This window comes from Pelophylax lessonae (genome assembly GCF_965119305.1).
Source record: "Pelophylax lessonae genome assembly, chromosome: 11".
NCBI lineage: Eukaryota > Metazoa > Chordata > Amphibia > Anura > Ranidae > Pelophylax > Pelophylax lessonae.
Window position 1 is genome coordinate 168,766,311 of NC_138778.1, and position 72,089 is coordinate 168,838,399.

General features: G+C 44.1%; 2 protein-coding genes across 2 annotated transcripts in view; both read left to right on the forward strand.

The window, feature by feature from the left end:
• Nucleotides 1–5,530: 5,530 nt before the first annotated feature.
• Nucleotides 5,531–39,472, forward strand: LOC309566432 (NXPE family member 1-like; the record flags this gene model as incomplete). The annotated part of the gene is made up of 5 exons (XM_082271574.1): nucleotides 5,531–5,620; nucleotides 13,819–14,531; nucleotides 21,633–21,694; nucleotides 37,807–38,025; nucleotides 38,934–39,472. 5 exons carry the CDS (start codon nucleotides 5,531–5,533, stop codon nucleotides 39,470–39,472), a joined length of 1,623 nt encoding a protein of 540 aa, XP_082127700.1.
• A 28,835-nt stretch (nucleotides 39,473–68,307) lies between these two features.
• ERCC6L (ERCC excision repair 6 like, spindle assembly checkpoint helicase) overlaps nucleotides 68,308–72,089 on the forward strand; it is a 44,472-nt gene continuing 40,690 nt past the window's right edge. Inside the window, exon 1 of the mRNA XM_082271578.1 lies at nucleotides 68,308–68,436. Coding sequence (XP_082127704.1) covers nucleotides 68,366–68,436 — 71 coding nt within the window. The 5' untranslated portion in view covers nucleotides 68,308–68,365. The remainder of the gene's footprint in view (nucleotides 68,437–72,089) is intronic.

Sequence of the window (72,089 nt, forward strand, 5' to 3'; positions counted from 1 at the left end):
CGTGATTGGCAGGCGGCCATCTGAGCCGCCGGTCACACGCGCTGGCTCCCAAGGGAACAAGCGGGGGTGGGAGCACGCCGCCAGCTGCGCGCTCGTCTCCTACAGTCTCCTGAGCGAGCGACATAGCCCTAGGTTGCTTTGCCCAGAAGCGGCAGAGTGCCGCAGTAAATGTACGGTAGGCGGGGTTAAAGTGGTTAAGTAATGACAAAATTATCCTTGAATAAACAGGCTCACAGCAGAAATTTGAAAATGTTCTGGTCCATAAGGGGTAAACAGGTTTGAGAGCCAAAGTGGTTAAAGGAGAATTATAAAAAAAAAAAAAAAAAAAAAGATTAGTACTTTTTTTTTTTTTTTTACTACTATTCCTTTATGTTGGCTTTCGAAATTTACAAATGCAGCAATTTAGAAATTGGATGAAAGGTTTAGCACTGGAAAAAATGTTTTAAAAATAAAAAGTGCATTTTATATACAGCTACTGTATATAGATCAGAGCAAAATGAGGGACAAATAAGGAGGGAAGAGGAACAGAGGGACTTTTTTCCAAATCAGGGACAGTCCCTCAAAATCGGGGATAGTTCGGAGGTAGGGATGGGTCAAACAACACCCCCCTGTTCGGTTCGCACTCGGTTCGGTTCGGTTCCCTTTCCCTAATAAGGGAAATGTTCTAACCCCATTTTGAAGGCTTATATGCAAGTATTTATCCATAAAATGGGTATGGGGGTCTGGGTGCTGCCCTTGGGGGCAGTGCTTTTAATTATGCTTAATGTGCAACAATGAAAATGAAAAATTTCTTTAAATATAGTGCCTGGGGTGGTCCCCTAATGTACCTGTAAGGTGGCGCATCTGTAGCATGCATAAAACATGCTACAGCAAAAATTACATAGGCACCCGACTATTGAAAAATTAAAGAAAAAAAAACAGCGTGGGATCCCCCCAAAATCCATATCAGACCCTTTCTGGGCATGCAGCCTGGCAGGTCAGGAAAGGGGGTGGGACGAGCGAGCACCCCCCTCCCTCCTGAACCACACTAGGCCACATGTGCTTCAACATGGGGGAGTGAGTGCTTTGGGGCAGGGGGGGGGGCTTTGCCCCCCACCCCAAAGCACCTTCCCCCCATGTTGATGGGGACAAGGGCCTCTTCCCGACCACCCTACGTCGTCCAGTGGCACTGCCCCCTTCTGGCATCACATGTTTTCACATTTATATTAATTAAAAAACTTTTTCTTCACATCCTGGTTTTCTTGCACATTATGATATATTAATTATTTTATGTGTGGACAAGAGGGAGGAAACCAGTTTGAACATTTAATATGTCATTACATTTAATATGTTAATCCATGTAATTTGCTTGTATATCTTTTTCTTCTTTTGATAGAAGTATTGTGATAAAATTGTCTTTCAGGTATGTTGGTTTTTAAGCTGCATATAAAAGGCATCTTCTGGTAAATTGATTTGAGGTGTGTTAATAATTAGTGATGTCGCGAACATAAAATTCGCTGTTCGCGAACATCGGCGAATGTTCGCAAATCGGCGAACATTGCGAACCGCCATAGACTTTAATAGGCAGGCGAATTTTAAAACCCACAGGGACTCTTTCTGGCCACAATAGTAATGGAAAAGTTGGTTCAAGGGGACAAACACCTGGACTGTGGCATGCCGGAGAGGGATCACACAAAAAAAAGTTCTTAACCGGTTGCCGACCGCCGCACGACTATATACTGCGGCGGTCAGCCCCGGCCAGGCAGAGTGACGTATCGGTACGTCACTCGCCTGTCACTGACTTGCGAGCCTATCGCGGGCGGGCGCGCGCCCGCCGCGGCTCGTTCACAGGCAAGTCAGTGCGTGTGACCGGCGGACTCGATGTCCGCCAGTCACACTGCGATCGCTCCTGTGAAGGGAGAAAGACAGAGCAGCTTGTGTAAACAAGCTGCCTGTCAGTTCTCCCTGTGTAAAAGTAAAGATCTGACCGTTCTACTATGTAGAACGGTTGATCTTTGCTTTTACACCAATAGGAATGTCCCTACACAGTAGAAAGCACGCCCCTAGGACACACTTAACCCCTCCCTGTCCAATAAAGTTAACCCCTTCCCTGCCAGTGTCATTTTTGCAGTAACAGTGCATATGTATAGCACAGATTACTGCAGTAATGTCACTGGTACCCCCAAAAGTGTCAAAAATGTCAGTCAAGGGTCCGATCTGTCCGCCGCAATGTCGCAGTACCGAAAAAAAAATCGCAGATCGCCGCCATTACGCGTTAAAAAAAAAAACACCAAAAATGACAAAAATCTTTCTCTTTGTTAGTAAACGCGATAACTTTTGCGCAAACCAATCAAAATACGCTTTTTGCGATTTTTTTTTACCAAACATAGGTAGCAAAAAACAAATTGGCCGAAAAATGTTAAAAAATTTTGATTTTTACTTTTTTTTTTGGGGAATTTCATATAAAAAAATGTGAAAAATATTGTTATTTTTGCAAAATTTACGCTCTTTTTTTGTTTATAGCGCGTGATCAAAAAATCGCACAGGTGATCAAATACCACCAAAAGAAAGCTCTGTTTGTGGGAAAAAAAGGACGTCAAATTCGTTTAGGTACAGCGTCGCACGACCGCGCAATTGTCCGTTAAAGTCACGCAGTAAAAAATCGCAAAAAAACCCCTGGTCCTTTAGCAGCCAAATCCTCCGGGGCTTAAGTGGTTAAAAATTGTAATTTTTTGATAGAGAGCCAATTATTGAAAAAATTAAAAAAAAATAAAAATAAAAAATTTCTTTGGATTTGGCATCTGGGTGGTCTAAAAAGTGTACCTGTGAAGTTTCAGCTCTGTAGCATGTCCGGAACCAGAAAAAAATACGAGTTAGGGTTAGGGATACTTAGGGTTAGAGTTAGTAGCCCTACCCCTACCCCTCTAACTCTAACCCTAAGCACTAAAAATAACCCTAACCTTAGCCCTGACCCTAACCCTAACCCTAACCCTAACCCTAGCCCTAACCCTGATTCTATTTTTTTTTCTGGTTCTGGACATGCTACAGAGCTGAAACGTCACAGGTACACTTTTTAGACCCCCCAGACAATAAATCCCAAAAAATTCTTTTTTTGTTAAGTTTTTTTTTTCCAATAATTGGCTCTCTATCAAAAATGACAATTTTTAAGAACTTTTTTTGTGTGATTTAGTGTCTAGGGGGTCTAAAAGGTGTACCTGTGAAGTTCCAGCTCTGTAGCATGTCCAGAACCAGAAAAAAAGATCATTTTTCAGTAGAGCAGGGATGGTGGGAACCCCTTTTACACCTATATGATCTTTTTTTTCTGGTTCTGGACATGCTACATATATATTAAAAAAATACTCAAATACCAGCCCTCAAAGGGGCTTTTGGGGACAATAGATATATATATATATATATATATATATATATATATATATATATATATATATATATATCCAAAAAAAACCTCAAATACCAGCCCTAGGAAGGGCTTTTTGGGGTGCTGTCCTTACAGCAGGAGTGTACCAAGAACACTGGCTAACAAGACCGGGAACTGTCCCCAGCTATAACAGCAGCAGCAGCACCAGCACTTTCCCTGCTCTCAGTAACACAGAAATGATCTAAAATGGATGCTGCCCTTGCTTATTTATAGGAGGTGGGAGGGTGTGGGAGGGAGGTATGCTGATTGGCCTGGAATGTGTCTGCTGACTGTGATGTTCAGGGTCAAAGTTTGCCTCAATGATGATGTATAGGAGGCGGACCGAACATCGCATCGGCATACGGTTCGCCATCTCTATTAATAATTACCTCTAGATTGGTTCCAGTTGGTATGTTGCCTTCATATGCAGCTATCTCACCAACATCCCATGTGTGGTTATGAGTAGAGTTGAGCGGACACCTGGATGTCCGTGTTCGGCGGGTTCGGCCGAACTTGAAAAAAAAGTCCGGGTCCGTGTCCCGGACTTTTTCCGAACTTTACCCGGACACCGAACCCCATTGAAGTCAATGGGGATCCGAACTTTCAGGCACTAAAATGGCTCTAAAACACCAATGGTAAGGGCTAGAGTGCTGCAAATGGCAGCAAACCATAGTTAAGAGCATGGCAAGTGCTCTGCAAACAAATGTGGATAGGGAAATAACTTAAAACAACAAAAAAAACCCAGAAAAATAAAACCATTTTCTTCATCTGTGAAGGACGAGGCCCATATGGAGCAGGAGGGAGGTTGAGGTGGCGGTGGAGGTGGCGGGGGACGAGGTAGCCAACACTGCTTTTTTTTCAGTCATTTTAAATTAGGGTACACCCCAAAAGAGTGAGAAAGATCAAAAATATAACAACAATGGCTGGGTAAGGTCGGTATCCATCTCTATTCTGCACAAGGTATGGAAAAGTCCTGTGGGATCCATGCCTGGTTCATTTTAATGAACGTGAGCTTGTCCACATTGTCTCTGGACAGGCGGCTGCGCTTGTCTGTGATAACGCCCCCAGCCGTGCTAAATACACGTTCAGATAATACACTGGCTGCAGGGCACGCCAGCACCTCCAAGGCGTAAAGGGCAAGCTCAGGAAGATGCGCCCCAAAAATTTGGAAGGTGTATCTCACACGTACCGATACAGACTATGCCGCAATTTAATTCATTTTACCCCAAGGGTGTAGATTGAATAGCGGAATAGAAAAAGGTGTATCTATCTCATACGTACAGACCCAGACTAGGCCCCGTTTACTATTTTTTGTACCCTAAAGGCAGGATGAGGAGTAGGAGGAGTTCGGAACAGGCAGGAGGCAAACTGAAGCACCCTGCAATCCTCGGCGGTGGAAGATGCGCCCCAAAAATTTGGAAGGTGTATCTCACACGTACCGATACAGACTATGCCGCAAGCTGAATATCGCAGGGAGTTAAAATTTTACAGGCCCATGAGCTTTAGAAAATATATGGTTTGGGGGCTCTTAAATGAAAGCTGAAGGTATGGGTGATGGACAGGCCAAGCATGTCTCCAGACCTAAACCCTATTGAGGACACTGAACGGTTGGTAAGGTGGATGAGTCTTGCAGTAGCATTCATTATGGACTTAAGGGGGGATAGTCTATGTAAAGGTAATCCAATGAGGAGGGAGTTGCAATAGTCGAGGCAAGAGATAACCAGGACGTGAATTAGAAGCTTGGTGGTGTCGTTGGTTAAAAAGTGGCGTGTTCTAGAGATGTTGCAGAGGTTAAGGTGGCATGATTTGGACAGGGATTGGATGTGACCCTGAAAGGACAGTGCAGAGTCCAGGGTTACCCCTAGCACCCTGGCATGTGTGGAAGGACTGATAGTTGTTTAATTGATCTTGACAGAGAAATTGGGGGAAGGGGCACGTGGAGGAGGAAATATTATGAGCTTGGATTTAGATAGATTCAGTTTGAGGAAGTGGTGTGACATCCAGGCTGATATGTCTGTTAGTAGATCAGTAGATCAACTGTAACTATACTGTAGGATTATAATACTTCTATTTTAATGTAACAATGTGCCCAGAATAACAGAAGTAACCTATTTTTTCAGCTAACAAGCTGCAATGAGGACTACTTGGAAAAAAATGTTTCTTCTGGCTGTCGTACTTTCTACCGTCTTGCTGATAGGCTTTACAGTTAATCGTTCAACAAAGGTATGTACTAATCACTCAAACTGGTAAAGTACATCTAAAGGCTCCTGTATGGTGGTCTTAAAAAAAGTTAACAAAAAATTTCCTTGGAATTCCATGACTGTGCCAAATTTTCCATCTCTGTTTGACATGCTCCCACTCACAAACACTGCAGCTCACATGGGAAGGTTTCAGCAACAGATGCAGTGCAAAAAGAAGTGGATGATTAGCAGGTCATCTGATAGCATGGGAAATGGATTAGAACACCTGTCATTTTTTATTACTGTCTGTGTCCCTGTTAGGGAGATTCACCCTCTCTCTTTGTCCTGTTTACTGTTATCATTGAAAGTAAAAGAAAATCTCAAATGTTGGGTCGTCCCCAGAAAATTTATAGAGGGGACATCTTCCAATGGGGACAATTACTTCTGGTGACCTGGGGGTTCCCCAAGAGGTTCCCTTAATTTGCAGAGATTTCCTCTCACTTCCTGTTTGGCTATAGGACAGGAAGTGAAGGAAAATCTTTCCAATGGGAAGATGGCAAAAATAAACCTTACAAGGTTTATAACGCTCCCTTAGTCTATTCAAAATGTAAAAAAATAAGTTTTGCCTATAATTCTACTTTAAGTATATTCCCATTTTTGCAGTTGAATTGGGATAACACCTACTTTATATTTGCTACATGTCCCAATTCATATAGCATAACGTAAAAAAAAAAATATTTAAAAATTGAAGCTTTCCGGCGCTCACCCGCTTCAGAAAATGCAATGGCTTGCCATTTATATGACATTGACATGAGGGAAAACACTGGCAGATCTGTACTCCCTGTTTATTTTTTTAACCCCTTCAATACAGGGCACTTTCACCCCCTTCCTGCCCAGGCCAATTTTCCCCTTTTAGTGCTGTTGCATTTTGAATGACAATTGCGCGGTCATGCAACACTGTACCTACACCAAATTTATGTCATTTTCCCCCCACAAATAGAGCTTTCTTTTGGTGGTATTTGATCACCTCTGGGTTTTTTCCTATTTGCTAAACAAATAAAAAAAGACCGAAAAGTTTGGGAAAAAAAAGTTTTTTCTGATAGATGGCAATGATGGGCACTGGTGGGCAGCACTGATAGGGAGGGCACTGATGGGGAGGGCAATGGGGGGCTCTCTGAGCCCTGATTGCCATCCCTGGTGGCCATAGTGGGCATCCCTGGGGTCATGGGTGGGCATCCCTGGTGGGTGGTTCTAGTGGCACCCCCCCCCCCCCGAGGGGTCTGCACTGGTAATAAATGATCTGATTACCAGTGCCGACCCCCCCCCCTGTCAGGGGAGCCGCCGATCGGCGCTCCTTTACTCGTGCCTGTCAGGCACGTACTGAGAAAAGCCGATCAACGGCTTTTCCTGTTTACTATGTGACTAGCCATGATTGGACACGGCTGGTCACATGGTAAAGAGCCTACGCGCAGAGCGTATTATTCTGCCGCCGTCATATGACATCCAGTCAGGATAATACAACCACATTCCTGCCGTCAATCTGCTATAGGGCGGGCGGGATGTGGTTAAGGATCCGACACCCCTGGCCTTGGAATAGAGGGATTAGTTAAGCATTCTTGTCGTCAGGCTTCCTGTAGCTGAGCCAAACATGTAAAGGGGGTCACCTTGGTGGAAGACGCAGGCTAACCTGAGGTGCGGAAGCTAAGCGCCAACCAGTGTTTACCGGAGCTCCTGATGGTGGTGATGCACTTCGCTGCTTGTTGGCACCAGGTCGCGGTCCTTAGGGTCGCCCCACCATGAGGTGAGCGAGTTCAGATCCTGTAGTGGATGAGCCGATAGGGATTAGACAGAAGCGTAGTCACATAAAAGTCGTCAGCCAATGGGAAATCGAGAGCCAGGAAGGTCGTCAACCAAAGCCAGGTCATGCACGTAGGAACACGGAAAACCGAAAATAGCTTGCAGAGATGCGCCTAGAAGCACAAACACATGAGCAAAGGACTGCAAGCCAACAGGTGATTTATATATCCTGTGTGCAACCTCATCACTAAGCGACGCCCAGGAAGCAGCAGTAAGTGATGAGCAATCGGAGACTATAAAAGACAGCAGTCAGCACATGTCCAAGTTGGCTGCAGACCAGTGGCGGCCCGTGCATAGGGGGCGCCGCCCCCCTTAAAAAAGGGAAAAAAAATGACAAAAAAGAACAATAAAGTTAGGAAAAAAAAAATCGGTTCGTCGGAAAAAAAATCGGTTCGTCGGCCTGACCGTCCACCAGGCTAAAGGGGGGGTGGGGTTTACGACCCAGAAAGGCGCCGATTGGCTGCCTTCTGGGGGCGTAACCTGGGTGCAGGAAAGAGCGCTTGGCCACCCCCACCTTCGTGATGCCCTGGCTGTGATTGGTCCAGTCTCCAGCCTGGACCAATCATCATCCAGGACATCCGATCGCGACGTCACAATGGGGGCGGTGCCGGTGCGTGCGTCAGTCACTCACCGTCACCGCCGCTCGTAGGACGAGGGAGAAGCCGCTCACCTTCCCGCCGCCGCCGCAGAAGAGGACGAACTGGATCGAGGAGGGGAGAACCCGCTGCCGCCAGGTAAGTGCATTAAATTGAAGGGAGCACGCACGCTGGTCTCTGCATTGATTGGGGGACAATGCTGTGGGCACTCTGCAATCATTGGGGTATGATGCTGTGGCACTCTGCAATCATTGGGGTACAATGCTGTGGCACTCTGCAATCATTGGGGTACAATGCTGTGGCACTCTGCAATCATTGGGGGACAATGCTGTGGGCACTCTGCAATCATTGGGGTACAATGCTGTGGGCACTCTGCAATTATTGGGGTACAATGCTGTGGCACTGTGCAATCATTGGGGTACAATGCTGTGGGCACTCTGCAATCATTGGGGTACAATTCTGTGGCACTCTGCAATCATTGGGGTACAATGCTGTGGGCACTCTGCAATCATTGGGGTACAATTCTGTGGCACTCTGCAATCATTGGGGTACAATTCTGTGGCACTCTGCAATCATTGGGGTACAATGCTGTGGGCACTCTGCAATCATTGGGGTACAATGCTGTGGCACTCTGCAATCATTGGGGTACAATGCTGTGGGCACTCTGCAATCATTGGGGTACAATGCTGTGGCACTCTGCAATCATTGGGGACAATGATGTGGCGCTCTGCAGTCATTGGGGACAATGCTGTGGTGCTCTGCAATCATTGGGGTACAATGCTGTGGCGCTCTGCAATCATTGGGGTACAATGCTGTGGCGCTCTGCAATCATTGGGGTACAATGCTGTGGCGCTCTGCAGTAATTGGGGACAATGCTGTCGCCCTCTGCAGTGATTGGGGACAATGCTGTGGCGCTCTGCATTGAAAGGGGCTCGCACGCTGAACTCTGCATTGATGGGGGCACGGAACAGTGTTCATTGCATTGAAGGGGGCACAGCACAGTTGCATTGAAGGGGGCACGCACGCTGAACTCTGCATTGTGGGGGCACAGCACAGTGTTTATTGCATTGAAGGGGGCACAACACAGTGTTTATTGCATTGAAGGGGTCACAGCACAGTGTTTATTGCATTGAAGGGGTCACAGCACATTGTTCATTGCATTGAAGGGGTCACAGCACAGTGTTTATTGCATTGAAGGGGTCACAGCACAGTGTTTATTGCATTGAAGGGGTCACAGCACATTGTTCATTGCATTGAAGGGGGCACAGCACAGTGTTTATTTCATTGAAGGGGGCACAGCACAGTGTTCATTGCATTGAAGGGGGCACAGCACAGTGTTTATTGCATTGAAGGGGGCACAGCACAGTGTTTATTGCATTGAAGGGGGCACAGCACAGTGTTTATTGCATTGAAGGGGGCACAGCACATTGTTCGTTGCATTGAAGGGGTCACAGTACATTTTTCATTGCATTGAAGGGGTCACAGCACATTGTTCATTGCATTGAAGGGGGCACAGCACAGTGTTCATTGTATTGAAGGGGGCACAGTACAGTGTTTATTGCATTGAAGGGGTCACAGCACATTGTTCATTGCATTGAAGGGGTCACAGCACAGTGTTCATTGCATTGAAGGGGTCACAGCACATTGTTCATTGCATTGAAGGGGGCACAGCACAGTGTTTATTGCATTGAATGGGGCACAGCACAGTGTTCATTGCATTGAAGGGGTCACAGCACAGTGTTCATTGCATTGAAGGGGTCACAGCACATTGTTCATTGCATTGAAGGGGTCACAGCACATTGTTCATTGCATTGAAGGGGGCACAGCACAGTGTTTATTGCATTGAAGGGGGCACAGCACAGTGTTTATTGCATTGAAGGGGTCACAGCACATTTTTCATTGCATTGAAGGGGTCACAGTACAGTGTTCATTGCATTGAAGGGGTCACAGCACATTGTTAATTGCATTGAAGGGGGCACAGCACATTGTTCATTGCATTGAAGGGGTCACAGCACATTGTTCATTGCATTGAAGGGGGCACAGCACAGTGTTTATTGCATTGAAGGGGGCACAGCACAGTGTTTATTGCATTGAAGGGGGCACAGCACAGTGTTTATTGCATTGAAGAGGTCACAGCACATTGTTCATTGCATTGAAGGGGTCACAGCACAGTGTTCATTGCATTGAAGGGGTCACAGCACATTGTTCATTGCATTGAAGGGGGCACAGCACAGTGTTTATTGCATTGAAGGGGTCACAGCACATTGTTCATTGCATTGAAGGGGTCACAGCACATTGTTCATTGCATTGAAGGGGTCACAGCACATTGTTTATTGCATTGAAGGGGGCACAGCACAGTGTTTATTGCATTGAAGGGGTCACAGCACATTGTTCATTGCATTGAAGGGGGCACAGCACAGTGTTTATTGCATTGAAGGGGTCACAGCACAGTGTTCATTGCATTGAAGGGGGCACAGCACAGTGTTTATTGCATTGAAGGGGTCACAGCACAGTGTTCATTGCATTGAAGGGGTCACAGCACAGTGTTCATTGCATTGAAGGGGGCACGCACGCTGGTCTCTGCATTAAAGGGGGCACGCACGCTGGTCTCTGCATTGAAAGGGGGCACGCACGCTGGTCTCTGCATTGAAGGGGGCATGTACACTGGTCTCTGCATTGAAAGGGGGCATGTACGCTGGTCTCTGCATTGAAAGGGGGGGCATATACCATCTCCTGTACCATGACCTGTGCCATGCCTATACCATATCTGTGCCATGCCTATACCATATCTGTGCCATGCCTATACCATATCTGTGCCATGCCTATACCATCTCCTGTACCATCACCTGTGCCATGCCTGTACCATGACTTCCAAGTCACGCAATTTTTTACTGCGTTTTTTGGCGCGAAGCAATACCTATTACATTTTTCTTTTTTCGCCCCCCCCCCCCAAAAAAATTTTGAGCACCAGCCGCCACTGCTGCAGACAGGAAGGCAAGACCTTGACAGTTCTTTAACCCATCAGGACACAAGACACGGCCTCATGAAGGAGAGGGTGTGGATGCCCCTTTTCCTTCTTTATACCCCACTTCACTTCCTTTTTTTTTTTCTCCTATCCTCCCTTGCCCTCAACTTTCTATCAATCATGGGTAGGGAGTCCTTCGCAGGGCAAAGCATATGAGCTTGCTGAAATCCCCCCTCCCTTCCCTGTTAAAGCAGTAGCAAACCACAGCCTTTTTTGTTTGTTTTTAAAACCGGCAAGGTAAAGGCATAATGTGCTAGTATGCATCACATTCTAGCACATTGTCAAATGTTTACCTTAGAACGAAGCCTTCCAGCAGGAGCGCTTTTACCGCTGGCAGGGCTTCCATCTTTACCCAGTCTTCTTTCCATGTTCGCGTCCTCCGGCCATCTGAGTGGCCGAACCGCGATGACATCACTCCTGCAAGTCACGGAGACGGCACAGGGCTCTGAAGGGATGGCACAGGTATGTCGTTGCTGCAGAGCTCATGAGCCGGTGACATCATGGGCTGCATGCATTATGAATATCTCCTAAAGGGTACAAGTTTAGGAGATATTCACTGTACCTACAGGTCAGCTTTATCATAGGCTTACTGTACCTGTAGGTATAATTTTTAAAAAAGACTTTACTACCACTTTAAGAAAAAAACAACACTAAAGGTGCATGAGAAGCAACAGTCCCAAAATCAGGAACTGTGACCTAAAACTACAGTGGCGAGGGTATACAATATTTTCACAAGTATATTTAGCATTGGCTGCTACATTTGGATATCTTCTTTACTGTTAACATGTCATATGTTTGATTGAATGCAAGTACTTTCTAACACCATGTAAGTCTACAATATTCTTTAACCAGGTAACGACCGCCCGCCGCAGTTTTACTGCAGCAGGCAGCCCCTCCTGCGCGAACCGCCGTAGATCGCGCACCTGCAGCTAGGGGGCGAGTGTGTGCCGCCAGCGGCATGCTCCCGCCCCCACTCGGCAGCTGGGACTCCGATGCACAGGGGGCCGGTGGCTCCGATCGCCGCCGGCCACCCACGATCGCTACCCGCTGAGAGGGAAGAACGGTCAGCTGTTGTAAACACAGCTGACCGTTCTTCTCCCTGGAATGATTACAGAGCGCCTGTGATCCTTCTCTATAGGATCACAGGTCTCTGTGATCATTTCAAAAGCCCAACCCCCATACAGTTAGAATCACTCCCCTAGGCTTACATTTAACCCTTTGATGACCCACAGCGTTAACCCCTTCCCTGCCAGTGTCATTATTACAGTAACCGTGCATAATTTAGCACTGACTACTGTAGTAATGTCACTGGTCCCCCCAAAAGTGTCAAAAATGTCAGTTAGGGTTCCGATCTGTCCGCCGCAATGCCACAGTCCCGCTAAAAATCGCAGATCGCAACCATTACTAGTAAAAAAAAAAACAATAAAAATTACATAAATCTTTCCCCTAGTTTGTAGACGCGATAACTTTTGCGCAAACCAATCAAAATACGCTTATTGCGTTTTTTTTTTTTTTTTTTACCAAAAATATGTAGCAGAAAAAAAAATTGGCCTAAAATGTTAAATAAATTTTATTTTTTATTTTTTTGGGGGGAATGTTATATAGCATTGTTTTTTTCTCCAGAATTGTTGCTATTTTTTTGTTTATACCGCAAAAATAAAAAATCGCACAGGTGATCAAATACCCCCAAAAGAAAGCTCTATTTGGAAAAAAAGCACATCAATTTTATTTAGGTACAGAGTCACACAACTGCGCAATTGTCCGTTACAGTAATGCAGTGAAGAATCTCAAAAAATGGCCTGGTCATTAAAGAGGAAGTAAACCCTCCTCTGCAACTTGTACCTATAGGTAAGCCTATATTAAGGCTTACCTACAGGTACTGTAAATATCTCCTAAAACAGCTCTCGCCGTTCCTTCAGAGCTCCGTGCAGTGACCGTCGGCTCCTGCGGGAGTGACGTCATCGCGGCTCCAGACAATCAGAGGGCCGGATGCCGCAAACCCAGAAGAAGGGCGACAGAACTTGTCACCCATTAGACAGGTGAGCGGTCGGCACTTAGAGGCTTCGTTTTAAGGTAAGTATTTCATAGTGAGCTAGTATGCGATGCATACTAGCTCATTATGTGTTTGTCTTTCAGGTGTTCTTTTTTTTTTTTTTTTAAATTCTGAGGTTTGCAACCTCTTTAAGGGGGCAAATCCTTCTGGTCCAGAAGTGGTTAAATAATGAATTATCAAAAAGATTTGCTTTTTTAGACACTCTACTCTGGACACTACCGTAAGGATAAATACTAGATAGTTCTCTTTGTTTATGAGCAGGCTGGGCAACTGAGTTTGCTATAATTAACCATGTTTATACTGTGCAGGCAGATCGTTATTATCAATTGTAACTAGATTTGAACACTGGCTGTCTTAAAAAAGGGTTAAAGGTTTAGAGGGCAGGGACTTCTTTCTCTGTACGTTAATAAGGACAGACTTGGAACAGGCTCACTGCAATATTGTTTAAAAAGTCTTGCAGTCAGCCATGACAGCCTGTCCCAAGAAACATCTGAAAGGTAAGAAATAATTTACATTTTTTTAGACTCTGTGAATGGGAACACATAACAAACATATAGTGGGATTTTCACAAATTTGACTGCAGAAATGAATATGTGCTTTAAGTTCCCAATTGTTTAATTCCCCCTGCCCACCTCATTGCAGCATATGTAATATGCTCAAAACCTGGTCCACATTATATTAGTATTTATAACTGTATTTATTTATTCCAGGGCTCAGGTGCAGTCCTATATTCAAGTAATCCCATTGTACATCAGGAGGAAAAAATGGTATCAATTGCAAGCTTCTCATTAGAGGATGAAATTCAAGCTTCTCTCATCTTTAAAAACATTTCTGTCCTGATTCCTTCTATCACATTTACCCACAAAGGCCACACAACCAGTGCTAAGAACAGCAGAGCCACCATACTGAACCCAAGAATAAAGTACTGTGTTGGAGAGACAATAATTGTCAAGATTGAGATGTTTGACCATTTGGGTAACAGGAAAACATATGGAGGAGACTTCATAAAAGCTAGGATCTTTTCTCCAGATCTTAAAGCTGCGGCTTCTGGGAGAATTGAAGATTTTCATGATGGAACCTATCATGCCTATTTCAATTTATTTTGGGAAGGAAAGGTTTTCTTCTCATTGGTCCTCTACCATCCAAGTGAGGCTGTTTCCGCATTGTGGAGAGCGAGGAACCGAGGCTATGGCCTCATTTACTTCATGGGGACTTTTACGAATGGAACACATCAAGTGAAGTCTGAATGTGGATTCCAAGTGAATACAAAGAAGGAAATATGTGAATATAGAAAAGAAGAATACAATGAGATATTTTACTGCGCTAAACCAGAATCGTTCCATTGTAGATCATTAATATACCTTCAGTCTTTTAACAGCGATCTCTCCTTTCTAAGCACTCTTGAAAAATCTCTCTTGGACAGGTCAGTACAAATCCGATAGAAACTATTTGAATTTCCACCAAGAAAAACTTATAAAACTTGCACTATACAATGTAATTTTTTAGGTAGGATTGTAATCTTTTTTTATAGGGTTGCACCAATACCGATACTGGTCTGACCATGGAACTGGTTTGATGACTTACTTCTGCAGAAGCAGCGGGGTGTTAAATGCTGGTGGTGGACTAGCCAAAAAGTTTAGTCAGTCTGTGAATGCTGAATGTGAAAAATTCAGATTAAACCGTGAATGGGGTCAACCCCGAACCGCACCCTTATTAGTAATAATCTAATCCAGATATGCATTATAGTTGTTGATTGATTCGCCTTGTGAGGCAGCTAGTAGGCACATTCTTGCATGTAAGCTTATTTTAGTCTATGAATATTTTTGGGATGTACAAAATTAATTAGTGATCCTGCAAGCTAAAAATAGGTCTAGCGCTTACTACAGAGTATTGCAGCAAGCACAGAATTCTCCCTAAAGTGTACAAAATCCAAAAATAATAAAATATGCCGCGCAACATGAATTGCTTTATAAATATATATATAATCAATAAGTGTCAAATAAATGTGCATTTGATCAAATCATGGTTAAAATAAAACAAATAATATATAAATAATAAAGTGCATTATCTGTTAATAGTGATTCTTCAAATATAATTTATGCTAATATCATCAACAGTGTTTTTATAAAACTGATCAATGTAAATGAATATTGCACATATAAACAATGATCAAAAAGATAATTAGTGAATAAAGTGCCGGGTGCCAATTTCCAGTGTTATGGTATTTTTATATAAATAGTCCATTAGAGAAGTGCTTCCATAGAAAACTTCTATAGTGACCTCCACCGTAACACCCTGTGTGGCTGGGTTCTCACCTCCTCTCCTGTGACCAAGCCGCTAAGCAAGGTCTCACTGCACAAGTTACCCTCTCAGGGTCGCTCTTGGCGGAGTTGGTGGTATAACAGCTTTTCAGGGGGTATTTCTCCTTGATATCTATCATATCCCCCTTTGAAGACACGGAGACCATGTGTTGTGCGCGTAGGGGAGGGGCCTGGACGGTTTTACTGCTAAATCTAGGAAGAAAGGAGGAGCACACGAGGGTTTCCATTCCCACCTGATTGCCATCACATCTAATCTATGCAAAATTCTGTATGTTTGGTGCACATGAGCACCCAATACATGTACGTACATTACTACCCTTTTACTAAAGAAACACTGTTTGAAAGATATAAACACTATTGTGGCCCCCCTATTTCTTTCATGTGATTCCGCATGGTTAAATGAGAGACATCTACTAAGGAGAAATACCCCCCTGAAAAGGAAGAAAGGAGGAGCACTCGAGGGTTTCCATTCCCACCTGATTGCCATCACATCTAATCTGTGCAAAATGCTGTATGTTTGGTGCACATGAGCACCCAATACATGTACGTACATTACTACCCTTTTACTAAAGAAACACTGTTTGAAAGATATAAACACTATTGTGCCCCCCCTATTTCTTTCATGTGATTCCGCATGGTTAAATGAGGGACATCTACTAAGGAGAAATACCCCCCTGAAAAGCTGTTATACCACCAACTCCGCGAAGGACGACCCTGAGAGGGTAACTTGCACAGTGAGACCTTGTTTAGCGGCTTGGTCACAGGAGAGGAGGTGAGAACCCAGGCACACAGGGTGTTACGGTGGAGATCACTATAGAAGTTTTCTATGGAAGCACGTCTCTAATGGACTATTTATATAAAAATACCATAGCACTGGAAATTGGCACCCGGCACTTTATTCACTATTTATCTAACACTGTTGATGATATTAGCATAGTTTATATTTGAAGAATCACGATTAACAGATAATGTACTTTATTATTTATATATTATTTGTTTTATTTTAACCATGATTTGAATATTTTTGAGATGTCTGGCTCAAAAGTCCTGCTTCTTATCCTGCAACAACATTTTATTGGAAATGATGTCAGGACTTTAACTTGGCGATTTTAAAATATAGAATTTCATTTCTTTGATTATTTTTGTCTTTGAATCATTGCCATTTGAATGACCCAACTTTGATTATTAAATCATGGATACATTTCCAGACAGGCTACTGTAGAATTTCCTGCTGCGGCTTGGAATTCACTGGTCAATCAGTGAGCTCTCCAAGTCCTGTGACAGTAAAGCATCGCTACATCATCACATACCTTTGAACCTGCTTCACTCTTGAGTTGAGTTGAGGTTTTAATGTATGATTTTCTCACAATAGTATACAAAACATATTTTAGGTCTTGACAAAATGTTTTCCACGTTCCCTTAAGTCTTACAAAAGATGTATTAAAATACATAAAAGTAATGGGCCAAGGAACAGTGTGCTGTCCATCTTTATATGACCTTTCCACAAGCCCAGGTCAGCTTTTGGTTAGCCATAAGGATCATTTTAAATAATTAGGAATGATTTTTATCATACAAATATCATAGCAGAAAAAAAAAATTAAAGAAATTGAGTTTCTAAGTTCAGAACAATACCACCTATTTAGGAGGAACTATACTATTTTTAGATACATTTTATTTATTTAAGTTTAATATTTAAGACTTTAAGTGCCGGTTCACACTAATACGACTTGTCAGGCAACTTGGTCAGCCTGGCAAGTCGTGCACCGTCGCGGTCATTGAGTAGTACAGGACCAGTTCTAATAGGAGCGACACAAGTCGCTCCGACTTAGAAAAAGGGTCCTGTACTATTTTGGGGCGACCTGGAGGCGACTTGCATTGACATTAATTTTATGTAGTCCGTGCAAGTCGCGCCGACTTCACAGGTCGCCCCCTAAGTCGGAGCGACCTAGTGTGAACCGGCACTTATGCTTTTTATATTTTTCGTTATTGCGTAGTTGTCCATGTACAGTACTATGGCATCCGTAGATCAAACATAGGCTAAGATGGCAGCTTCCTTGGCTGAAAAGAAGGGGAGGGTTTAGTTCTGTTTTAAAATCTGGTTTAAAAAGGTTTTCATTACCATGGACATGAAAGGGTAAAGCGTTAATTTAAAGTATCTGAACCCAAGACCAAAGATGTAATGTTTTGCAGCTTGCCAGTCCTTGGGGCTGTAATTGTGTTTTATTTTTTCAGCAAAGTACATTTTCTCCTAGACCATTCTAGAAATCTTAGGTTGTGTGCAATAAACTAAAATCTCAAAAATGTTATTTCCTTTCCTAGCCGACTTGCACTATAAAAAAAACTCCTACCTATGTAATAGAGATGAGCAGAGGGGGAGGTGTTTGAATTCCAAATCAGAAGAGCAGCCTTGGGTGGCAAGGTTGCTTCACTATGATACAGTTCCATGAGTACAGTTGCTAGGGTTGAAACCCTTGTTCTGACAAAATAAGGGACAGAAGGTGAACAAGGGAGGCAGAGTAGGGTAGTGGAGGCGCACATAACATGTGAGATTGAGACCTTTCCTTCTGGCTAAATACAGGACAGGAGAGAGAAGAAAGCTTAAAGAGTGGTATTAAAAATACACAATTCCTATAAATAACTTGCTTGAGGCATGTACGTGAAGTACAATGTACTCCAAGAAAACTGACAGTTATAAAAGAAATTGTCACTAAATGACAGATGCTCCCTGACAACCTTGAATGAGAGAATCCTTGTTCTGTGTCAAATGGCGTCAAGCTGTGGAATGGTTCTAGATAGGTGTAATATATAGGAACAACCAGGACTACTGAGTAGGTGGATGCCAAATTTGCAGTGGTTAGGGCTGGCAGCAGGCAATGACAGAGTCTGTAAGCCAAGCAAGGGTCAGAGTAGGCAGGAATCTGTAGTATAACCATCCAGGCAAAGGTCAGGGCAGGCAGAAATCTCTTGCATAATCAGTAGTTATCCAGGTAAGGATCAGGGCAGGTGGCAATCTGTAGAGTATCCATCATCCAGGCAAGAGTAAGAGAACAGGTACAGTCAGAGGCAAAGCACTTGGTACAGAAGCCAGAAGCAATTAGAGTTGTAAAATCAGAAGGTTTTTTATCTTAATGCATACTATAAGATAAAAAGCCTTCTGTGTTCGCGGACTGGAGGCGTGGGGTATATCCCAGGCTTCTCACTTTCTTCGGGGGCCTGCTGGCCATCGATGGAAGACTTGATGGCACGGGAAGGCCCCTTTCGCTTGGGGTTCTGGCGGGCAGTCCAACTTCATCATTTTTTGCACTCTGTCGGACCCTTCGCTTTATGCGAGGGACCTTACGCCGTTCAAAGTCCATTGCGTGGGGGAGGGTGGACTGCCTAGCCCTCTTTCTGGGGAAGTGGGAACGGGACCTCCAGTTGCAGTTGACCTCGGCTCAACGACTAAAGATCTGTACCCTGGCTCTGAAAACCCCGACCTGTACGAAACTACAGGAATTTAATTATAAGATCCTTACCCGTTGGTACAGAGTCCCCTCTCTCTTACACAAATTTTTCCCGGACACGTCAGAGCTTTGCTGGTGCTGTGGGGAAAGTGTAGGGACCCTGTTACATATCTTCTGGTCGTGTCCGCGGATTGCACCCTTTTGGAGGGATGTGCGGGCGCTTCTGGGAGAACTCAGACCGTACCCTCCCTGACACCCCAGAGTTTTATCTTTTGCAGTTGTCCCCCATGCCGATTTCCAAGAGTAAGAAGTCAATCATCCCACACGTGCTCTGTGCTGCTAAAGCCTGCATTCCAATGCTCTGGAAGTCGACTAGAGCCCCCACTATACAGGATTGCACGCGTAAATTAGTGGAGATCAACTGGATGGAGGACCTCACACTTACGCCGCAGAATAGAAGGGAACGCTATGAGAAGACGTGGGGATTCTGGAACGCTTTCATCTTCACTGACAAGGGGAAGTCCCTGCTGGGCGCTTAGAGCTGATGCTTGAGCTGGTGCTTGATTGGCAGGTGGCGCTGTCAATGTCGGGCGCCCCACCTATCCCCCCCCCCCCCCTCCTCATCCCCCCCTCCCTTTTTTTTTTTCTCCTCTTTTCTTTCTTCGCTTTCGCCCCTCTGTTTCTTTCACTCTTTCCCCTCCCTTGGAATTCCTGTTCTGTGCTCTGCACTTCTTTATCTTGTATTTTCAACATTCTATAAAAGGTTGGGTAGTGACAGTTTGGGAAAAGTTTTTGAAGCCCTGCTGATATCTTTTATCTCTCTCCGGGTGTCTTGAGCTACTGTAGTTCAGACGAGTCCCGAGGGGGGGTGTTTCGCCTCCTCTTCTGGAAGTGGAGACATGTTTTTCCAGTTTTCTCTTGCACCGACGAGCTACCATTCTTGAATGTTTGTAATGTATGGAAGATGCTTCCCCTATTTGACGGGGGTATCTTTCAATCAAAATTGTATTTATGTTTGATTTTTCCACTGTACTGCCTTTCTCAATAAATAAAATATTTGGGAAAAAAAAAAGCCTTCCGTGTGTAGCAGCCTCCTCAGCACCCCCTAATACTTACCTGAACCCGATTTCTATCCAGCAATGTCCACAAGTCCCTCGGCCATCTGGAACTCTCCCTCCTGATTGACTGAGACACAGCAGCAGCGCCACTGGTTCCTACGGCTGCCAATCAAAGTCAGTCAGCCAATTTGGATAGAGAGGAAGCGTGGCCAACCCGCAGCTCAGTGTCTGAATGGACACACGGAGCTGCAGTTTGGCTTGGGTGCCCCCATAGCAAGCACTTGACTGAAGGGAGGGGCCAGGAGCTGCAAAGAGGGACGCGAGAAGAGGAGGATCTGGACTGCTCTGTGCAAAAGCACTGCAACAGAGGAGGTAAGTATAACATGTTTGTTGTTTTAAAAAAAAGAGATTTTACAATCACTTTAAAGGCAAAGTGCTTGGTACATGAGCCAAGAAGCTAATGCTGTCACAAGCCCACATCTCTGGGCTTATGACATTTAAATAAAGCACCAAAGCACTGTCAGACAATGAGACCAGAGGAGACTAGGCCGACAGAGTCAAACCGCTGCCTACTATGGCCCCCTATTAGAAATCACAGAGTCCTGTACACTCTACCTGACAGGGTTACAACCTTGCCTTAATCAGCAACTTCTTGCCATTCTTTCAATGTCCCCACATTACCCAGATCCTCTATTATTACACCACGTCTCTCATATAGGATCCGGGCTATGAGTACTTGGTACCCCCTTCATCACACCCCCCCTCCTCCTCTGCTTGGTGGCCACACACCTAGCCCTGCTTTTAGGCTCAGTTTGGGTTTCATTTTTACAAGTACTGCTGCTGGCAGCCCTCTGGGGAGATAATGGCCGGACATTCTGATATAATAGAGCTCCCAGGATGGTAATTCTGGGCATTCTGGTACTAGTGGTGCCACAGAAGTGATAATAGCTAGGCATGCTTGTACTTGTTGTGCCTCGTGTGTTTAAAATGACTGATTATTAACAAAAATAAACTTTTATGGTGCCCAAAACCATGATGCTCACAGTAAACAACATTATATTTTGTTGCCAAACTATTCAAGTTCATCCCCAACTCACACTTGTCTGTTTTAATGGCATTTATATAAATTATTTGTAAATGGTAATCATTTTTAAATATTGTAATACAGCAGGCCGGGAGAAGGGGTGGAAACGTGAACCAACACATTTTCTGGAACTAAATTCAACACTATACAAAAAATACAAACAGTAAGACAGTTTGGCATACCATCTATATCAAGATATTGAACCTTGTCTAATGTGTTATATTTTGTTTACATACATTATACAGTATGTGCAAATTACACTGTTGATGCTACACTGACAGGCCTGCACTGATAGGCCAGCGCACAGCACAGCACCTCCCCTTGTAATATGCTGATTGGATGGTCACTCTGTCTACAAATCACACTTGGCCTTAGAGTGGTAGGCAGATGAATGGGAAAGGGCAGGTTGTCACCAGCTCTTGTCCTAGACATCCTGTGTTCTTACATTGTAGAAAAAAAAAAATACATGTACTGGTTCACAAAAAAAATGTCCTTTATGTTGAAAAATGAAATACTACTATCTTGTATATTGCACAAAGGAAAAAAAAATCCCCTGAACTGTGGTGAATTCTAATAAAGTACAATATCGTTTTTTTTGTTTTTTTTTTTTTTCCCCAGAGAAAATATTGCTATTGAAATCCCAAAAAACGTTGAATCCATTGATGTGTTTTCATGTACAGGTAAGTAATCCCTTACATATCTTTGAAATTACCTTTTTAATAATTGCATTTGGTTCCAGAGGACTAAGAATGGGCTTCATTTGGTGAAACAAATGTTCGGAGAACAGTATCGAAGTTCGAATTTGGAATCCGAATCAGAAGCTTATTGAAATCAATTGGAGCCGAAAACTGAATTTCAGTAGACATGTGCATGGCGAAAAATTAAGTTTCTTTTCATTTTGTTTAGATTTGTTAATCTAGTTATTTATGTAGCACCCTTCTAGTTAGGTGCTAGAGAGTGAGTATAGTTTTGGCTCTGTCTGCCTATCAGAGGAGCAGCAGGAAAAATCTATATTGAACTCTGCTTATCAGGGAGCAGGATCTATGAGTTAGGTCTGCTAAGTGTGCTCAGTGTGTGATTCATCTGGTCTAAGGGAGTGTCCTCAGCTAATCCAATGGGGAGGCACATTGGATACTGGAGGAAACCTGGCCAATGACACACAGGCTTTTGATACAGCCCCAGGGATTGGCACAGACTGTTTGTCTTGGTGCATTGTGGAGCAGGGTATAAAAAGCTGGGGCACATGAGGTAGAGGTCTTTGGCGGGAAGCAGAGTCCCAGAAGGAGGGTGGCGGCTGCCTCCTCTTCTGCAGCAGTTGGTGATGGTCATAGGCAGTCGGCCTGGTGAGCCAGTGGTGTGAGGCTGAACCCAGAGGTCCAGGAGAGCTGACTGGAGGAGTTGGGGCACTGCGAGCATCTGGAAAGCAGCATTGTGAGTACGGAGGATCTTGCCCAGGGGTCTGCCCAGGAAGGGGACCACTCCTGAGTGAATAGTCAGTGGACGGGTGTCAGCTAGTACAGATAAAGGGGGTACGGTACTGGGAGAGTACCCTGAAGAGAAACACAAATAGGAATATTTACCTCAGCTTCATTCAAGTGGCAGGATGAATTAGCGGCCTTGCCACATCCCTAACCACTTTACCACCGGAGGATTTTCCTGCTTTACGTCCAGGCCACTTTTTGCGATTCGGCACTGTGCGACTTTAACTGACAATTGCGCGGTCATGCAATGCCGTACCCAAACGAAGTTTACATCCTTTTTTTCTCACAAACACAGCTTTCTTTTGGTGGTATTTGATCACCTCTGCGCTTTTAATTTTTTGCGATATTAATAAAAAAAGGCGACAATTTTGAAATAATAACAATATTTTTCTACTTTGACAGTTAAAAAATATCCAATATATTCAATTTTTGTCATATATTTAGGCCAAAATGTATTTAGCTACATGTCTTTGACAAAAAAAATTTCAATAAGCGTATTTGTATCCGCTTTAAGACTGGAAGATTTTACCCCATTCCTGACCAGGCCATATTTCTCTGTCGCTCATTGACAGACGCAGTCCTCTTTGATTAATATCAAATTGGGTTATACTGCCCTCTACAGGAGTAGGACACTAGGCAGAAGAAAACGTTCTGGCCACACCTTAGGGGCATTCCCAGAGGGTAAATCCTCTCTCTCTCTGCTACAGGATGTCAGTTTTTTTCTGTCTAGTTAGGAGTAAGGACCTAAGTTCCTTGCTGGGATCTTTGGTCCTGGCAAGATTTTTTTAGATACATTTTTTTTAGGCAGCTTTTGTCTCCAGTTGTTCCTGTGAGATCTTCAAACAATTATGCCGGATCTGGGCGACGGGCTGGATTTTGAGGTCCAGTGGTCACCCCAGCCGGCCTACAAGCGCGTGCAGATTCCAGCTCCGCGCTGGATCGACCGTGACACATTTAAACAATTATGCTGGAGCTGGGCGACGGGCTGGATGTTGAGATCCAGTGGTCACCCCAGTCAGCCTACGAGCGCGTGCAGGCCCTAGCTCCGCGCTGGGTCGGCCGCGACATAGTCCCACTGGACGGGGACTGGCCCTGCGAGTTGAACGTCTCGCCGGGACGCCGACGACCAGTTGGAAACTGAGTCGCGGCGTCCGTATTGGTCAACAGCCCCCCCACCTTGGTGGAGAGGGGTTCTGTTAGGAGGGGGTGCCCGCCAGTTCCGGTATGGTAAGTAGTATGTTCCCCCTCTCAGAAAAGAAACACAGGCGCCACTCTAAGTGCAGTAGCTGGAATTTTATTTAAAAGGATACAACTTAATGTTGGGTACTCACAAAGGTAATAAGTAATCAGGCACAGAGGATGCTCCGGTGGAGAGTCAGGATGGCCAGAGCGGTAGCAATGGGCAGGCTGCAGCGATATCGCTGTACTTCCTCGTCCCGGGGACACTCAGATGCCGGTCCGTCGTCACTTCCGAGAGCGTGGGCGTGATTACGTCATGGCGCCGGCGACGCGTTCTCGGAGCATGCGCTCCTTCTTCAGGCCGATATCGCGCCATTTTGGATAAGGGATTTAAATAGGATGGAAGCCGTAGCCTCCCGGTCCTAGAGTCCGCCCTAATATTAAATGTATTTAACAGTTTGGTTTATCTGATAGGTCTGGCAGTGTCTGGTGCATATAAAATCAGCAATTTCATAATACAGTAACGGATATTCAAGCAGCGATTAATATAAAAGCGATTTAATATAAAAGCAGTGGTTAAAACAATATACAATATAGGAGCAGCTTATAAGCGAAGAATGTACTTATAGTAACCATTGTTTTAGCCGCAGTATAAAATTGTTAAATAATTGTAAATACAAATAAAATTAAATTCACATAAAATTAAATATAAAAATGAAAAAATATAAAAAAAATTATTAGAAAAAAAAAAAAAAAATAAAAAATAAAAAATAATATATATATATCATTTTTATATTTAATTTTATGTGAATTTAATTTTATTTGTATTTACAATTATTTAACAATTTTATACTGCGGCTAAAACAATGGTTACTATAAGTACATTCTTCGCTTATAAGCTGCTCCTATATTGTATATTGTTTTAACCACTGCTTTTATATTAATCGCTTTTATATTAATCGCTGCTTGAATATCCGTTACTGTATTATGAAATTGCTGATTTTATATGCACCAGACACTGCCAGACCTATCAGATAAACCAAACTGTTAAATACATTTAATATTAGGGCGGACTCTAGGACCGGGAGGCTACGGCTTCCATCCTATTTAAATCCCTTATCCAAAATGGCGCGATATCGGCCTGAAGAAGGAGCGCATGCTCCGAGAACGCGTCGCCGGCGCCATGACGTAATCACGCCCACGCTCTCGGAAGTGACGACGGACCGGCATCTGAGTGTCCCCGGGACGAGGAAGTACAGCGATATCGCTGCAGCCTGCCCATTGCTACCGCTCTGGCCATCCTGACTCTCCACCGGAGCATCCTCTGTGCCTGATTACTTATTACCTTTGTGAGTACCCAACATTAAGTTGTATCCTTTTAAATAAAATTCCAGCTACTGCACTTAGAGTGGCGCCTGTGTTTCTTTTCAGTTGGCAACAAGCAAAACTTCTACCTTGTCACTAGAGCTGCCTAAGGAGTGCACATTGGAATTTTTTATGGACTGTGTAACATATGGACTTATGGACTTTCTATACCACATTGATTTTCCTTTTAACAGTTCATTAGTATGTGTCCAGTATTAGCGGTATAGTTTTTTGGTGATACTGTTTCTCCCTGTGGTGCGCCAGTTATTTATGATTTAATGTTCCCCCTCTCCCCTGTCGGGTTTTGGGAATAGACACGGCCCCTCTGTGGATGGTCGGACCCGCTTGATCCTGGTTCCCCCCTCTATCCTATAGCATGTGTCACAGATCTCCCTCTTGAGTGTGATTTGGTGAATAAGAACCAGGAGGCTTGGTTTGGGAGCTGACTATCGGATAGTCACTGTATGAGTGGGCACTGTAAAGGGACCATGACTGAGGTCAGGGGCTGTCGTTACTGTTTAAGATGGCCATGTAAGAGGGTGATATGATCCTACCTGATACATAAGGTTGCAGTTACCTGGACTACCGCCATCCGCCGCCGCCATCCTCCCGCAGGCCGCACACCTCCCGCAGGCCGCACAGGCCGCTGCCTTCCTTCCGCAGGCCGCACGTTGTAGCAGGCCGCCGCCATCTTTCCACAGGCGCAGGCCGCCGCCATCCTCCCGCAGGTCGCGCGGGGCCGCCATCTTGCCGTAGCCTCGTGTCTCCTGCATGGGGGTGGCCATTTTGGAGACGCCCAGCTACCTCGAGGAGTAGCAGGGGCAGCGCCGGAAGGCGTGTAAAGGGACAGAGCCGCCTCCTTTACCCGGGAAAACGATCCACAAGACTTCCTGTCTGTAAAGGACAGCGCTGAGAGCAGTTTGGTAGAAGCTTCTGTGCATCAGGTGGTGAGCTCTTGGGGTCTCTCTCTCTCTCTGTGGGGGTCCGAAGCAGGTAACACTGAGGGGCACTGTTGCACTGGGGGATTAAAAAAAAAATTTTTTTTTTTCTTTTGCAATTTTTGTTTGCTGGCAAGTGTCTTGGATTAATCATGGACCCTGCCACACATGTATCCCCACCTGATTCCCTCGAGGTGGCCGCAGGACCCTCCAGTGCCCCACTTATGATTGATGCATTGTCAGCGGTTTTGGAGTCTTTTGTATCCCGGGTGGAGGTGGCCTGTCAGGGACGGGGGGGCAAAAAAGCGACCCCCGCCTACCCCTATTTCATCTGACACTTCAGATACAGATTCTGAGCTTGTCACTGCAGCTGCAGATCCCTCTTATGGGGCTGCTGTCTCGGGTACGGTCTCCTCAGACAGTGAGGAGGACGTTTCTGCCTCCGCCATAGCACAAGAAGAAGCGTTGGTGGATGCACTAGTTGTGTCTGTCCGGGAAACCTTAAGTCTTGAGGTTACACCGGCAGAGGTAGCTGATACTGAAATTCCTTTTGGTACTAGCAAGCCTACCAAAATGGCGAAGGTTTTTCCCTTGCCCAAATGTTTTGGTAATCTAATTAAAGAAGAATGGGGTCGTGCGAGACGAACCCCTGCTATTTCCAAACGCATTGCTAGGCGCTATCCGTTTGAAGAATCCCTTCTTAAAAAATGGACGGTACCACCAGTGGTGGACTCACCGATTTCCAGACTAAATATAGCCACTGTTATCCCGTTGGAGGACGCTCCGTCCTTTAGGGATCCGGTGGATCGTAAGGTGGAAGCGGAATCCCGCTCCATTTTTTCCCTGATAGGGTCAGCCTTTAGGCCAGTAGTTGTCATTGGTTTAGTTTCACAAACTTTGACAGAATGGACCAAATTGTTACGCCGTGACCTAGAGGGGAGAAGTATCCCCCCGGCAGTATCAGATTTGCTGGAGCAGATGATACAAGGGCTACAGTTCATCTGTGACGCCGCCCTGGATGCCACTCCATTGTTGGGGCGTGCATCGGTTTCAGCAGTAGTCCTCAGACGCGTGTTGTGGTTAAAGTGCTGGTCGGCGGATCAAGGTTCCAAAAAAGCTTTGGCTAATCTCCCCTTTCAAGGGAATCGCCTGTTTGGGGCCACCTTGGATGAGATTATAAAGGATCTCACTGGGGGCAAGAGCACTTTTTTGCCACAGACTGCTAAGGGTAAAGGACCTCGTAACAGACGAGGACCTTCCTTTTCCGCTCATAAAAAGATTTTTCGTTCTGCTGGGGCGGGTGATAAGGCGAAGCCCTCCAAAGCCCCTTCAGGGGGTTTCAAAGGGCGCTGGTCGGGTAAACAAAAGTCCGGCTCAGCCAAACCTGAAGATAAGACCAATACAGCCTGAAGGTGCGCCCCCACCCATCTCTGGGGTGGGGGGACGTCTTCACCGGTTTCCGGATCCATGGCTTTCCAGAATCCCGGACAAATGGGTTCGCAAGGTCATACGGTCGGGATACAAGATTGGGTTTCGATCACTTCCACTGGTGCGATTCTTCCCTTCCAATATTCGACTATCAAATGGAATCGGATCCGGTTGAGCGAGCGGACCAGGGAGTCTCTGGTCTGGTGGCTTCGGTCTCCGATGCTCAGCCAGGGGAAGTAATTTCTTCCGATAGAATCCAGGTTACCGATAAATGTATTGGAACTGAGAGCGATCAGACTTTGTCTGATTTACTGGACCGAGCAGCTCCAGGGCAGCCCGGTTTGGATCCAGGCTGACATTGCCACGGCCGTGGCTTATGTCAATCACCAAGGGGGCACCAAGAGTGTCCTGGCGGCCATCGAAGTGGCCAGCATTCTTCATTGGGCAGAACGGTTTGTTCCGGCTCTCTCCGCGGTATTCATTCCGGGGGTGGAAAATTGGCAGGCAGATTATCTCAGCCGTCAGATTCTGGATCAAGGGGAATGGTCTCCTTATCCAGAGGTATTTAACCAGCTGTGCCTTCATTGGGGCACCCCAGATGTGGATCTGTTGGCATCTCGGCTCAACAGGAAGGTGCGGAGGTTTGTAGCTCGCTCCCGAGATCCTCTAGCGTACGCAGCAGACGCGCTGGTCGCCCCGTGGGGACAGTATCAGCTACTGTATGCCTTCCCTCCTCTCAAGTTGCTGCCGAAACTTCTTCGCAGGATAGAGGTGGAGGGAATTCCAGTTATCCTGGTAGCTCCGGACTGGCCTCGTCGACCCTGGTACGCCGACTTGGTCAGGCTGGTCGCGGACGCTCCTTGGAGACTTCCTCTCAGGGAGGATCTGCTGTCTCAGGGACCGATCTTCCATCCTGCTTTACAATCGCTGGTTTTAACGGCGTGGCTATTGAGACCCAGGTGCTGAAGGACAAGGGATTGTCAACTTCAGTTATTCCTACTCTAATTAAAGCAAGGAAAGCGACTTCCAGAAAAGTCTATCATCGCACATGGAAGTCTTATATTGCGTGGTGTGAATCCCTTGGATTTCCTCCACGTGCCTATTCGGTGACCCGAATCTTGGCTTTTCTGCAACAGGGGGTTGAGCAGAAGCTGGCCTTGAGTACTGTCAAGGGTCAGGTTTCAGCGTTAGCAATCTTCTTTCAGAAACCTTTGGCTACTCATTCCTTGGTGCGGAATTTCATCCAGGGGGTGCGGCACCTGGCTCCGCCAGTGCGCGCGCCCTTACCGCCCTGGGATCTTAATTTGGTGTTGTCGGTTCTTCAGAAACCTCCCTTTGAAAATATTAGGGAGATTCCCTTGCTTACGTTATCCCAGAAGGTGGCCTTCTTGGTGGCCATCACTTCTGCACGCAGGGTGTCAGAACTGGCCGCATTATCCTGTCGTTCCCCATATCTGGTGGTTCATAGGGATAAGGTGGTTCTTCGTCCGAATCCATCCTTCCTTCCTAACGTGGTTTCAGAGTTTCATCTGAATGAAGATATTGTGCTACCTTCCCTGTGTCCTAAGCCCAGTCATCCTCGGGAGTTTGTTGCGTTACATTCCTTGGATGTAGTTCGGGCAATCAGGGTATACTTGAAAACTACGGACTCTTTTCGTAAAACGGATTCACTTTTTGTGATCATGGATGGCCCCAAAAAGGGGTTGCCTGCATCGGCCGCGACTATCTCCAGATGGATCAGACAGACGGTGGTACAGGCTTATTCTATTAAGGGTTGGAATCCTCCGTTCCCTGTTAAGGCGCACTCCACTCGGGCGCTTAGTGCTTCCTGGGCCTTACGCCATCAGGCGTCAGTGGTCCAGGTTTGCAAGGCAGCTACCTGGTCGTCGGTTCATACCTTTACAAAATTTTATAAAGTTGATGTGTTGGCATCGGCGGATGCCTCTTTTGGCCGCAAGGTTCTGCAGGCCGCAATTTGAGGAGACCATTGGTCTACCTTGAGGGGTTTTTTCTGTTGGGTTTTCAGTTGAGTCTCATCCTTTTGTCTGATGAGCCTTTAAGACTTCTAGTCGGCACCGGTTGGGCCTTCTAGATTGGATTTCGATTTCCGTTATCCCACCCCTCATTTGTGGAACTGCTTTGGGACGTCCCAATTTGATATTAATCAAAGAGGACTGCGTCTGTCAATGAGCGACAGAGAAAAATGGATTTTTGTAAAATCTTACCGTAAAATCCTTTTCTCTTAAGCTCATTGACAGACGCAGTACCCGCCCCTCTATTTTGAGTTGGGTTGGGTTAAATTCTCTGACACTGCTTTGTGACATAACTGACATCCTGTAGCAGAGAGAGAGAAGATATACCCTCTGGGACTGCCCCTAAGGTGTGGCCAGAACTTTTGTCTTCTGCCTAGTGTCCTACTCCTGTAGAGGGCAGTATAACCCAATTTGATATTAATCAAAGAGGACTGCGTCTGTCAATGAGCTTAAGAGAAAAGGATTTTACGATAAGATTTTACAAAAATCAATTTTTTGCGATTCAGCACTGCGTTAATTTAACGGACAATTGCGCGGTTGTGCAATGCTGTACCCAAATTAAATTTATGTCCTTTTTTTCCCCACAAATAGAGCTTTCTTTTGTTGGTATTTGATCACCTGTGCGATTTTTACTTTTCACGCTATAAACAAAAAAAAAATAGAGACAATTTTGAAACAATAACAATATTTTTCACATTTTTTTATATGAAATTCCCCCCCATAAAAATGTAAAAATCTAAATTTTTTAACATTTTAGGCCAATTTGTTATCTGCTACATATTTTTGGTAAAAAAAATCGCAATAAGTGTATTTTGATTGGTTTGCGCAAAAGTTATCGCAGCTACTAACTACGGGAAATTTATGTCATTTTTATTGTTTTTTTTTTTAACTAGTAATGGCGGCGATCTGGCGGCGATCTGCGATTTTTTTTTTGCGGGACTGTGACATTGCGGCGGACAGATCAGACCTTTGACTGACATTTTTGACACTTTTGGGGGTACCAGTGACATTACTACAGTAATCAGTGCAATAAATATGCACTGTTACTGTAAAAATGACACTGGCAGGGAAGGGGTTAACTTTTATTGGTGATCAAGGGGTTAATGTATGCCTGGTGCTTACTGACGTGTGTGGGGGGAGGGGACTGTGTGACACAGGCACAGATCACAGGTTCAGCTATGCTGAATCCTGCAATCTGTCCCTGCCTGTCACTTAGGAGATCCGCCCGCTTTGTTTACACAAGCAGGCGGATGTCCACACTCGATCCCCGACGATCAGGGAAGAGCGGCGGTGATCACCGCCGCTCCTCCCCTGGCCCGACTCCCGCTGTGACTGAATACAGCGGAAGCGAGCCTCCGGTAGCGCGCGCGCGCTGCCCACAAGGGGAGGAGTCCAGCGATGTAGGGCTACGTCGCTGGACGATAACGAACCACTTTGCTGCAGTACGCTCAATGTGAGCGGTCGGCAAGTGGTTAAGATAGAAGTCCTCAGACTTGTGAATAATTCAAAGTTGGAGTATCCTACTCATCCCTTCTGCCATCCCAATATAAATAAATCAACAAAAACATCCACCCCTAGACTGATCATTGACTGAGCCCTAGACTGGTCATTGACTAAGCCAAGTGTTAAGATGTCTGCAAGTAGTTGCTACGGCTAACCCAGGGGTATCCTTAAAGTGTAAAAATCCAGTAGTCCTCTAGGGGGCAGTGCTACATTTAGTTTAGTTAAATTCGGTTGATTCATTCAATTCATATTCAGGATTCGTATTCAGAATTAGTTTTGTCTTTTTAGAATTTTCTTCGAATGTACAGATTTTTATCTATTTGAAACATTTGAATCAATAAATTTTGAATATGTGGAATTATAAACTTTAGATTTTTTTTTTTTTGTGTGGCAAAATCAACAAACAAAAAAATATCTTCATAAATTGATTAAATGACTCTTTAAGTCACTTTTGGCTTAACAAAAACAGCATTAATTTAAAATGGTACTCTAATAACACACACAGTCTTTGATTTCAGAAATATGTTTACAGTTCAAATTGGAATGGAATTTCAATAAAATTATATTTAAATTTAAAAAATTTGGCCGAATTCCTTTTTGTTATTCAGAGCATTCTGTAAACTTTGTTTCTACTATAATTTGGGTATTTTTGATATATCCGAATCTCCGAATAATGATAAATGTGTCTGAATATTCGGAACAAAACGATTCGCACATGTCTAAATTATTATTATTATTATTATTTCAGGTTCTTATATAGCACTGTCAATTTACGCAGCGCTTTACATATGCATTGCACATTCACATCAGTCCCTACCCTCAAGGCGCTTACAATCTAAGGTCCCTAACTCACATTCATACATACATAGTAGGGCCAATTTTTTTTTTTTTTTATACAGGATCCAATTAACCTACCAGCATGTCTTTGGAGTGTGGGAGGAAACCGAAGTACCTGGAGGAAACCCACGCAGGCACAGGGAGAACATGCAAACTCCAGACAGGTAGTGTCGTGGTTGGGATTCGAACCAGTGACCCTCTTGCTGCTAGGTGAAAGTGCTAACCACTACACCACTGTGCTGCCCAATTTCAGTAATGGCCATCTTTTAAGCTAAAAGTCAAGGGATTGACCATAAAAGAGCAAGGGAGCACTGAACTGGGGGGGATGTACTAAAGGAAAAGAAAATTTAAAAAGTTGTGATTCAACAGGGAGAGGCCATTTTGGACGTGTTCAAAGAGCAACATAAACAATATGAAATTCCTTTAGCTAACATGCTTAGTGGATGCCTTAAAGCTGTACATGGAATTACAGATTGTTATGGCGCTCAGGGACAGCAGCACCTATTTTGGCATCACATAAAATACATGTTTACTTAAATTACTTTACTTTTACATAATTGCTTGGCTTACATACAACAGCAGCAACCCAGTATTATTGATTTCCACTCCAAAAGTAATTTGCAGTAGATAATTTGTGCCACAAAAAAAGGATTTTTTGGGTAGAAGGTATATACTTTAGAAAAGCAAAAGCTGTCAACATCGTATACATTTGATGGTGAAGAGCAGTGAATACCTTATGGGTAAAAAAATGGGAACCTGCCACTGTGGTACAGCACATTCTACAAGTTGCAATATAGGGGCAAAATCCAGAAGCTGGAAAGGCAGCAGTTGTAAAGCCAGCAATTTGGGCAATCTGGCATTTAGACACTGGGCATGGGGGGGACTGGGGGTGTATTTTCTTTTTTGCTCTAGCAGTTTGGGTAGCATAATTTGGCTGCTCAATTCTACAGCTGGTGGTTTGGTGCTTGCTGAATCGGACCAAGGTTCCTATCTATGCTTGCCCCTATTCTGCATTGCCCCATGTAGACCCTCTTCCCCAGTGGAGGAGTGATTAGGTAGACCTCTCACACTCCCCACTATGCCAATACTCCTTTTGCTGGAGACTGCTGAGAGGGTAGGATGTATAGTGGAAGTAGGTGTGGAACAGGATGAGCTGGAAGGAGGAGGAGTGAGCCTTTTCCTGATGTTTAGCTTTCTGGTGCTGTTCACTATGGTACTGTGTGGTGAAATAGCAGATGTCTTTTCATTCACGTGGTACCCAAATGGTCAATGTCATTGCCACTCTTGTTCTGCTTGATGCAAAGGCTGGGAATAATAATGGTATGGTCTGCTGCACATGTGTGAAAAAAGGCCCTTGGGAGCCAACCGGTGGACAATTGTGCCCTTCACCTGTGGGAGCCCTGCTATCCTGTAGAATAGGGTGGCTGCTCCCTTCACATTGCTGCAAGCTGCCCCTGGATGACCTTCTGCCTAGTTGGGATTGTGCCTCTTCCTCACTTTCCTCCTCTGCTGGATACCCAGGTACAGTCAGAGACCTCTTCATCACCCCTCTTCTTGTCACTGGAGCATACTTGGCAGTATGCTGCAGCTGTGGGAACATCAGTGCAAATTGATTAATCATGACTAGTGTCCCTTCCTTATAAGCTCCCGTTACTCTCCTCAACCTCAAAACCAACATCAGTGCCAATTAATTGAAGTGCATCCTCTTGCAGCAAGTCACTGATGCTCAAATAATTAATTCTACTCCTTCATTTTAGTTGGCTCGGTAATGGCAGGAGTAGTTGTAATCAGATTGGATGAATAATTGAATAGCTGCATTTTCACTCAATTCAAAAACTGCTTTATTAATGGTTACAAAGTCCATAAAACCAACCAACACTGATGGGCAGGGGAAGGACAGAGAGGTTGACGGGTTTCACACGAGATTTGTGCTTTATCAAAACCACAAGAAAATGCAGTCTGCACACACTGATATATATGTGAAATCAAAAAATGAAAAACAGGTGTTGACTGCAGACGTTACTCTAAGCTCCAAAGTTGTGCAATAAAGGCGTATAAACACCTCAAATATATAACAATATCAAATAAACAACTGCACAAAGGGGGAGCTATTGGTACAGTATAACGTCTGCAGTCCACTAATTGTGAACACCTGTTTTTAATTTATTGATTTCACATATGTGTTTAGACTGAATTCTCTTGTGGTATTGGTAAAGCACGAATCTCGTGAAACGAGTCAACCTCTCTGCCCTTCCCCTGCCCATTAGACCTGGTTCAAACAGCTACAACTTTTCAGACGACTTGGTCGCCTGACAAGTCGTGCTCCATTCTGTGCAATGGAACCGTTCTAATCAGAGCAACTCAAGTTGCTCCGACATAGAAAAAGGTTCCTGCACTACTTCGGGGCGACATCGGAGCGGCTTGCATTGACTTCTATTATAGAAGTTATTTGCAAGCCACGATGAAGTTGTGCTGCACGGGGCGGCTCAAAGTCGGGGAGACTTTGTGAACTGCCTCTGTGTTGGTTGTTTTTATGGACTTTTGCAACTATTTATAAAGCTGTTTTTGCATTGAATGAGAGTGCAGCTATCCGATCATTTGTCCAATATTGTTTCTGCAGCAGTGGTAGGCTGTGCACCTCACTATCCCCAGTGCAGTCTGAGTACTTAGCCGATGTATCACCTGTGAGCAGCAGGATTTCATTAGTTGTGACCAGAGGTCAGGTGATTTTGGCCAATAATGGCTCAAGCAATGCATTGTGGAATGTTTTGTGGGAGTAAGACCTGGTGAATGTCCCTAAAATTTGTATCTTGTCTGAACAGCTGAATAGCGAATGCTTGGTCTTAACTTGTGTTTGAACTGAACATGCAGCTCATCCCTACAGAAGGCATCTCCACCTAGGGTTAAGCAGGCTGTAACATAGGGTGAGAATAATCTTTTTTTTTTTTTTTTTTTTATTATTATTTAACCCAACACCCTCTATGGGGTCTCAACCTTTCAATCTGTCCCCTAATAAAAATGACACAACAAAATAAAAAAAGGATACAACAAAAGGCTGCAGAATCTGTATCCTTGCACAGCATCCCCAGTGTCCATAGTACTTGATACTTTCATAATCTTAGGCGGGGCTTAAAGATAATCAAACATGTCTGGGTTTATAAAAGAAACTGAACATTTAGTCCTCAAATATTTAATTCTACAGATTTACATCTGAAAGGTTTGAATTCACTCCCTTATTTTGCTTCGCTTAGTTTGGCTGAGAATGAGATATTAGTCAGAGGTAAGAGGTGCTGACGTCTGACAATTCAGGATCTCAAGAGCTTGCACTTAAGACAATAACACCTAAAGTTTTTTCAGCTTCTAGGTAATCATAGCACAGAACTATGTTATTCTCTACATTCTTTTAAACTACATAGGTCTGTTATTTTTTATGCTGTTATGCACACTCAAGAGACAGCGTGTGTTATCAGCATGAGGTTCAGGCATTTGGCAGAACATCCAATGTCAGACTTCAATACATGTTACAGTCAGTTTTTATAAAGTCTGCCCAATCCTCTTTAAATATACCAGCAACTCTGCCATACATGTGCCTGCCTAAGCAGTTGTACAAAATATATCCAATCAGGCAGACTTGGCACAGTTCAGGGTGTGATGGTAATTATGTTTAAGGAATGAGGTGTCATGGTAAAAGTTCATATTCAGCTCTCAAATTCTAATGGGCCATACACACTATAAGATTTTCTGAAGACTTTTTCCTTTAGACTTACCAAAACCATATAATATGAGGTCAAACCTAAACACTTTCAATTTGTATGCAATCTGGCAGGCCTTTGCACTACATAGAAAAGGTAAATCTGAAGGAAATCTAACCACAAAAGTTGGATAGTGTGTATCCAGCTTTAGATTGAATGGTAAGTTCAGAGATGCAAAGCAGGCCATCGTAAATTACACCAACGCAACTCAAGCCAAGGGGGGCATTAATTAGTCATGATGGCCTGCAAAATCTCCCAATGGTTAATTAGCTTTCATAAATATTATGTAGGCAGAGCTTACAAAAAACGGATATCTTTTAATGGCCATCATAAAAGATGTGTTAAAAACATTTTAGTTTTCAGTGTTTCTGACCAAGTCCAGGCTTAAGTAATTACATCCATGAATCCGACATCTCCCAAGCCAACAATACAATAGCCAAGGCTTTATGGCTTGTCATCATTTATTTTAGCAAGCAGTGGAAAGCAGTTCACATTGATTGCTGTTTATCTCCCATTGCAAAGCCAAAATGTATACAGAATTCATAACTCCTGGGGTGATCAAATTACATTAAAAAGGAGTGTCCAACTACATCTTAAAAAATAATTACTATAATTTTAGGACCAATATGCCTATTTCATGGGGTGCAAGAGGCAATGTTCCATCTCCTAAGTGATATGGACATCTGATACATATCATAGGTTGACTCAAATTCAAAAGGTAATTTTGTTCTGTATAATAATTTGAAAATAGGGGTATATTTAGAAAACTACTTGAGGAAGTGGCCGCTGAATAAATATGAGCATTTTGACACCCCTCAGCCATTTCTTAGACACATTTGATTGATTATATAATTGCTGTAATTGTCACAAAAAGCTGGTGAATCTGAAGCTTGTCAGCTCTCTATTTCCAACAATAATCATGCATTCATACTAAGAATCCTTGTGAGGGCCAATGATTCTGATACTTTATGCTACATACAGTGCCAGAACCAAAGACTAGGAACCTTGTTCAATGCTTTTTCATTACTAATACCATTTAATTTGTTGTTGTTACTATTGTCTACTTTGTATGTTCCCATTTTTTGTAAATATTTGTGTTTGCATAATTATTCTTTTATTAAACTGTAATTTAAAATTGTCATGCTCCACCTCTAATGCACTAAACCAGAACTTAACGAATCCCTGTCTTTTTTGAAGAGAGCTACTATATTTTAAAAAAACCTCTGATGTACCTCTGATGAAGTCAGAATTGTTATAGCAGATACTGTGCATGTTTTCATATTTGTTTCTGTACCCCCATTTCTACTGTCTAAAGTCTTCAATGCCCCATGTTGATAAGTATTACCTTCTTTTCCAGGATACTCCTGGCACATATTACAAATGTAGCAGGATTCCCAGCCATTTTGCTGGATATGGGTTCATTTACCCTGGGCCACCGGATGCAACAAAAGTACCCCTGTGCATGTTCCCCCACGTTTGAGGCGCTGAGACAATGACCAGTCCAGTATCTTTGGGTTTTTTTGTGTTTATTGAGAACTTGGATAGGAGAAGAGATTGAGTGGGATACTCCTTTGGCTCAACTATGCACAATTTGCTAGGGACAATTTGCTGACTTGACGCTGGCTAAATGCCGGTCAATGTTGCCCAGGACACTCTCATTTGCGCTGATAGGAGGAGAGACAGCTGTCACCTTCCTCCTGGGACTCTGCTTCCCACCAAAGACACTGCGTCATGTGCTCCCCTCAGACCTATACCCTATCCCAGGATGCATTGCGGCAGGTTCTGCCCTCTGAGATGGATACAAGCCCTATTGTACTATTGGTCAGGTTTCCTCCACTGTCCAATAAGAACCCTCATTGGACACAGTGGGGAGACTCCCCAGACTCAACAGACACCCCGAGAAGTACATGACAGCCTAACAAAAATGATCAGGCCTTCCTGATATGCAGACAGGGCCACCCATATGCTTCTTCCTGACTGTTCGCCCAAGAATGATATCTTCCTGACTAGAAGAGAGAACAGAGAGATCACTTTAAAAGCATGCTCCTGCTTCTTTATTATCCAATCACAGGCTGAGTCGGGTGTTTGTCAAATCTCCACACCTCAGCTGAAGAGTAGTCTATAAAGAAGCTTTAGGCAAGTGCAGGAACTGGCTCTGTTGTCTGTCAGAGGCCGACAGAATTGTGAGACTAAAATAATAGAATGACATATCCTGTGGCAGGTTAAGACAGGTCAAAAATGTTTATTTCTTCTTTTTTGTTTTTTTTTTTTTACAGAATTATCTCCCCCACCTCTAGAACAATGCACGATTGGGATGGTACCTCCATTTCCCAGCGGATTTGTGTTACAGAATAAATGGAGACCTGTGTTCTGTCACAGCGCCAAATTCACACTCCATGAACAAATGAATACCTGTTTAAAAGATAAAATTATACATCTCATCGGTGACTCTACTGTGCAACAATGGTATCTGTATTTAGAAAAAACATTTAAAGGTAATAATACAATGTTATATCATACAGCTACTCAAAAAAATGCACTTCGAAAAAATGTGTCACTTTTAAAAAGCAGAATTCTGCATAATGAAGTAACCCAGAGTAGTCAATATTGATCTTTTACTGACCTGACTTCACTAATAAGAAATCTGCTTGCTTAGTGTAGATGAGTTTTTCATATCATCATTGCTTTTCATGCCCTCTTAAAGCGGTAGTATCATCGATTTTACAACATTGCAGTATCCTAATGACATGTGTCAGTATTTTATTACGCACCTTTTACCCTGCCTGTCACTGCAGCCGTTCTCCTTCGATTTAGATCACTGCTGTAATTTACGTCACTCGCGCATGCTCATTGTGATATTTTTTTCCTGCAAGATAATTAGCTTGCGGGAATATTTCACTGTCTATTGCGGGCCTGCGTCATTTCCTCTCCTAGACGTCAGCCCCGTGCTCCCGCGAGACTACGACCTTCCCCCATTAAAAAAATTCTCCACTATGTCCAAATGGTGAATGAAACCAAAACGAGGCTTGGTTTCGGCATTTACTGCGCATGCGCGGGATTTCGGGAATAATACTCGTACTGTGGGCGGAAATAAAGCAGCGTTCTAAAGGAGAAAACCACAGCAAGGATGGCGGCGCTGTACTTTCAAGAAATCCGCACATAAAATATGAAATAATACAGGTTAGCAAAACGTGCAATTGATTGCTTTCACTTAATTGCATTGAAAATGACATGTTACTGGTGTTCATGTTTTTAAATGCTATGCTATGAATGAGTTTACTACCGCTTTAATGTGTAAACCTGAAAAAAAATGATCAACGTGTGCTTCAAGATTTACTGTTGTGGATACTGTTCAGTTCATACACAGTTCAAACCATGGCATTTTTTTTATTTTTTAAACCAGGACTGAAACATTTTGATCTGCATCGAACAGGGTTGGAATCTATGGCATTATCAGTGGATCTGCAGAGGAACATCATGCTACAGTGGAAAAAGCACAGCCATCCAATTGTTGCAGTGAATCAATCTTACTTAGTAAAAGATGACCACTATGTAAGTGAGCAAATAGACCATCTGGATGGAGGTCCACACTTTGTCGTTGTTATCTGTCTTGGGCAAAACTTTAGACCTTTCCCCATCAACCTCTTCATCAAAAGAGTTATTAATGTGCGCAAAGCTTTGGAACGTCTCTTCTTACGGAGTGCGGGCACAAAGGTTATTTTAAAAACAGAGAACACCAGAGAGACGAGTTTAGATGCCGAGAGATTCAGTGACTTCCATGGCTATATTCAGTATCTCATAGTGAAGCACATCTTCAGGGATCTTCCGGTTGGGATTGTCGATGCTTGGGACATGACCACAGCGTACAATACAGATAATGTTCATCCTCCAGAAAATGTTGTCCAAGACCAAATATATATGCTTTTAACATATATCTGCTAATTTTAAAGATATGTTGACTGCTGTCATAAAAATAGCAGAACGAGATGAAGGGAAAGGTGCTGGTTACTATCCAGCAAAACTTGAAATGTAAATACTAAAAATATTTTTGGTAAAACTCTCAGGACAACGTTAAATTATAGTTTGGTTGTCATCAAACCTGAGAAGCGAAGAAGAATGAATTACTTCTATGATAGTCTTTAGTTTGTGGCTTTGATGCTGAAAGTAAGTGAACATAAAACCTTTGGATAAGCTTCTCTTTGGCTCTAAACTATACATAACACTAATGCAAAGACTAAGCCTTAAAGTGTAAGTTCACCTTTACAGAAAATCTGTAAGGTGACCTTACACTGGACCCCCTCTCCATCCCTCCAATCCTGCTGTACCAGATTGCCGTGATCCCCCACTGTCAGACACAAAAAAGCTGTTTCACTGGTCTGGGGATTTTGAAATCCCGGCTGCTTTCTGTCCTCTACTCACAGTGCTGACAGTACAGGCTAGACAGCTTCTGATTGGTCAGTGTCATCCATGTGACGGTGCTGACCAGTTAGAATCCCTGTAGTCCATACTGGCTAAGCAATATGGACATGAGATTAAAGCAGAGTTCCGGCCTCAAAATCGATAAAATCGATTTTGGGCCATCTGCTTGCTAAGGGGAACCTGAAAAAGAAATGGATACTGGCGATTTTTTTTTTTTTGGTCACTTACCTTATTATAGAAGAAAATATACTCGCCTTCCTTCCACTTCCTCCCTCTGCGGCCGCGGCCTGCGCCATCACTTCCGGTTTGCGATGATTCCTGGGAGCTGAACGTCATCGCTCCCAGGAATCAATGCGCCAATTTAAATTTGAATGTTGCTCTTTCAAAATTATTCAAATTGCTGTTCCCTGCCATTTAAAATTAAAATGTTCTATTTTTCTGAAATAGCAGTGAATGCCGCGCCTGCACCGGAAGTGACGAGCGGGGGCCGGTGCAGGCGCGGCATTCACTGCTAAACAGCTTCTGGGCATCCCCAGAGGCTGTGCAGGTATTCCGTGCCTGCGCCGGAAGCGGAAGTGACGAGCGGGGCCAGTGCAGTGCATTGTGAGACTCCGATATCAGAAAGAGGACACGAAGAGGGACGCTGCGGCTTCAGCTACCCACACCTGAGATGGCAGCGCTGGAGAAGAAATTTTCTAGGTAAGTATTTCTTGTTACAGGTAAATGCGACCCGGGACAGTTCAGAGGCTATCTATTATGGAATGTACTAGCCCTGACTGTCCCGGGGGTATTTTTAGCTCAAATTGACCCCCGAGGCCGGAACTCCACTTTAAGTCATGGGGGTTTCAAATGCCCAGACTGGCTTTTCAGTGTCTGACAGCAGGGGATCGCGGCAATCTGGTACAGCGGGACTGGGTAGGATGGGGAGGGTGACAAGTGTAAGGTCACCTTTATAGATTTTCTGTAAAGGTGAACTTACACTTTAAAGTTTATGACCAGCCAAACATTTTTTGTTAGTTTTGGATAGAGTGGGGAAGAGTTAGAACCCTTATCATGATTTACATGCTATTAGTGGTGCCGTTAGCGAGATTTTCCTTCAATTACTGCAACGATTAGAGAGATTTCCCCTCAGTTACTGTCATGGTCGAATTGTTTTCACCAGACATGATATCAGAAAAAGTATTCAGTAGAGACAGAGACAGATGTCTTTATGGTCCAAATCTAAACCCCACTGAAGTCAATGGAAACTGAATGTAAAATACAGTAATGGCCATTTTCTAGGCTAAAAGGCAAGGGTTTGTCTAATAAATGGCATTGGGGGCTGAGCATTGTTATGGGGAACATGTATAAAAGAAAAATAGAACATTTTAATTTTGACTGGCAGGGAACAGCAATTTGAATAATTTTGAAAGAGCAACATTCAAATTTAAATTCCTTTAAATAACATGTTTGGGGAATGCCCTTAACTAGTCTGTGAAGTGGCACATCTGTGCAGTGTATACAACCTACTATGGCAAAAATGACATTTACGAAGCAGAAATTGCTGTTTAAACTGCCAGTAAATGGCAGCTCAATGTTGGCTGGGGATTCCCTTCATTCAAACCGGACCACTATCTTAGATGAGGGTCTGATATAGATGTTTTGGGGGTCCCCACAAAAGAGAGTGGGGTTCCTCTCAAAATACATATCAGACCCTTACTCTTGATGAAAAAAAATAGTGCATGAGGTCCCCCCAAATTCCAGAAAAAAGTTACTATATATGACATTTGGCTCCTACTGAACAAGCAAAAAGTCCAGTATATGAACGAATCCTTGAACAAGCAAAGTTTAGCCTGAACACAGTCCATACCTCTGTTCCGACCGAGTTCATCCCTAGTCTGAAGCTTTTGTGTTATTCGTTATCTATTAAAACCATTTTTATTATTGTATAAGATGGGGTTTGAATACTTTGTCTTGCTTCAGGAGCCAACGTTTAAAGAAAATAACCCTGGTGTAGGGGACACTTTAATTGCATGAAGACATATTGAATATACACCTCTAAAAATAAATATTGGCGAGCTCCATGTGATGAGGGATATCCCCCTTACAGTGGGACCAGGTGGCTTATGTGGGCTACCTCAGCCCTCCTTTCGTGGACCTGGACACCAACTTTCTGTCTCTTCTATTTCCTCTACTCTCTTATTTTTTCTTTTCCCCTTTTTCCTCTTCCTTCACTTCTCTTTTTTTCCTGTCATTTTCCTCTTTTTACTACGCAGTGACCTATGTTGATGTGGTTACTTTGGGCCGTTACTGCCCCCTGCTACCACTTGTTGTGGCTATTGTCTGGACCTGCCTTGTCAGTGGTTCCTTGCCATTTATTCTGGATGTGCAGTTTTCCTATGCATGTGATTGTCTAGTGGGATGGGGACTGGGTGGTCGCTTCCTCCCTCGAAGCGCAGTGTGTTCCCTTTGGGGGTGCTAGTGGGGGTGGGGTAGGGCCCGGTCTGGCTGGCATGGCTCCGGCCCACGACGAGAGTCACTGACCTGATATTTTTATTGTGTTTGCTATAGCCCTATATTTCTCTGTTGACCATGTTGAATATTTAAAGTTGTATGTTACTATACACTGTGGTTGTTAACTGTATGCACCATTTGTGTTTCTTCTTCTCATAAAATCAATAAACATATTGAAATCTAAAAATAAATATATCTATGATGAAGAATGACCTGCCTGCCTTTTGGCTGCCTTTGAGAAAGCCCGGAGGGGTGCAACGCAACAGACAGGCGGGAACTTTGTGTAATGACATCACACTGGGAGAAGCCAGACGCCATCTTACTGAGTCTATCTATCACGATTGTGTATATGCATGCGATGGTTTATTGCTTATATGTGTCTCTGCAAATTGTGACTGCTGCTCTTTTTTATCCTTGTAATAAATATTACAGTATTGGATCTTTTTTGCACATTTTCTGAGGAGCCACCTATGCAAGAGCTAGGGAGCATTGAGATGAGACCGGGGTGCTGCTGACCTGTTGCTTGTGATACAAAAGCGCTGTAGACCACCTTGTATAGACATTTAATAAAACTAGATTGTTTATGGGACTGTCTTTCATGCTTCAGATCTGATTATTGCACGATACTGTATATACTACTGTGTGATTTTATTAGCAATAGGTGCTATTTGGTGTTCAGAGCGCTTCACTGTTATTGTCCCATACAGTGTGTGTGTGTGTGTGTGTGTGTGTGTGTGTATATATAATATATATATATATATATATATATATATATATCAATACATGTGTGGTGATTGCACTGTGTAGTGGTAGCTGCTCTTTGTGTTTATAAATATATTTTTTCTTATTTGTTTTTTGGCATTATATATATATATATATATGGGGTTGAAAAAAGACACCAGTCCTTCCAGTTCAAACTATGAGTGTGTGTGTTTATGTCAATAGTACATCGTATACCCCTGTATGTTGTGGTCGTTAAGGTGCCCATCTAATAGTTTTTTGAAACTATTGATGCTCCTCGCTGATACCACTGCTTGTGGAAGAGAATTCCACATCCTTATCGCTCTGATGGTATGGAACCCTTTACGCAGTTTAAGGTTAAAGGTTTAGCGAATGGTCGCGAGTCCTTTTATATTCTCTTTCACTGAAAAATTTGTTCCCTATGCTAGGGTCCCCAGTACAGTATTTGTGCATTGATATCATATCCCCTCTCAAGCGTCTCTTCTTCAGAGAGAATAAGTTCAATACTTGTACTCTTTTCCCATAACTTGGATCCTCCAGTCCCCTTATTAGTTTTGTTGCTGCCCTTCTCTGGACTCGCTCCAGTTCCAGCATATCCTTCCTGAGGACTGGTGCCCAGAACTGGACGGAGTCTTGTAGAGTGGGAGAATTATCGTTTTATCTCTGGAGTGAATCCCCTTTTTTAATACATGCCAATATTCTGTTGGCTTTGTTTGCAGCAGCTTGATATTGCATGCCATTGCTGAGCTTGTCATCTAATAGGACCCCCAAATCCTTTTCCATCTTAGATTTCCCCAAGGACTTTCCCCCTAGTGAGTAACTTCCGTTCATATTTCTGGCACCCAAATGCATTACCTTACATTTTTCGACATCTAACCTCATTTGCCATGTAGATGCCCGCCCCATTATTTTTTTCGGGTCATTTTGTTCAGGTCATGTGACAACATTGAAGAAATTACATTTTGCTACAATGTTACATAGTTACATAGTTACATAGTTAGTGAGGCTGAAAAAAGACACAAGTCCATCCAGTTCAACCTATGTGTGTGTGTTTGCTTTTAACCGTACATTGTATACCCCTGTATGTTGTGGTCTTTAAGGTGTCCATCCAATAGTTTTTTGAAACTATCAATGCTCCCCGCTGATACGACTGCTTGCGGAAGAGAATTCCACATCCTTACCGCTCTTACAGTGAAGAACCCCTTACGCAATTTAAGATTAAACCGCCTTTCCTCTAGTTTTAGTGAGTGGCCACGTGTCTTATTGTATTCCCTTACTCTAAATAGTTTGTTCCTTATGCTCGGGTCGCCAGTACAGTATTTGTACATTGATATCATATCCCCCCTCAAGCGTCTCTTCTCCAGAGAGAATAGGTTCAGTGCTTGTAGTCTTTCCTCATAGCCGATGTCCTCCATTCCCCTAATTATTTTTGTTGCCCTTCTCTGGACTTTCTCCAGTTCCAGCACATCCTTCCTGAGGACCGGTGCCCAGAACTGGACAGCATACTCCAGATGTGGCCGGACCAGAGTCTTGTAGAGTGGAAGAATAATCTCTTTATTTCTGGAGTGAATCCCCTTTTTTATACAACCCAGTTTTCTGTTGGCTTTGCTTGCAGCGGCTTGGCATTGCATGCCACTTCCAAGCCTGTTGTCTACCAGTACCCCCAGGTCCCTTTCCATCCTAGACTCACCCAGAGGTTCTCCCCCTAGTGAGTAGCTTGCTTTCTGGTTTCTGGCCCCCAAGTGCATTACTTTACATTTTTCTACATTAAATCTCATCTGCCATGTAGTTGCCCACCCCGTTATTTTGTTCAGGTCTGCTTGCAAGATTTCCACATCCTGCATAGAAGATATTGGCATGCCTAATTTAGTATCATCTGCAAATACTGAGATTGTACTAGATATCCCCTCCTCTAGATCATTTATGAATAAATTAAACAGGATTGGTCCCAGGACAGAACCCTGGGGGACCCCACTTTCCACACCCGCCCAATCCGAGTACTCCCCATTAATCACCACCCTCTGTACTCTCCCCTGGAGCCAGTTCTCTATCCAGGTACTCACCTTATGGTCCATACCTATCTTCCTTAGTTTGTACAGTAAGCGTTTGTGGGGAAAGGTGTCAAAGGCCTTTGCAAAGTCCAGATACACCACATCCACAGGCTTACCTTTATCTAAGTGGCAGCTCACTTCATCGTAGAAGGTTAATAGATTGGTTTGGCAAGAACGATTTTTCATGAATCCATGCTGATTACTACTTATAATACCGTTTTCATTACTAAAGTCTTGTATGTGGTCCCTTATCATCCCCTCCAAAATTTTGCAGACTACAGATGTTAGGCTGACCGGCCTATAGTTACCCGGGATATATCTCGGCCCCTTCTTAAATATTGGTACCACGTTGGCTTTTTTCCAATCAGCTGGCACCATACCTGTCTGTAAACTATCCTTAAAGATCAAGAATAATGGTCTGGCAATCACCTGACTGAGCTCATTTAGAACCCTTGGGTGCAAGCCATCCGGTCCCGGGGATTTATTTATGTTAAGTTTCTCTAGTTTAGCTCTAAGTCTATCCTCTGTTAGCCATGGCGGCACTTCCTGAGGTGTATTATTTAGTTCGGCCTTACAAGCGGGGTTCATGTAGCCCCCCGATTCCTTTGTGAAGACTGAAGAAAAGAAATTATTTAACACTTCCGCCTTTTCTCTGTCCTCAGTGGCCATTTTTCCTTTATCATCTTTTATGGGGCCAATGTGTTCTGGCCTTGCTTTCTTACTGTTTATATACTTAAAGAATTTCTTGGGGTTCTTTTTACTCTCCTCCGCTATATGTCTCTCGTGTTCTATTTTAGCCGCCCTGATTTCATCTTTACATTTCTTATTGCACTCTTTGTAATGCTTAAATGCTGCCAATGACCCCTCAGTCTTGTATTTTTTGAAGGCCTTTTCTTTAGCTCTAATATACATTTTTATGTTGGAGTTTAGCCACCCAGGGTTTAGTTTTGCTCTTTTAAATTTATTTCCCAGTGGAATGCACTGGCCCACCCCCTTGTTAAGTATGCTCTTGAAGCACTCCCATTTTTCCTCCGTGTTCTTTGTTCCCAGGGTTCTATCCCATTTGATATTTTCTAGCAGTGAGCGCAGTTTAGGGAAATTGGCTCTTTTGAAATTCAGTGTCCTTATATTACCCTTGTGTTTCCTATTACTGTAATTAATACTGAAACCAATTGACCTATGGTCACTGTTCCCTAAGTTGTCCCGTATTTCTATATCCGTGAGCAGGTCTGTATTGTTGCTAAAGTTGTAAAGTAGTGAGTGTACAGCTTGTATAACAGTGTAAATTTGCTGTCCCCTCAAAATAACTCAATACACAGCCATTATTATCTAAACCGCTGGCAACAAAAGTGAGTACCCCCTAAGTGCAAATGTTCAGATTGGGCCCAAAGTGTCAATATTTTGTGTGGCCACCATTATTTTCCAGCACTGCCTTACCCTCTTAGGCATGGAGTTCACCAGAGCTTCACAGGTTGCAACTGGAGTCCTCTTCCACTCCTCCATGATGACATCACGGAGCTGGTGGATGTTGGAGACCTTGCGCTCCTTCACCTTTCATTTGAGGATGTCCCACAGATACACAGGGTTTAGGTCTGGAGACATGCTTGGCCAGTCCATCACCTTTACCCTCAGCTTCTTTAGCAAGGTAGTGGTCGTCTTGGAGGTGTGTTTGGGGTCTTTATGTTGGAATACTGCCCTGCGGCTCAGTCTCCGAAGGGAGGGGATCATGCTCTGCTTCAGTATGTCACAGTACATGTTGGCATTCATGGTTCCCTCAATGAACTGTAGCTCCCCAGTGCCGGCAGCACTCATGCAGCCCCAGATCATGACACTCCCACCACCATGCTTGACTGTGGGCAAGACACACTTGTCTTTGTGCTCCTCGCCTGGTTGTCGCCACACAAGCTTGACACCATCTGAACCAAATAAGTTTATCTTGGTCTCATCAGATCACAGGACATGGTTCCAGTAATCCATGTCCTTAGTCTGGGTGTCTTCAGCAAACTGTTTGTGGGCTTTCTTGTGCATCATCTTTAGAAGAGGCTTCCTTCTAGGGCGACAGCCATGCAGACCAATTTGATGCAGTGTGCGGCGTCTGAGAGCTGACATACTGACCCCCCACCCCTTTAACCTCTGCAGCAATGTTGGCAGCACTCATACATCTATTTCCCAAAGGCTGTTGGAGATACAACAACTTTAAAGCTTAGCCTATTACCGATAAACTGCAGTTTACAAATAGGACAGTAGATGTCGCAAATGCTAAGTGATATGCTATGCATTTTCTATGATGTGTTGTATTTCCTGTACACTGCACTGTACTTGTTGGTTATCTTTTCCTGTCTGTGTTTTTCCTCAACATGAGAAGGTGATATCCTTTGCTTTCTGTGTTATGTTCCAATAAAGAAGCCAGTTCCTGTTTACTCCACAATGTCTGATCTGAATGGACTCCGCTGCACCCAGTGATCGCACTCTGCAACAAAGGCAACCTCTGGATATGATGCTGAGCACGTGCTCTCAACTTCTTTGGTCGACCATGGCGAGGCCTGTTCTGAGTGAAACCTGCATTCTATGCATGAAGGTAACAAACCTTCTGTGTGCACCAGCCCCCCCTTAATACTTACCTGAGCCCCCCCTCAATCCAGCAATGTCCAAGAAAGCCATGCCTCTCTGGGGACTCACAATCCTGATTGGCTTTTGGCAGCAGCGGGAGCCATTGGCTCTTGCTGTCAATCACGGCCAGTGAGCCAATCAAGAGATGAAGGGGGTGGGGCTGAGCCACAGCTCTGTGTCCTGAATGGACACTTAGAGCAGCAGCTCAGCTTGGGTGCCCCCATAGCAAGCTTCTTGCTGTGGGAGCATTCCACAGGAGGGAGAGGCCAAGAGGGCCGGCGAGGGACATGAGAAGAGGAGGATCCTGCTGCTCTGTGCAGAATCACTGCACAGAGCAGGTAAGTATGACATGTTTGTTATTTTTTTAAATAAAAAAACAAGACTTTAATATCACTTTTAAATCCAGTTGCAGCTTTAATATTTGTAACGCAATACAGTTGCATGCACAGTGATAAATACCCTCTTCTTTCTGTGTTTTTTTTTACTAAATACTGCAGCAAGGGTTTAAATACCCAGTGCTAGCAGCATGGTGGGCAGTTGGACCGTTGTGCTCCAGATCCCAATGTGGATTTAAGCACTGAGCAGTTAGAGTGGTGAAAAGCTGGAGACCCAGGCAGTTAGGTTGTGTTTGACAGCAATTGTCTGGCTCTCCAGCAATAAAAAAAAGAGTGTATTTTTATTACTGATTATACAGCATGACTACATTATAAAATAAAAACCTGAAGGCTTTAACTGGGCTTTGAGTTAGATGACTTAAAGACTTGTACTAGAAGAAGAAGCAGTGGAGCACAACATTGTATAGCAGGCAGTAGAGCCTGTATACCTATAAAAGCCCCCCTCCACTTTATGCATACTGTATGTTATTACAAGTTGTACGTAAAACAAAAATGTAAAAACATTAAAGTTCGACTTTAGCCCAAATTTTTAAAGTTTAAATTCAGTTATTTTTCATTTTTAATCATTACAAGAGGGGATATTTACATTGAGTGTGAAGTATGCTGTTGGCCAATCTCTTAACTAAAATAGCCAGTCCTCTGCCCCCCATACCCCCCACCCTTTCTGCCCTCCTCAATTCCTAGAGGTTGTACTATAACTTCCAGGAATGGTCTGCCTCGTCCATTCATAGAGCGCTTTTCATGGTGCACCATTAAAATACAGCTTCTATGGATGGAGGGGGGCACAAAAGGCTGGCATAGCGCAAGCATCACTGTGACAGAAAAGTACAAGCAGTAATAAAAACATTGTCACAAGCTCTGTTGCAACAATTTTTAAAAACCAACAATGAGACTCATGCAAGCGTTAGAATATCTGGTTAAGATAATCAAGAAAGAGAACTCAAACAGGCACATACGTAGGCATCCAAGACTGGTTTAGCAACCTCCTAGTTTAGATATAGGATGTTAGATACATTTAGTTAGGCTCCTCCATAGCCAGCGGAGCAGTGGTTGAATACCTTAGCCTGCTCCATATTTCACAGGCTGCTGGTCTGATTATTCTCCCCTTCATTCTAGAGAGTTCTAGAATCACAGTAGGAGGAAGGACAGAGAAGCAACTTGAATATTTATTAGGACCCAGCCAATCCCTGGTGAGGTGTGTCCACTAAGGGGCTGGATAGCCCATAAATAGTCTGAAGCCTGGTGCAGAAGTTGGGTCTGGGACTTGTCCAGCCCATGGAGCAGTCTGCTGGAACACTATTTGAGAGTCATGAAGGTCCCAGCTGCACCTATTTCAAGCCTGATGTGCAAATTGGCCTGGAAAGCACGCTGAAGAGTACCCGTTTATCAGAAGGAGGTAGCCAATGATCCTGTGGCATTGGGAATACTGCCCTAGCCTAGGAGTCTTAGTGACTATGTGCAGATCTTTGTTCTTCAAAAAGGCACTAGTTATTATTCTGCCAGGGTTGCTTTTCTTGAAAACTCTTTCTTATCTACCTGTTCCACTTGTGACTTGGCAAAACATCAATGGGAAGAGAAGTGTCCTCGGCTAGTTCAGCATTTTTTTCTTGGGGTATCCCATGCACCCCCTTATCCCATCCAAGTTAAATCTGCAAAAAAAAAAACGTAAAAATACACTCCCTAGACTGTTATTGAGTCAAAGAGAAAGAGGAAATGCTGAATGCCTGGCTGTGTTTGCACTAAATTTAGGAAAAGGAGTCAGTGATTGCCAGCCGCTCCTTAGGGGGTACGCTACACTTATAAAAAGGGCGTGCAGGCAGGTCCCATAGGAGTCCTCGCTTTTGGGTAGATTGTGCCAAATCAGCAAAGTATACTTACTATTTTGTTGCTCCCTCGCCACCTCCCTGTACTGAGGGAGCCTCAACCATTGCTCTGACAGAATAGGGCTTCCAGGTATGGGATAGAATGTGACCTCCCCATGTGAAAGTGTTTGAGCCTGTGTGGCCAATGTCCAGTTCTGAACACTATCATGTGGAGCGGAAAGTGACATAATCCACCCAGGTAAGCTTTAACGCCATCTTGCACTGGGGCTTGGGTGGACTCCTGCAGTGGGAAGGAAGTGTGGATAAATGGTCATAATTTGCTTGGGTGTTGGGCTATCATCAGACACTCAGTAAATGTTAAGAAAGAAAATGAACAATTACTCAACATATGTGACCCATTGCCTAGCCTTTTGGGGTGAGATCTTGATCAGCATTAGTGGTTAGAGACTTCTTGGCCACCTGTGTTCTGATTTTTGCTGCCTTGCAGACAGCCTGCTTAGGGCCTTTAAAGCAGCTCGTCCTCCTTGGATTATAAATATTATCTAAGGAATGAGCTTCAACAGGAGTTCACAGGCCCCAAATGGCATAAAAGTCCTTGAGGGCCATAAAGTTGGTCTCTTGAGCTATTTATTACTGTATCTATTTTATTCTGTCTTTAATAAAGCTTGCTTTACACTACTGATGTATTGGTGAGTGTTGGGTCACTTCCGGGTTGGTGACCACCACGTGGGGATGGCTAAAGGATCCAGTGACTCCTCATGGAAGAGATCTACACAAGCATTCCACAAGGACATTTTTCAGACACATCAACACTGCCCATGAAAACCAATATGTAGTAAAATATTGCACAACTTTACGAATAAACCTTCATATACAGGTGCATCTCATAAAATTAAAAGTTAATTTATTTCAGAAATTCAATTCAAAAAAGTGAAACTCATATATTTGATATAGAAGCGATACACAAAGGCTGATATATTGCAAGCATTTCTTTATTTTAATTTTAATGATTATGGCTTACAGCTCGTGAAAATCCAAAAATTCAGGATCTCAGAAAATTGGATTATTACATAACACCAATTTAAAAAATAATTTTTAATACAGAAATGTTGGCTTAATGAAAAGTATAATAAGGCATACAGAGCTCTCTTACGAAATCAATAATAGGTTAAAGGTACCACGTCCCAATAAGAATAGCAGGAATGGAGAAGAAAATTTTGTGGGGCATGGGTCGGGACTTTGTAGGGTACCATCTTTGACAAATAGTAATCTAATATCACTCGCACAGAAAAAAGGAGTATATATAAAAAAATTAACTATTTATTCACATAAAGAAATATGCAGATACCAAAAAATGGACAGGAGAACCATACAAATGACAAAGGATCAAAACATATAAAAATAAAACAATTTTCAGCATGTTATACAGCCTCTTTATAACCTATATAGAGATCATTAGGGGCTACTATGGAGACCAAACAATGCTGGCAACTCTCAAGAGATCCCCGTGATCTGTTTCTAACCCACTACCCACTAATGAAAATTATGTCCATGTACAGTATAGTATGAGTATGCACTCAATACTTGGTTGGGGCTCTTTTTGCATGAATTACTGCATCAATGTGGTGTGGCATGGAGGCAATCAGCCTGTGGCACTGCTGAGGTGTTATAGAAGTCCAGGTTTCTTTGATAGTGGCTTTCAGCTCGTCAGCATTGTATGGTCTGGTGTCTCTCGTCTTCCTCTTGACAATGCCCCACAGATTCTCTTTGGGGTTTAGGTCAGGCCAGTTTGCTGGCCAATCAAGCACATGATCATTAAACCAGGTTTTTCGGTACTTTTGGCAGTGTGGGCAGGTGCCAAGTTCTGCTGAAAAATGAAATTAGCATCTCCATAAAGCTGGTCAGCAGAGTGAAGCATGAAGTGGTCTAGAATTACCTGGTAGAGGGCTGCGATGACTTTGGACTTGATAAAACACAGTGGATCAACACTAGCAGATGACACGGTTCCCCAAATCATCAGTGACTGTGGAAACTTCACACTGGACCTCATGCAACTTGGATTCTGTGCCTCACCACTCTTCCTCCAAAATCTGGACCTTGATTTCCAAATGAAATGAAAAATTGTCCACAGTCCGTGATGATTCTGTATACAAATCTAAATCTTTTTGCTGAAACACGCCCTAGTCTGTTTTTTAGTATAGTCTTGCAATCGCGAAAGAGCACCATCTAGCCAATTTCTAATTTCCTTATATTCTGGAATTATTCTCTGTTCTAATGGGGGCATAAGCTAGTATTGGGAAGAAAGAGTGGCGGTCCAGCTAACCTAAATGGGACAGCGGGATGGTTCTATCGGCTTGTTTAATATTAGAATAAATCTAATTTTACATGTTACCCCCCCTCTAGTAGCACACTTTAGGCCCCTTTTACACATACGGTCCTTTTGCCCATTTTTCATCCATTCGTTGACGGATGAAAAAGGGACATCAATGCATCTCTATGTAAAAACGGATGATCATCCGTTTTCATTCGCTTCCGTCAATGTCCGTTTTTTGGAAAGGATGAATGCTCTAGTTTTCATCCGTCAAAAAACGGATAGGACGAAAAAAACGGATGTAAACGTACAAACGGTCCGTTTTTCATCCATTTTTGCATTGGTAGTGGATGTAAAAAAAAAGGAATGAAAAATGGAAGAAAAATGGATGTAAAGTGAATGAAAAACGGATGAAAACGGACAAAAAACGGATGAAAAACAGATGAAAAATGGATGAAAAACTGATACATTTTGACGTGAATAAACTGATGAACTGAACGGACCGTATGTGTGAAAGGGGCCTTAGAGTCCTGAGAGAATGGCTTTCAAGTTCGCTTGATTGAAATCTCCTGCAACAACAAGGATCCCATTCGGATTACCCCGGTAATATTTTTCCTATCACTTTTGATAGTTTACGAAAAAGATTTCATATGACTGAAGGTGCGACTGCCATAATCCCTTTTTAAACAATATACTGTATATCCTCTCTTTTTGGGATTTTTAAGGCAATCAAACACATTTTAATAAATCTAGAAAAAGTATATTTTATTATTATTTATTTTTACAGAATTACACAAACTTTAAGACCCCGTTCACACTGGGGCGATCCGACTTGCCGGGGCGACCTCACAGGTCGCGGTGCACAGCTCGCACCGCGACCTCGGAGCAGCCGGCACAGACTTCATATCATTGAAGTCAATGCAGGTCGCTCCGGGTCGCCCCAAAGAAGCTCCGGACCCTTTTACTAAGTCGGAGCGACTTGTGTCGCTCCTATTAGAACGGATCCACAGCTTCTCTATGGCAGGCGACCTACGGCGACCTGACAGGTCGCCCCAGTGTGAACGGGGTCTAAAAGAGATCCTTCCATATACCCATACATCATGTAAATTATAAACATCATGGTAGTAGCTCAAAGATGCAACAAGTGCTATTCCCCAACTGATTTGTATATTCGATGATGGGACTGAATACAAATCAGTTGTGGGAATAGCACTTGATGCATCTTTGAGATACTACCATGATGTTTATAATTTACGTGATGTATGGGTATATGGAAAGATGTCTTTTAAAGTTTGTGTAATTCTGTAAAAATTAACTTTAGGAAATAACAATAATTTTTTTTTTATAGATTTAATAAAATGTGTTTGATTGCCTCACAAATTCCAACAAGAGAGGATATACAGTATCACCTTTGTTAGTTTATCCAGGGCTACTAAAATATCTGCTTTAGGTGAAATGTGTACTGCAATTATAATCACAAATGTAAATTATCTTGGCAGATTAAACAGACTACACTTACAGTCAGGTCCATAAATATTGGGACATTGACACAATTCTAATCTTTTTGGCTTTATACACAGGGGGAAAAAAAGTGTGGGAACTCACCGAAGATGACCCCCCCCCCCCCCCCACTGACATTGCAGAAAAGTACCTAAAATGCCAGTATTCTGTGCTAAACAGTGAAAATATTAATATTTAAACTATAAACATGTAGATAGTGCTATTAGCAATGTGTTTAGGTTACACAAAAGTCAAAAACCATATTTCTCGATTTACACGAAGGTCAGGTTAATATACCCAGCCAGCAGAGTTCCTCCTTACATCAGAGTCTGCAGGATTTCCCATTACAGTGCAAGGGAACTCTGACATACAGAGGAATTCTGCAGATCATGATCTAAAGGGGAACTCTGATATAAGGGGGGGGGGGCTCTGGTGAACAGAGACCACTTTATATCAGAGTCCACAGTATTCCCATTTACATCAGAGTTTCCACTTACATCAGGGTCTGCAGCATTGCCCTTACATCAGAGCTTCTCTTTACTTCAGCGTCCACAGAATTCCCCCTTGCATGGTAGGGGGGAATCCTACAGACTGATGTAAAGGGGAATGCTGGCACTTCTGCTGTAGGGGGGACTCTGGTGACCAGAAACCACCTTCCGCAGAGTTTATGCTCTAAGGAATGACTGGGTCCTGATATATGGGGGAACCTTTATATCAGTGCCCCCTACATGGCTCCACTGACTTGGACTTGCCTGGCAGGGGGGCACTAATGTGGACACCTGGGCGATTGCCCCACGTCTCTATTAGCAGTTTAGCAGCCAGCATTTCATTGATTTGGGGTGGGGGTTTATCAACAGGATACTGTATGTCCTAGGGGAGCTTTGGAAGGATAGATGACTTGTGCTGGGGGAGGGGGGGATGGGGGTGGACAGATTTCCTATCCAACCCCCCTCCCCCAGCACAAGTTGTCTATCCTTCCAAATCCCCCCTAGGACATACGGTATCATGTTAGACCCCCCCCCCCACCCCATTAGCTGCAAGTATTCATTTTTAGCTTGTCTCCCTCACTCTCCTTCCTTGATTTTCATCTTTCAATCCAGATCCCTCTGACCCCCTCCTGCAAGTGTCACGTATAGTGTGTGTGTCTGTAATAATCACGGACCTGAGATCTGTACGTTACATGCATAGTGATGTATCTCCTCCTCCCAAGCTCTTCCTGTCTGTACTGTATACATCAGAGCCAAGGGAGGAGGGGGCGGGTTCATTCTGCTCTACAGTGTAAAATGCGGCTGGGGGAGGCAGATGCTGGGTGCCGTACAGAGCAGAGATTGCTGCGTGTAAGACATCTAACACCCCGCACAAGCTGCGAGGCGGGTGACACTGGTCCCTGCCCTAACGCCCCCCCCTGCCAGGCAAGTAACTTACTTCTCCAGCTTCTCCGGGCACCGGTCCTGCCTGCAGGATGCGGCTGCTAATGGGAACGGCGTTCCTGCTGTGGAACAAGTAGAGGAACGTTGTTCCCATGCATTCCTGCAGGACTCGAGCCCTGTTTATACACCACCACAATGGATTTGAAATGAAACAAACAAGATGTGCTTTAACTGCAGACTTCCAGCTTTAATTTGAGGGTATTTACATCCAAATCAGGTGAAAGGTGTAGGAATTACAACAGTTTGTATATGTGCCTCCCACTTTTTAAGGGACCAAAAGTAATGGGACAGATTAACAATCATAAATCAAACTTTCACTTTTTAATACTTGGTTCCAAATCCTTTGCAGTCAGTTACAACCTGAAGTCTGGAACGCATAGACATCACCAGACGCTGGGTTTCATCCCTGGTGATGCTCTGCCAGGCCTCTACTGCAACTGTCTTCAGTTCCTGCTTGGTCTTGGGGCATTTTCCCTTCAGTTTTGTCTTCAGCAAGTGAAAGGCATGCTCAATCGGATTCAGGTCAGGTGATTGACTTGGCCATTGCATAACATTCCACTTCTTTCCCCTTTGGTTGCTTTCGCAGTATGCTTCGGGTCATTGTCCATCTGCACTGTGAAACGCCATCCAATGAGTTCTGAAGCATTTGGCTGAATATGAGTAGATAATATTGCCCAAAACACTTCAGAATTCATCCTTCTGCTTTTGTCAGCAGTCACATCATCAATAAATACAAGAGAACCAGTTCCATTGGCAGCCATACATGCCCACGCCATGACACTACCACCACCATGCTTCACTGATGAGGTGGTATGCTTTGGATCATGAGCAGTTCCTTTCCTTCTCCATACTCTTCTCTTCCCATCACTCTGGTACACGTTGATCTTGGTCTCATCTGTCCATAGGATGTTGTTCCAGAACTGTGAAGGCTTTTTTAGATGTTGTTTGGCAAACTCTAATCTGGCCTTCCTGTTTTTGAGGCTCACCAATGGTTTACATCTTGTGGTGATCCCTCTGTATTCACTCTGGTGAAGTCTTCTCTTGATTGTTGACTTTGACACACATACACCTACCTCCTGGAGAGTGTTCTTGATCTGGCCAACTGTTGTGAAGGGTGTTTTCTTCACCAGGGAAATAATTCTTTGGTCATCCACCACAGTTGTTTTCCATGGTCTTCCAGGTCTTTTGGTGTTGCTGAGCTCACCGGTGCGTTCTTTCTTTTTAAGGATGTTCCAAACAGTTGATTTGGCCACACCTTTTGCTATCTCTCTGATGGGTTTATTTTGTTTTTTCAGCCTAATGATGGCTTCACTGATAGTGACAGCTCTTTGGATCTCATATTGAGAGTTGACAGCAACAGATTCCAAATGCAAATAGCACACTTGAAAAGAACTCTGGACCTTTTATCTGCTCCTTGTAAATGGGATAATGAGGGAATAACACACATCTGTCCATAGAACAGTTGAGCAGCCAATTGTCCCATTACTTTTGATCTCTTAAAAAGTGGGAGGCACATATACAAACTGTTGTAATTAGTACACCATTCACCTGATTTGGATGTAAATACCCTCAAATTAAAGTCTGCAGTAAAAGTACATCTTGTTTGCTTCATTTCAAATCCATTGTGGTGGTGTATAGAGCCAAAAAGATTAGAATTGTGTTGATGTCCCAATATTTATGGACCTGACTGTCATTGACATAAATTTGAATACTGGGGAATAATAGGTATCCAAGAACCTGCTATCTATCCGGTTGCCGACCGCCGCACGACTATATACTGCGGCGGTCAGCCCCGGCCAGGCAGAGTGACGTAGCGGTACGTCACTAGCCTTCGCCGCTCTGGCGCGCGCGCGCGCGCACCCGCGGTCCCGCCGGTGACTCGATTGGGTTCAGAACCGATCAGTCATCAGGTCCAGGCCAATCATTTTTGGTCTGGACCTGTTGATCGGTCCTGCCCAATCAGATCTCCCTCTAAGCCTGTGAAATGTAAACACAGGCTTAGAGGAGATGTGCCCTCCCCTCCCAACGGTCTTTTTGGATCCAGCGTGAGAGGAGAGCACATCTAATTGTAAGTACAGCACCAAGCACGTACATACACAGTTAGATAGGCACATTTCACCCCCGATCGCCCCCCCAATTAACCCCTACAGCACCTGACACAACACACACTATATACAGCATATAGCATATACCTATATACCTGTATAAGTGTGATTTGTGAACAGGTGTAGCCCTTGCGACCCCCCCTTTTCCACTCAAATTACCCCCCACCCCCCCCTAATAAAGATTTAACCCACTGATCCCCCCTGAACCCCCCCTGATCACCGCCGTTAACCCCTACACCCTCTGTCACATCAGCACTAATACAAACGCAATATACGGTGTTATTGTATTTTTGTATTAGTGTCATTGTGATCAGAATTAGCGCAGGCGACTAAGTTTCTGTCCCAAGAAGGTTTAGGGTCCCCGCCACCCGCCCAATAAAGATTTAAGCCCCTGACCCCCCCCTGATCACCCCTACACCCCCTGCCATAACACACACCGTATACAGTATATAGCATTTTGCTATATACCCGTATAAGTGTGATTTGTGGTCAGGTCTAGCGCTTGCGACCCCCCTTTTTCCACTTGAATTACCCGCCACCCCCCCCTAATAAAGATTTAAGCCCCTGATCCCACCTGATCCCCCCCTGATCACCGCTAGTTAACCCCTACACCCTCTGTCACATCAGCACTAATACAAACGTAATATACTGTGTTTTTGTATTTTTGTATTAGTGTCATTGTGATCAGAATTAGCGCAGGCGACTAAGTTTGTGTCCCAAGCAGGTTTAGGGTCCCCCCCACCCGCCCAATAAAGATTTAATCCCCTGATCCCCTCCTGATCACCCCTACACCCCCTGCCACAACGCACACTGTATACAGTATATAGCATTTTCTATATACCCGTATAAGTGTGACTTGTGACCAGGTTTAGCGCTTGCCACCGTTCCTTTTATCCTTAGGATACCCGCCAGTCCCTTCCAATAAAGATTTAAACCCCTGATCCCCCCCTGATCACATCCCGTTAACCCCTACACCCTCTGTCACATTAGCACTAATACACACATAATATACTGTTTTTACTGTATTTTTGTATTGGTGTCATTGTGACTTGAGGTTGCTCTAGCTAGCTAGTTTCTTTCCCAAAGGAGGTTTAGGGTCCCCGCCACCCCCCCCCCAGATCCCCGGCGCATAGTTTAGAAGTAACCCCTTGATCACCACACACGCACGCACGCACCTACACTTCCATTTCTAGTATAGTGTTTGAACAGATCAATATCTGATCTGATCAGAGCTATACTAGCGCCCCCATAGTTTAGGGTTCCCAAAACGCGGTGTTTGCACGATCAGCACTGATTCCGGCCAGCACCTGCGTTTAACCCTTTCACCCAGGTAAGTGTAGTAATCAATAGATTACTGTCACTTACAAAAAACACAAGACACAAAACCGCTGTGTTAGCAGAGTCAGGCCTGATCCCTGCTAGCATTAGCAGTTTTTTTGGTAGCGCTTGAAATAGTCTTCGACAACCAGGTGCTTTTATTACCTGTGAGTCGCATCACTGTACGGGTAAATTTAGTTACCAAAATGTCTAAACGTTCGTACAGTGATGAAGCTATTTACAGTATAATGTCCATGTCAGGTGAGAGCGATGGGGAAGCCTCACCGGCAGAATCAGGGTCATTATACGAACCAGATGACAGCAGCGGCTCCCTGACAGACAGCTCCGACGACAGATGGGTCCCTGTTAGACCCAGGCGTACCCGACCCCATTCTGGTGTTGTTGAAATGCAGGAATCGCAGGGTGCTCGTATGGAGCAGAGTGTGGGTACTAGTGCCGCTCATCCTTCTGGCGACCTGGCAAGCGCCAGCGGCCTAGTACAACCTGGACCTAGTACAACCAGCACTGCAGTAAGACCTGGTGACGTGGCGAGTCCCCTAAGTGCAGTTGAAGCTGGTGCGGTGGCTAGCACAAGTAGTGGCCCGCAGCCACCGCGTATTCGAAGACAGGCCCGTAGAGCCCATAGTGCCCTCCCTGATGCGCTGGCATATCCCAATTGGCAACCCACTGATTCTACAGCGCCAGTACTTCCCCCATTCACCGCCCAACCTGGAATCCACGTGGAGACAGCTGGTTTTACGCCCCTGAACTTTTTTGAGCTGTTCTTCACGGAAGATCTTTTCAGATCTATTGTGGATCAATCAAATTTATATGCTCAACAATTTATCGCCGCCAACCCAAATTCGCACCTTGCCAGACGATTCGGCTGGAATCCTATAACGGTTTCCGAATTTAAGATCTTTCTGGGCCTTTCCCTCCACATGGGCATAACTAAACAAAGTGAATTGCGGCTATATTGGTCCACTAGCCCAGCTCACCATATGCGCATGTACTCTGCCTCCATGTCCAGGGGGAGATACGAGCAAATTCTGCGATTTATGCATTTCAGCGACAATGAAATCTGTCGTCCTCGGGGAGACCCTGCATACGATCGGCTCCACAAAATTCGGCCCCTCATAGACCACTTCAATCAGCGGTTTGCAGCCTTGTTTACCCCCGAACAAGTTGTCTGCATTGACGAGTCCCTGATTAAATTTACTGGCCGTCTTGCTATCAAACAGTACCTCCCCAGCAAGCGTGCCAGATACGGGGTCAAGTTGTATAAGCTCTGTGACAGGGCCACAGGCTATACAGTTAATTTCCGTGTCTATGAGGGAAAAGATAGCACTGTGGAGCCCCCGAACTGCCCAGACTACATAGGGAGCAGCGGTAAGATTGTTTGGGACTTGGTGTCACCCTTATCCGGAAAGGGGTACCATTTGTACGTGGACAATTTTTACACAAGCGTGCCACTATTTAGTCACCTGCTTGATTTACAAATTGGCGCATGTGGCACCGTGCGACCTAATCGCCGGGGCTTCCCCCAACGGCTTGTTAATTCCCGTCTTAGTCGGGGGGCGAGAGCCTGCTTGAAAACGGACAAATTACTTGCGGTGAAGTGGAAGGATACACGGGATGTTTATGTTCTGTCCTCCCTTCACGCAGACACGACAGTCCAAATCCCTACGGCAACTGGCGTTATGGAGAAACCCCTCTGTGTCCACGAATATAACCTTAACATGGGAGGGGTGGACCTTAACGACCAGCTTTTGGCGCCGTATTTAGTTGCCCGTAAAGCCAGACGCTGGTACAAAAAAGTGTCTGTTTACCTTTTCCAATTGGCTATGCTGAACGCCTTTGTCCTATACAAGGCGTCAGGACGAACTGGACCCTTCCGGGAATTCCAGGAAGCGGTCATCCTTGCCTACCTGTACCCAGGAGGCATGCCTGCCCAACTTCCCCTTCCAGATGCAGTGAGCCGGCTGCATGAGAGGCATTTTCCTTATGCCCTCCCGAGTACCCCTACCCAAATACGACCCCAAAGACGATGTCGTGTCTGTAGCAGGCGCGGATTTAGGCGTGACACCCGTTATTATTGTCCCAAATGTCCTGACCATCCTGGTCTCTGCATCGGGGAATGTTTTGAGCGCTACCATACACTAGTGGAGTATTAGTGTAGGGTACAGCACGACACAGTGTAGGGCACATAAACACAGGGTCTCGAAGGATGTTGGATGTCCATCGACATTTTGAGAGACCCAAGCTGGAAGAGAAGATCGCAGAAGATCGCACTCCCTCCCAAATCAAGAAATAAAGGAACAGTTAGAAAGTAAAATAAAAGGATCCAAAAACTGTTGTGGTGTCAGTAATTTTATATGTCCTTCTACTCCTTCCTACTATACTTTTTTCAATGTCCTTTGTTTGTTTTTTCATTCTTTTGTGACCTGTTTCTCTTGCAGGTAATTGTCGGCTACCACGCATTGATTTTATATATTCTGACACAAACAGCGTTTGCGCTCAGCATATATGGATACCTTTGCTGATAGCAGCTGTGGTGATTTTCTGATTTCAGCACTGCAGTTAAAATCTTATTTTGGTATACGTGGATAGCGCCGTGTATACCCATCATTAAATTCAGTGGGTGGTTGTTTGGGCGGTTAATGATGAGAATCCAAAAACTTTTGTTGTGTCAGTCATTTTATATGTCCTACTCTTCCTAATGTACTTTTTTTTAATGTACTTTGTTTGTTTTTTCATTCTTTTGTGACCTGTTTCTCTTGCAGGTAATTGTCGGCTACCACGCATTGATTTTATATATTCTGACACAAACAGCGTTTGCGCTCAGCATATATGGATACCTTTGCTGATAGCAGCTGTGGTGATTTTCTGATTTCAGCACTGCAGTTAAAATCTTATTTTGGTATACGTGGATAGCGCCGTGTATACCCATCATTAAATTCAGTGGGTGGTTGTTTGGGCGGTTAATGATGAGAATCCAAAAACTTTTGTTGTGTCAGTCATTTTATATGTCCTACTCTTCCTAATGTACTTTTTTTAATGTACTTTGTTTGTTTTTTCATTCTTTTGTGACCTGTTTCTCTTGCAGGTCCCTCGTCGGCTACCACGCATTGATTTTATATATTCTGACACAAACAGTGTTTGCGCTCAGCATATATGGATACCTTTGCTGATAGCAGCTGTGGTGATTTTCTGATTTCAGCACTGCAGTTAAAATCCTATTTTGGTATACGTGGATAGTGTCGTGTATACCCATCATTAAATTCAGTGGGTGGTTGTTTGGGCGGTTAATGATGAGTAATACTACGCATTATTCCTGTGCTGATTTCTGATAGGTTCTCTTTTTTTCCGTTCAGCCCACAGGCTGCATGAAAAAAAAAAAACCTATATGCCAAACAAGGACCAGCAATGTACTGGTACGTTGCTGGACTTTGAGTGGTTGTACCAGGATGATGCCTGCAGATTTAGGCATCATCTTGGTATCGTTTTTTACAGCCAGCGGTCGGCTAACATGTAAAAGCAATCCTAGCAGGTAATTGGCCGCTAGACTGCTTTTACATGCAGTGGGAGGGGTCTCCCCCCCCCCCCCACCGCCGCCTTCCGAAGCCTTCCGTGGTTTTTCTCGGGCTCTCCTGTCCCACCGGTTAACCCGAGAGTGCAGCCGGTGGTTCAGTTATCTAACCATAGAGCTAATTGAAGATTAGAATGGCTCCAATCATCTCTATGGCCTAAGATGCCGGAGGCTACGAGCATTTCATGACTTCTTTTTCGCCAGAAATAAACAGGGCCATTGGGAAATTGGGAAAGTATTTTATCACACCAATTTTGGCGTGGTCAGATACATTAAGGTCAGAGGAGAGATCTAGAGTATAAAAGACCCCAATTTTTTTAAAAAAGAGTACCTGTCACTACCGATTGCTATCATAGGGGATATCTAAATTCACTGTGATAACAATAAAAATGATTTAAAAAAAAAAAATTAAAGGAAAGGTGTCAAAATAACATAAAAAAGCAAAAAAAAAAAAAAAAAAAAAATTGAGCCCCCCCCCCTTTCCCCCCGTGCTTGCACGCAATGGCACACGCAAGCGTTGGTCTAGTGTCATATGTAAACCGCAATTTCAGCATGCATGTGAGGTATCGCCGCGATCGCCAGATCGAGTGCAGTAATTTTTGCAGTAGACCTCCTCTGTAAGTCTAAAGTGGTAACCTGTAGAGACTTTTAAAGTTTTTAAAAATGTACGTACGTTGTTGCCGCTGCGCAGGCGTGCGCAATTTTTAAAGCATGTCATGTCAGGTGTCTATGAACTCGGCATAAGATCATCTTTTAAATTTTACCAAAAAAATTGGAATTATATAGTGTATTTGTGAAATAAATTAAAAAAAAATGTATTTTTTTCGCAAAAATTGCGTTTGGAAAATCTGTGCGCAAATACCGTGTGACAAAAAAATTTGCAACATCCCCCATTTTATTCTATAGGGCCTCTGCTTTAAAGAAATATATAATGTTTGGGGGTTCAAAGTAATTTTCTAGTAAAAAAAAAATATTTTTTCATGTAAACAAAAAGGCACAGAAAAGGCTTGGTTTTCAAGTGGTTAGAAGAGTGGGTGATGTGTGGATAAGATTGAGCATAAAATGCCGGGACAGTTCAAACACCCCCCAAATGACCCCTTTTTGAAAAGTAGACACCCAAAGCTATTTGCTGAGAGGCATGGTGAGTCCATGGAATATTTTATATTTTGCTACAAGTGTCGGGAAAATTATTATTTCTTTTTTTTTTGTTGTTTTTTTACAGAAAGTTGTCACTAAATGATATATTGCTCACACATGCCATGTGTATATGTGAAATGACACCCCAAAATACATTCTGCTGCTTCTCCTGAGTACAGGGATACCCCATGTGTGAGACTTTTTGGCAGCGTAGCTGTGTACGCGCCCCCGAAAACCAATCCACATCTTCAGGTTTTCTAATGGCGTAAATTGCTGATTTTACCCCTGACTACCTGTCACAGTTTCAGAGGCCCTGAAATTTCAAGATAGCACAAAACCCCCCCAAATGACCCCATTTTGCAAAGTAGACACTCCAAGCTATTGGCTGAGAAGCATGGTGAGTCCATGGAATAGTTTATATTTTGCCACAAGTTTCGGGAAAATAATTTTTTTTTTTTTTTTAACACAAAGTTGTCAGTAAATGATATAATGCTCACGCATGCCATGGGTATATGTGAAATGACACCCCAAAATACATTCTGCTGCTTCTCCTGAGTACAGGGATACCCCATGTGTGAGACTTTTTTGCAGTCTAGCCGAGTACAGGACCCCGAAAACCAACCTCCACTTTCAGGCTTTCCAAGGGCGTAAATTGTTGATTTCACTCCTGACTACCTATCACAGTTTCGGAGGCCCTAAAATTCCAAGATAGCACAAAACCCCCCCAAATGACCCAATTTTGCAAAGTAGACACTCCAATCTATTTGCTGAGAGGCATGGTGAGTATTTTGCAGCTCTCATTTTTTTTGGAAAATGAAGAAAAAACAGGAAAATGCATTTTTTTTCCTCTTTTTTCAATTTCCAAAACTTTGTGACAAAAAGTGAGATCTGCAAAACACTCAACATGCCTCTCTGCAAATAGCTCAGGGTGTCTACTTTCCAAAATGGGGTCATTTGGGGGGGTTTTGTGCTATCTTGGAATTTTAGGGCCTCCGAAACTGTGATAGGTAGTCAGGAGTGAAATCAACAATTTACGCCCTTGGAAAGCCTGAAAGTGGAGGTTGGTTTTCGGGGTCCTGTACTCGGCTAGACTGCAAAAAAGTCTCACACATGGGGTATCCCTGTACTCAGGAGAAGCAGCAGAATGTATTTTGGGGTGTCATTTCACATATACCCATGGCATGTGTGAGCAATATATCATTTACTGACAGCTTTGTGTAAAAAAAAATAAAAAATATATATATATATATATATATATTTCCCGGAACTTGTGGCAAAATATAAAATATTCCATGGACTCACCATGCCTCTCAGCAAACAGCTTGGGGTGTCTACTTTCCAAAATGGGGTCATTTGGGGGGGTTTTGTGCTATCTTGGAATTTTAGGGCCTCCGAAACTGTGATAGGTAGTCAGGAGTGAAATCAACAATTTACGCCTTTGGAAAGCCTGAAAGTGGAGGTTGGTTTTCGGGGTCCTGTACTCGGCTAGACTGCAAAAAAGTCTCACACATGGGGTATCCCTGTACTCAGGAGAAGCAGCAGAATGTATTTTGGGGTGTCATTTCACATATACCCATGGCATGTGTGAGCAATATATCATTTACTGACAGCTTTGTGTAAAAAAAAAAATATATATATATATATATATATATTTCCCGGAACTTGTGGCAAAATATAAAATATTCCATGGACTCACCATGCCTCTCAGCAAACAGCTTGGGGTGTCTACTTTCCAAAATGGGGTCATTTGGGGGGGTTTTGTGCTATCTTGGAATTTTAGGGCCTCCGAAACTGTGATAGGTAGTCAGGAGTGAAATCAACAATTTACGCCTTTGGAAAGCCTGAAAGTGGAGGTTGGTTTTCGGGGTCCTGTACTCGGCTAGACTGCAAAAAAGTCTCACACATGGGGTATCCCTGTACTCAGGAGAAGCAGCAGAATGTATTTTGGGGTGTCATTTCACATATACCCATGGCATGTGTGAGCAATATATCATTTACTGACAGCTTTGTGTAAAAAAAAAAAAAAAATATATATATATATATATTTCCCGGAACTTGTGGCAAAATATAAAATATTCCATGGACTCACCATGCCTCTCAGCAAATAGCTTGGGGTGTCTACTTTCCAAAATGGGGTCATTTGGGGGGGTTTTGTGCTATCTTGGAATTTTAGGGCCTCCGAAACTGCGACAGGTAGTGCAGAGGTGACATGAACAATTTACGCCATTAGAAAACCTGAGAGTGTTGATTGGTTTTCGCGGTCCTGTACACAGCTAGGCTCCCAAAAAGTCTCACACATGGGGCATCCCCATACTCAGGAGAAGCGGCAGAATGTATTTTGGGGTGTCATTCCACATATACCCATGTCATGTGTGAGAAATTTATCTTTTAGTGACAACGTTGTGTAAAAAAAAAAAATTAAAAAAAAAAATTGTAATTTTCCCGAAACTTGTGGCAAAATATAAAATATTCCATGGACTCACCATGCCTCTCAGCAAACAGCTTGGGGTGTCTACTTTCCAAAATGGGGTCATTTGGGGGGGTTTTGTGGCATCTTGACATTTCAGGGCCTCCTAAACCGTTATAGGTAGTGAGAAAATGCAATGAAAAATGTACGCCCTTTGAAATTCTGATGGTGGTGATTTGTTTTCCGGCTCCCGTACACAGCTACGCTCCCAAAAAGTCTCACATATGTGGTATCCCTGTACTCAGGAGAAGCAGCAGAATATATTTTGGGGTGTAATTACACATATACCCATGGCATGTGTGAGCAATATATCATTTCAATGACAACTTTGTGTAAAAAAAAAAAAAAAATATATATATATATATATTTCCCGGAACTTGTGGCAAAATATAAAATATTCCATGGACTCACCATGCCTCTCAGCAAATAGCTTGGGGTGTCTACTTTCCAAAATGGGGTCATTTGGGGGGGTTTTGTGCTATCTTGGAATTTTAGGGCCTCCGAAACTGCGACAGGTAGTGCAGAGGTGACATGAACAATTTACGCCATTAGAAAACCTGAGAGTGTTGATTGGTTTTCGCGGTCCTGTACACAGCTAGGCTCCCAAAAAGTCTCACACATGGGGCATCCCCATACTCAGGAGAAGCGGCAGAATGTATTTTGGGGTGTCATTCCACATATACCCATGTCATGTGTGAGAAATTTATCTTTTAGTGACAACGTTGTGTAAAAAAAAAAAATTAAAAAAAAAAATTGTAATTTTCCCGAAACTTGTGGCAAAATATAAAATATTCCATGGACTCACCATGCCTCTCAGCAAACAGCTTGGGGTGTCTACTTTCCAAAATGGGGTCATTTGGGGGGGTTTTGTGGCATCTTGACATTTCAGGGCCTCCTAAACCGTTATAGGTAGTGAGAAAATGCAATGAAAAATGTACGCCCTTTGAAATTCTGATGGTGGTGATTTGTTTTCCGGCTCCCGTACACAGCTACGCTCCCAAAAAGTCTCACATATGTGGTATCCCTGTACTCAGGAGAAGCAGCAGAATATATTTTGGGGTGTAATTACACATATACCCATGGCATGTGTGAGCAATATATCATTTCAATGACAACTTTGTGTAAAAAAAAAAAAAAAAAATTTTTTTAGTCATTTTTCAAACACCTGTGACAAAAAAATAAAATATTCAATGAGCTCAACATGCCTCTCAGAACATTCCTTAGGATGTCTACTTTCCAAAAAGTGGTAGTTTGGGGGGGTTTTGTACTGCCCCGCCATTTTAGCACTTCATGAAATGAGATAGGCAGTCAGAAATTAAAGCTTCGTAAATTTCAGTATTTACACCATAGTTTGTAGACGCTATAACTTTTGCGCAAACCAATAAAAATACGCTCATTGATTTTTTTTTTGTCAAAGACATGTAGCTAAATATATTTTGGCCAAAAAAAATGACATAAATTGAGTATATTGGATATTTTTTAAAAGACAAAGTTGAAAATGTCATTTTTTTGCAAAATTTTCGCTCTTTTTTTATTAATATCGCAAAAAATAAAAAGCGCAGAGGTGATCAAATACCACCAAAAGAGAGCTCTGTTTGTGGGAAAAAAAGGACGTAAATTTCGTTTAGGTACAGCATTGCATGACCGCGCAATTATCAGTTAAAGTCACGAAGTGCCAAGTTGAAAAAAAGGGGTCTGGTCCTTTAGCAGCCAAATCCTCCGGGGCTTAAGTGGCTATACATCAATCCCTAAAAACCTAAATACACAACCCCCATACCCCCCCCCCCCGAGTCCATATTACTATCAGAAATATATATATATATATATATATATATATATATAAAACGCTATGTGATAACACCTATAACTTTCAACAGCATGCCCGGGGGTGGTTGAAGCGGCTAAAACAGGCAGTGAGGAGACGACATATCACCTCCCAGGTGTATGTCTACTGCCTCCTGAAAAGAGATCCACTGTAACTTGCTTCTCAGAGGTGGTGAAAACCATTGCAAGTGTAAATGGGCCCTTTATAACAGACAGGGGCTTCTATGTGCTTAATGGTGACGCCACACCAACCCATAAGAGAAATTATAGAAAAACACGTTTTACTTATAATAGTATGTATATATACTATATACACTCTTTGCAGAGCAGGCCGTGTGTTCATTTTACTATTAATCCGCTCTCTGGGATGCACAATATGAACTGCAGACAGCTAGTGGTACACTGTTTGCTCTGCATCTTATGACAGGACCACAGCGCACATGCGCAGTGTGAATCAAGAGCGGCGGCGGCGGCGGAGACACGCACACGAGCCCCGCCCCGTTCACATGCACACTGCTTTTTCGTCACTTGGCCCCTCCCCCGTGCGGTGTATTATGGGAGGCAGATTTGAACAGTCGCGGGCTGTGTGAGGCGGAAGTTTTTGTTTCTTTTCTTCTTTCACCATGGCGTATGTGGACCAGGGATGTTTTTTCGCTGCTCAGGAGCAACCGGAGAATACCGAGCAACAGGAGAGGTGACACGTTGTAGGGAGTCTGTGTTATATAGGGGAAGACATAAAACACGCAGCTTTATTCACTACACAGCAACCAATCAGAATCCACTGTGCTGGGGTCAGACCGGTATATGATGGATACTGATTGGCTGCTGTGGGGTTCTGTGAATAAAAAGAATCTCTGGCCATTCATGAGGATGTGACCGGTTCTCTTTACTGGTCTGTGCTTTCCCTACTGCACCCCCCCCCCCCCCAGCCACCATGGAAATAGCTGCTACTCCCAAGTATGGGGGTGCATGTCACCCCCCACTCTTGGTATGAAATGCTTGGGGGGGGGGCATTACCCCCCTCAATACCAGGCCCCGCCTCCCCCTTCTTGCCCAGGCCAACTTTCAGCGCTGTCACACTTGAAATGACAATTGTGCCGTCATACAACACTGTACCCATTTGACATTTTTAACATTTATTTTTTTGCGACAGCTAGAGCTTTCTTTTGGTGGCATTTAATAACTGCTGGGTTTTTTATTTTTTTGTAGTTTCTGGTAGAAAATGTAAAAACGTAATTTGTCTTCACTGATGGGCACTCACTGGTGGCAATGACTGGCATCACTGATGGGCACTCACTGGTGGCAATGATGGGTTCTGAAAGGCAGCTTAGACTGGCATCACTGGTAGCACTGACTTGCATCACTGATGGGCACTGACTGGCATCACTGATGGGCACTCACTGGTGGCACTGACTGGCATCACTGATGGGCTCTCACTGGTGGCAATGATGGGCTCTGAAAGGCAGCTCTGACTGGCATCACTGATTGGCTCTCACTGGTGGCAATGATGGGCTCTGAAAGGCAGCTCTGACTGGCATCGCTGATGGGCACTGACTGGCATCGCTGATGGGCACTGACTGGCATCGCTGATGGGCACTGACTGGCATCGCTGATGGGCACTGACTGGCATTACTGATTTGCATCACTGATAGGCACTCACTGGGGCCAATGATGAGCTCTGAAAGGCATCACTGATGGTCGCTCATTGGTGGCACTGTCGGGCTCTAAATGGCAGCACTGATTGGCATCACTGTTGGGGCTGCACTGATAATCAGTGCCCTGAATATCTGTACAGGTCTCCCCTGTGAGGAAATGCTGCGGCTCACCTCTGTTACTGTGAGGAGAGGAAAGCCAATAACTGGCATTTTCTTGTTTACATGTGATTGGGTACAGCCGATCACATGGGTAAAGAGCTGCGTCAGCTCTTTGTGTGAAAGTTGTAGCTTCTACAAACTATGGTGTGTTTTGTATACCAAAATTTTTATTGTGTTATACTATTGGTGGTGATCAGTGACTTCTAATGGGACTCGGATAGCGTGGCGGACAATCTGACACTAACTGATGTTGGGGGAGCTGACTTAACTGCTGCTGACATCACCAGTGACACCAATACAGTGATCAGTGCTAATACTATGCGCTGTCACTGTACTAATGAGGCTGGCTGGGAAGGGGTTAACATCTAGGGCGATCAAGGGGTTAAAGTGATTGTGAAGGTAAGTTTATAAAAAAAATTAAATAAATAGCAAACATGTCGAGACTTGCGTGCTCTGTGCAGAGCGACCGCAAACCTCCACTTTTTGGGTCCCCCACTGGCGCTCCTGGCCCCTCCCCTATGCCCAGTGCCCCCATTGGAGCACTTGTGCATGCACGCACCCGAGTCCCGCTGCTGCATCCATTAGACAGTGAGACTTGGCCCCGCTCCCTCACCAGTGGCTTTGATTGACAGCACTGGCTCCCAGTGGCCCAGCAAGGCCCGGAAGTGAGGGAAGAGAAGAGCTGCAGATGTGCATGTCGCTGGATCGATAGGGGCTCAGGTAGGTAAAAGGAGGTGGGATGCTGACACCTAAACATTTTTTCTCTATCGCTCATTGACAGACGTAGTCCTCGGTGATACAGCACCTTCGGGTTATGTTGCCTCGACAGGAGTAGGACTAGACAGGAAATAAAATGCTCTGGCCACACCCCAGGGGCAGTCCCAGAGGGTATATCCTCTCTCTCTCTTCCTCAGCAAATCAGTTTTTTTTCTGTCTAGTCAGGAGTAAGGACCTAGATACCTTGCTGGGATCTTCGGTCCTGGCAGGTTTTTTTTTCTTAGAAAAGAATTTTTTAAGACAGCTTTTTTTCTCCAGTGTTCCTGTGAGATCTTCAAGCAAGAAAGCTGAACTGGGCGACGGGCGGGATGTTGAGATCCAGTGGTCACCCCAGTTCAGCCTACGAGCGCGTGCAGGCCATAGCTCCGCGCTGGGTCGGCCGCGACATAGTCCCACTGGACGGGGACTGACCCTGCGAGTTAAACGTCTCGCTGAAACGCCAAAGACCATGAGTCACGGCGCCCGTATTGGTCGACAGCCCTCCCACCCCGGTGGAGAGGGGTACTGTCCGGAGTTGGCGCCCGCCTGGTTCCGGTATGGTGAGTAGTATGTTCCCCCTTTCCCCCTGACGGGTTTGTGGTGAACGCGGGCCCCTCTCTGTATGGTAAGGATGGGTTCCCCTCTATCCTATAACATGTCACAGATCCCCCTAATTGAGTGTGATTTTTGTGTACAAGAAGCCAGGAGGCTTGGTTTGGGAGCTGACAATCTAATTGTAAAGATGTGTAAATGATTGTAGTCAGTGGCAGTACTAGAACTTTACTGTGATAGTATAAGGTATCCTACCTGTCAGTAGCCACAGGGCGATGTCTATACATGTATACTGCATTCCAGATCATTCCTCCAGCTAAGCAGCGGACCGCATACGGCCCGCTAGGGTCCGGTACCTCCGACCACGCTGACCACCATGAGGGTGAAGGGTTGCGAGGCCGAGATCCTTCTGCAGACATGCCGCTATTCTGTGCAGGCCGCCGCCATTGTCTGGTAGATCGCACGAGGCCGCCATTTTGGTGTAGCCTTGTGTCTCCAGCATTAGGGCGGCCATGTTTGAGGTGACTCAAACACCTCATGGAGCCAGGGGGAGGAGCCGGCAGGCGTGTTAAGGGGCGGAGCCGCCTCTTTTACCCAGGAAATAGGGCCAAAGACTTCCTGTCTGTAACAAGACAAGCACTGAGCAAGCTGATGAAAACTTCTTTGCATCAGGGATGAGCCTTGGGGTCTGTCTCTCTCTCTGTGGGGTCCAAAAAGGCAGGTAACACTGAGGGGCGCTGTTGCGACTGGGGGACACAAAAAAAAAAAAAAAAAATTTTTTTTTTTTTTACTTTGTCATTTTTTGTCGCTGGCAAGTGTCTTGTATAATCATTGACCCTGCCGCATAGGTATCCCCACCTGATCCCCTCAAGGTGGCCGCAGGACCCTCCAGTACCCCACTTGTTTTTAATGCATTATCGGCAATTTTGGAGTCTTTGGTATCCCGGGTGGAGGTGGCCGGTCAGGGACGGGGGTCAAGTAGCGACCCCCGCCTACCCCTATTGTTTATCAGATACTTCAGATACGGATTCGGAACTGGTCAATGCAGTTGCAGGTCCCTCTTAGGGGGCTGTTGTCTCAGGTAATATCTCCTCAGCAGTGAGGAGCACGTTTCTGCCTCCGCCATAGCACAAGAGTGGTGGATGCACTAGTTGTGTCCGTCCGGGAAACCTTTAGTCTTGAGGTTACACCGGCAGAGGTAGCTGAGACTGAGATTCCTTTTTGG